The following is a 72,089-nucleotide window of genomic DNA, read 5'->3' on the forward strand; positions in this document are numbered from 1 at the left end:
AAACAAAAAAAAGTAAAAGCTTAAAAATAATTTTATATTGGAGCATAGTTGATTAACAATGTTGTGTTAGTTTCAGATGTATAGCACAGTGATTCAGTTATACATACACAGGTATCTATTCTTTTCCAAAGCTATGGTTTTTCCAGTAGTCATATATGGATGTGAGAGACCATAAAGAAGGCTGAGTCCTGAAGAACTGATGCTTTTGAACTATGGTGTTGGAGAAGACTCTTGAGAGCCCCTTGGACTTCAAGGAGATCAAACCAGTCAATCCTAAAGGAAATCAATCCTGAATGTTCATTGGAAGGACTGATGTTGAAGCTGAAGCTCCAGTACTCTGGCCACCTGATGTGAAGAGCTGACTCATTAGAAAAGACCCTGATGCTGGGAAAGATTGAAGGCAGAAGAAGGGGACAACAGAGGACGAGATGGTTGGACGGCATCCCCGACTCCATGGACATGAGTTTGAGCAAGCTCCGGGAGATGGTGAAGGACAGGGAAGCCTGGTGTGCTACAGTCCATGGGGTCGCAAAGAGTCAGACACAACTGAGTAACTGAACAACAATTCTTTTTCCAAATCTTTTCCCATTTAGGTTATTATGGAATACTGAGCAGTGTTCCCTATGCTATACCATAGGCCCTTGTTGGTTATCTATTATAAATCTATCTGCCTGTGCTTTTCAGACATTAATGTGCAGGTGACTCACGTGGGGCTCTTGTTAAAATGGAAATTCTGGTTCAGTAGGTCTGATATACTGCCCAAAATCATGTGTTTCTGATGAGCTTCCAGCTGATGCCAACACTGCTGGTCCATGAACCACATATTAAGACACAGCCCCCATCTGAGGACAAGGCCCTTTCTTCAAATTTTCTCTCCCCTCTGCATACCTCCTCACTGCGGATGATAGAGTGTTTGGAATGCGATGTAGAGAGAACGGGAGAAGTCGAGGAGGAATCCTAAGCTCGGTGCCACGCGCCCCTTTCCATCGATCCTCTCCATACTCGCATGTGTGTCCACAATGTCGCAAGCTTGGCTTACACCCCCTCGCCCTTCAGCCACTAGTCTCCTTACTGCTGTCCCTGCTCCAGCATTTGCCCCTCCAGCGGATCCTCAATCATTCCACCAGTAGGATACTTCTAAAAAGCGAAGTGATCTCAGGAATTGAACAAGGGCACGTTTACAGTCAGGCAGAGAGGCAGGGTCCTCTGAGGCAGTTCATTAAGTATGATTACGAATGACAAAAGCAACGAAAGCAAGTCAAAGAAACAGTTTCCAACATGGAGTCAGAATTGCCTTCCTCCCCGCAACAATACTACTCAGCCATGAAACAGAACAAAATAATGCTATTTACAGCAACATGGATGCAACTAGAGATTATCATACTAGGTGAAGAAAAGCAGACCAATACCATATGATAAAATATGGCACAAAGGGACCTATCTGCGAAACATAAACAGACTCATGGACACATACAACAGACTTGTGGTTGCCAAGGGGGAGGGGAAGGGAGAGGGATGGACTGAAAATTTGGGGTTAGTTGATGCAAACGATTATATTTAGAATGGAAAAACAACAAGGTCCTACTGGAAAGCACAAGGAACTATATCCAGTCTCCTGGGATAAACCATAATGGGAAAGAATATTAAAAAATAATGTATATATGTGTATAACTGAGTCACTTTGCTGTACAGCAGCAGAAATTAGCACAACACTGTAAATCAACTATACTTCAGTTGAAAAACTAAAAAAACAAATCAAGCTCACAAATATGTATTGAGCTCCTACCATATTCCAGCCACTAGTCTAAGCACAGGGGGATACAGCAGTGAAGGAAATAAAGAAAATCTCTGTTCTCCTGTAACTCAGAGTCACACTGGAGGAGATAAACAAAAAAGTGAGTAAATAATACTATGATGGAGAAAAATAAATCCGAGAAGAGGGAAAGCAAGTTGAGGGAGGCTGTTTTAAGATTTGAAAGCAGTGAGGAAATGATTTCTATGTGGGGAAGAACACTCCAGCAAAAGGAGTCATAAGTATGGAGGAATTGGAATATGCCTGATTGTTCGAGGGCCAGCAAGGTGGCCACTGTGGTTGGAGTAGAGTGACCTGGGAAGGAAGTGGGCATGAGGTCCTAAAGTCCTAGAATAAAGGCAGGGTGAGGTGCAACAAACCTTGGAAGGCCTTGTAGGTGGCTGTAAGGACTTTGGGCTTTTATTGTGAGTGAGGTGGAAGGCATTTAGCATACTTACATGGTTTCCAGCATCTGTTCTACCATGTATCAGGCTTTGTGATTTTTCCGTACAAATCTCTACTCATATCTCTGAGTACTTTCCTAGGAAAAATTTTTAGAAGTTAAAGTCTTTGGTCACAGGGTACAAATAACTTGAAGTTCTTATTGCATATTGCCAGGACTGCTTTCTAGAAAGTCTTGTTGCTGCTGTTCTGTCATTCAGTTGTGTCCAACTCTTTGTGACCCCATGGACTGCAGCATGCCTGTCCATCACCATCTCCCAGAGCTTGCTCAAATTCATGCCCATTGAGTTGGTGATGTCATCCAACCACCTCATCCTCTGTCATCCCCTTCTCCTCCACCCTCAATCTTTCCCAGCATCAGGGTCTTTTCCAATGAGTCAGCTCTTTGCATCAGATGGCCAAAGTGCTGAGCTTCAGCTTCAGTATCAGTCCTTCCAATGAATATTCAGGACTGATTTCCTTTACGATTGACTGGTTTGATTGCTGTCCAAGGGACTCTCAAGAGTCTCATCCAGCACCACAGTTCAAAAGCATCAGTTCTTTGGCACTCAACCTTTTTTATTGTCCAGCTCTCACATCCATGGGCCTTCCCTGGTGATTCAGATGGTAAAGAATCTGCCTGCGATGCAAGAGACCCGGATTTGATCCCTGGGTTGGGAAGATCCCTGGAGAAGGCAAGGGCTACCCACTCCACTATTCTTGCCTAGAGAATTTCATGGATGGAGGAGCCTGGTAGGCTACAGTTCATGGGGTAGCAAAGAGTCGGACATGACTGAGCAACTTTCACCTTCACCTTCACCACATCCATACATGCCCACTGGAAAAACCATAGCTTTGACTATACGGACCTTTGCAGGCAAAGTAATATCTCTGCTTTTTAATACAGTGTCTAGGTTTGTCATAGCTTTTCTTCCAAAGAGTAAGCATCTTTCAATTTCATGGCTACAGTCACTGTAAACCACTAGAAAGTCTATGTCCACTTATAATATACCTTAACTCAGCAAATATTTATTGATCACCTACTATATGACAGACATGAAATACACTGGTGAATAAGATGAATCTTTCATCCTAGCCATTTCACTCTGGCCAGCATTGTGTCTGAGTAAGTATCTCGCTACATGCTTGCCAACACAAAGTATTACCATTCTTAAAAAGCTTCAAACAGCCAAAGGCAAAAATAACGCTCTGATAATTTGAGTGCTGAAAAATGATATGTTGTCACTGCATTCCTGTGTATGTATTTGATTACTAGTGAGGTTAAATTCCTTCTCACACATTTTCTAGTTAATCAGCCAATTGTCCTATTCTTCTTTAAACGTTCTTTAAAACCTATGAAAATAATTTAAAGGAGACAAGAAGCTTGGAAACATTAAAAGACTTAATGTATATCTTGGGAAATAAGTAGTCCTCAGGTCAAATACATAGGCTTTAGACATTGATTTGAAGCCAAACATTATGTATACTGCAACTCTCATGGGCTGGAGGGGGCTGTTTAGTCAAGAGCACCTGGCTTCTTTCCAGAGAACTTTGAGAATTGCCACTCTGGACAAGACCTTTCCACTGAGAGTTGCGACATGAACTAGAATGGTAGGAGGCTTGCCTTCAATCTCAACATCCCAGTGTTTACCCAACAGCCCATTTTATTGAACATCAACTCTGCTTTGAAAGCATTTACATTTTCAATCTGGATCACTTCTTGAGCTTTTCAATGGCATTTTCAAAGCTCTATATAAAGCAAGACTACCTTAAATCCATTGCCCCTCCAAGGGTATACCTGCTATAGAGGTATAGGAGGAAGGGCACTGGACTGTGACAAGTGAAAATTATAACCCCTGTGTGTGTGTGTGTGTGTGTGTGAGTGTGAGTCACTCAGTCATGTCTGACTCTTTGTGGCCCCATGGACTGTAGTACACCAGGCTCCTCTGTCCATGGGATTTCCCCAGCCAGAATACTGGAGTGGGTTGCCATTCTCTTCTCCAAGTGATCTTCCCAACCCAGAGATCAAATCCTGCATCTCCTGCATTGGCAAGCAGATTCTTTACCAGCTGAGCCACCAGGGAAGCCCATAAACCCCCCTGTGAAGTGAAGTGACGTAGCTCAGTCATGTCCGACTCTTTGCGATTCCTACCAGGCTCCTCCCTCCATCTTTGCGATCTCTACCAGGCTCCTCCCTCCATGGGATTCTCCAGGCCAGAGTACTGGAGTGGGTTGCCATTTCCTTCTCCAGGGGATCTTCCCAACCCAGGGATTGAACCCGGGTTTCCCACATTCCAGGCAAACACTTTAACCTCTAAGCCCCCAGGGAAGCCCCATAAACCCCCCTAGCCCTCCATAAAAACATTTCCCCCACTTTTTATTGAGATATAATTGATATATAACATCATGTGGCACCCCACTCCAGTACTCTTGCCTGGAAAATCCCATGGACGGAGGGGCCTGGTGGGCTGCAGTCCATGGGGTCGCTAGGAGTCGGACACAACTGAGCGACTTCACTTTCACTTTTCACTTTCATGCACTGGAGAAGGAAACGGCAACCCACTCCAGTGTTCTTGCCTGGAGAATCCCGGGGAGGGGGAGCCTGGTGGGCTGCTGTCTATGGGGTCGCACAGAGTCAGACACGACTGAAGCAACTTAGCAGCAGCAGCAGCTTCTGGTGTACAACATATTGACCTCATACATTCATATTGTTGCAGATTACCACTGTCATGTTAGCTAACACCTCTGGCACCTCACATAATTTTCATTTCTTCTAGTGGTGAGAAAAATTAAGATCCAGGCTCTTAGTAAGTTTAATGCTTATAATATGATTTTGTTGTCTACAATCACTGTACTGCATATTAGATCTCCAGGACTTATTTGCAAATGTGCATCCTTGAATGTCTCTCCTACTGCCCCACTCCCAGCCCCTGGTAACCATTTTTCCATAATCTGCTTTTTAAGTTCAGTTTTGTTTTCTTTTATAGGTTCCACATATCAGTAATATCACACAGTATTTGTCTTTCTCTGTCTGACATTTTCCCCACTTTTAATAATGGTTACCTTTGAGGAGAGAGAACCAGAGGTGAGGGGAGGAGATTGAAGTTACCTTTTGTATCTTGCTATAGTTTGAATTTTATAACCTTAAACAAATGTGCCCTTTAAAAATTTCAAACACAGTTTATCTAAGTGGGAGCTAGTGGCTTGTTGGTATTTTTTACTTTGTACCTCTCAGAAAAAAGCCTGAAGAATTATTTATTATTAAAATTTCCCTAGTTTTGTAAAACAAAATCTGTGTATGTGTATGCGTGTGTGTGTCTCATATCTCTGCAGGAATACAGACCAAACTGCTAATGTGTGGGCTGAATTTCAAGATTGTTTGGGGAGCTGGGAGACGGAGAAATGAGTTTCATTTGTTACTTATATATTGTTAAAGTGTGTCGTAGTGAACGTGTATTACATTCTACATTTTTTTCAGACAAGAAATAGTAAACCATTTTCCCTCCTGAGGCTAAAAGGGACATGTGTTCATTCTGGAAAATACAGAATAGTATAAAGAAGAAACAATCACAACAGTTAAAGTTTTAGCATGCTTCCTTTCAGGCTTCCTTTTATACTTTTTTTTACATAGTTGAGTTCACATTGTATATAGTTTTGTATCCTGTTTTTCTCTCTTAAGAATAAAACACAAGCATTTTCCTGTGTCATGATAATATCTGTATGGCTGCATCACACACAATCTTATGGTTTTGTCACAATTCGAGTGGATTAATCAGCTATTTCTTAAAGTTGAACATTAAGGTTGTTTTCAGTTTTTCCACATTACAAATGATTCTTTGATGAGCATCTTAGTAATGAAATCTTCATTTGCATTTCTAAATGTTTCCTAGGGATAGATCCCTACCGGTGGATTTAATGAACCAAAGAGTAGATTTTCAGAAGTAGGATATCAATGGATAGCAAATATTTTTACAGATAACCAAAGGTTATACCAATTTCTACTCTCCCCAGCAGTGTACAAGTGTCTCTGATCAATATTGTATATAACTCCCGGCCTCCACTTTTTTTTTTTTTTTTTTTTATCCTTTCTGTAGGAAAGTAGTAGGTGAGAGAGTTATCTTCATTTGTCATTGCTGTTGAGACTGAACATTTTTCATATGCTTATTCACCACTGGTATTCCTTCTTCTGTGAACTCTCTATTTTGATTTTTGCCCATTCACTAACTAGTCTCTTACAGTTTTCTTGTCAATCAAAATAAGCTCTTAAAAGATATGAATCTTTTGTCTGTCATATTAGTCGCAAATGTAAATATATTTCACAACTTTTTTGTTTTTGTTAACTGTCTTGGCCATACACAGATTTTTTTGTTTTTTTGTTTTTTTTTAAAGACAATCTGATTCTAAATACAGCCCAGTGCCCCCAGTTTGAGCCTGCTTTCCCTGATTAAATTGAAGAGGTTTGACAAAAGATCTGGAAAGGCCATTTCAGCTAATCCTAAATTTAGATCTGTGAATAAAAGTGTGTGGGCCCGACTTAAAGATTGTTCAGTTCATATGCACTTTTGCATGATTTATGGAGAAGGAAATGGCAACCCACTCCAGGATTCTTCCCTGGAAAATTCCATGGACAGAAGAGCCTGGTGGGCTATAGTCCATGGGGTCAGGAAGAGTCGGACAAGACTGAGCGGCTGAGCACACACACAAAGGATTTAAGAAGATGGGGGGGGAGGGCAGGCATGGAAGCAGTTTGTGCCAGAAATTTTTAGAATTCTGAGGTAAGAAGCCAAATCTCTCCAGTCTCCTGCGTGTTGGGAGGGGGAGTAAATTTTGTGCCAGCAAACAGAACTCTTGATGGAAAAGTACTGCTCTGGGTTGCAGATGTGTACGTGGCTTGGCTTTAATTATTTTTTCCCCTTCTCTCTACCCTTTCTTCCGCTCCCCTCCCCCTGCCACCATAAAGAGGGCAGCCACATTAAGACTCTGAAGGGTACAGACAGTGCTTCCTCCATGAGGCTGCTCCTGTGCAGCTGGTTAGCACATCAAAGGCCGGATGAAATACCAAGGAAACAACGGCCCAAATCTAGGATCCTTCCAAACTCCCACCTTCATCTGGGCTCTAGCACAGGGTTATTGTGACTGCCAAGGATAGCTCGACCAACTTCAAATAGAAGAACGCTGCCAAACAAAGAAACTTTGGTGATTATTCTGAGCCAAAAAACCAAACCAAACAAACAATAACAACAACCAAAAAAAGCGCAACAGAGTATTGCCCGCTGATGCCCTGGGATTGAGCAAATCAGTGATTGCAAAAAGGATTTAGTGTTCCAAACACGAACCCAAAGCAGATCAAACGATCTGATCTGTTTCACCAGACACTGGGGGAGTTATCAGATGAGGCCCAGGCACTGATTTGACCTATCCCGAGGGGTGTCTGCCCCACAAAATCTGGTGGGAGGAGGATTGGAGAAAGGCTGCCAAGGGGAGCCAGGTGAAAATGGTTAGTCTGAGTCTCTAGCAGCTAGGGTGGGAAAGGAGTTTAAGGAGTCAGTTTCTTGTCTCCTAAGAGAGCCTCGTGATCCCGAGGGTTGGCCGGGTAAAGATGAGTCTCCTGAATGGAAGGCTGGGAGAAGGTTAAAGCAGGAGAAATGGAGTTAGTGTTTGGTTCGCATCAGGTGGCTGAGAAGACCTTACACAGAGCCCGGCAAAGCCAAGCGGGTAGGTGTGTGATGAACAACTGGGGGTAAGGAGGAGGGCTGCGTGATGCGTCGCAGTTAGCTAGAGGCTGGCGTGGGGATGGCGTGAGGCTGCGACCAGGCCCTGCAGGTACTGCTGAGGGGTGTGTTCCGCAATCCCCGCGGCGGAGGAGGTAGGATCCGGCTGGGGGAGGGGAGCCACCACCAAACAGGCCAGGTCTGGGGGCCTGAGCTGGGCGGGGCCTGACTGAGTCGCGCCGGGAGCCTCGGCTGCCGCGGGGAGGCGGGGCTGAAAGGCCCCGCCCGTCCGCCTCCGACTCCGCCCCGCCTGGCTCCACCTCCTCCGCTGGCTAGTCTTGGTCAGCCGGGCCCCGCGCTCCAGTAGCTCGCGGAGAGGGAGGAGAAAGCAAGTTCCGGATCCCTGCCTATCCCGGCCCAACCTTTGCTCCAGCGATCATGGCTGCCGAGGATGTGGCGGCGACCGGCGCAGACACGAGCGAGCTCGAGAGCGGCGGGCTGCTGCAAGAGATTTTCACGTCGCCGCTCAACCTGCTGCTCCTTGGCCTTTGCATCTTTCTGCTCTACAAGATCGTGCGCGGGGACCAGCCGGCGGCCAGCGATAGCGACGACGACGAGCCGCCCCCGCTGCCCCGCCTTAAGCGGCGCGACTTCACCCCTGCCGAGCTGCGGCGCTTCGACGGCGTACAGGACCCGCGTATACTCATGGCCATCAATGGCAAGGTGTTCGACGTAACCAAAGGCCGCAAGTTCTACGGGCCTGGTACGGCGGCTGGCCGGGGGGTCGCAAAGACAAAAGAAGGGGCCCCAGCACGGGGCTGGGTCCCGGAGGGGCGAGGAGGGAGCGGGGCGCCCGGGGAGGGGCTGGAATGGTGTCCAGCCTGGGAGGGCGGGGCAGGGAGGCTCCCCGGGCGGGCAGGGGGCCAGAGGCACCCTGGAAAGGCTGCGAGCCAGTGGGATCGCAGATTCCCGGTCCGCACCGCCAGCCCCGGCGTGGGGTGGAGGAAGAAGACTGAAATGCCTAAGCCGGGGGTGGATGGGGGGGTGAGATCGTCAGTCTGGAAGGCTGAGGGTGGTGGGGGGTGGCACAGCAGAGCGCAGTGTTGGAGGAGTTTGGAAGGTATCGGGTTCGAGGGTTCCTGGAAGGAGGGGATGATGTCGGTCTGGGGAAAGGAAATGAGAGTGTCTCGAGGGAAACATGATGGGAGGGAGGGCGAGAGGGGGTCGGGAGGTCTAGCCTTGGAGGGGCCGGGAAGGCCGATGACCCCAGGAGTAGCCATGAGGAATGGGGAGGTGTGGGAGAAGGAAATGGGAAACGAGATTAGCAGCAGGTTGGAGCACTGTGCGTGGCAGTGAGTGATGTGTGTGTGCTCTGTGTGATGCGTATGTGGCATGTCAGGCTTGTGTGTGTGCGTGCGCACGCGTGTGCTAGCAATGTGGCATGTGTCAGGTATGTGAGTGGCATGTGTTTGGTATGTGTGTGGCAGACGGGGAAAGCTGGGAGGTGAACAGGGGAGGCTCCATAGGGGGAAAGGAGCTGGATGTAGAAGGCTGAATGTAGTGGTCGATAGGAATGTGGCAAGACCAGAAGGTAATACAGTATTACACTCCATAACAGGAGAGAAGGAACTAGAAGCCAAAAAAAAAAAAAAAATGGAGGGAGGGAGAAGTGGGAGGATCCTGAGAAACAAAAGGGGTAGGGCTACGGAGGCTGCTGGGTGTGGGGTTTCGTGGAAAAGCCAACCCGAGGGGAAATGAGGGCTGGTTGACTGAGGAGCTGTTGCAGAGGGACAGGCTTGGTAGGCCTTAGAAATGAGGCTTCTCCAGGCTTGGTTGCAGAACAGAATCACCTGATGCACTTGAGGTACAATACAGATTCCCGGCCTAATCTCCCCCAAGAGTGGGGGAAAGGGGTGATCCAGAAATCTGCATTTTAATACGCCCACCCCCAGGCAAATTCGAGGAGTCTCCAGGTTGGGAAAGTTCTGCTTTACAGCATGTTTGGATCAGAGGAAGAAGGGGTTTTAGCTCCTCCAGTATGGATGCGTCTAAAATCAGGGGGTTCAGGGAGAGGAGGGAGAGCGAAGAAGGCAGCAGTCTGCCTTCATCCCCACTCCTGGTTTGTTTTACTTTGCCCCTCCAACTCATCAACATCAGATGTACTAAAGCACTCTCCCACGCCACAGTTTTTCCTTGGGGAGGATTTAGAAGACCTACTTCCTATAAACATGTAACTGTCAAAATAATTTGAAAACCATACCTATATTATTTGTCACTTACAGTGGTGCACCTGAAGGCTTTATCAGTAAACATAATCATGTAAATATCTGTTACAACCAAGCCACCCCATAAAGCAGTTGAAACGTGCCTGGAGCTTCACCATATAATTGTAGTTTGCAAAGTCATTGAGAGGAAGGTAGGCCTGTGTACAGAGCTTGAAACTGGGAGTCAGGCAGCCTGGGTTCTCGGCCTTGTTGGGTCACTCACCACCTGTGTGACCTGGGGCAAAGCATTGTTCTCTCCAGGCCTTAGTTGTCCCTCTTTAAAGTGATAGAGATGGCCCGTTGTGCAATCTCAGTCTACCTGCATGAGTCCATGCATCTGTAACATCACGTGGCAATTACACTTTGTGTTATAAAGGATTCCTGAAAATGATTCATTATTTTTAATGATGTTGTATGTATGGCACCTTTGTGGGTGCTGGGAATATAGTAGTGAACAAAACAGGCCTACATCTCTGCTCATGGAGCTTACATTCTGGTGACTGTATATTCTGGTGGATAATGTATATATTCTCCAAAGATTTTTAATGCTCCCCTCAGAGTGTTTTCAGTATTCTGTAACCATAAGTTCTAAAATGGTGAGGTCCAAACCCATCCACTTGGCCTGTTTACCTTCTCTAGTGGAAATGGCAGTATGTAATGGTGATGAAAAACAACCATTTTTCTTCGGAATCTTATGTGCCTTTAAAAGTTGATCATAAATTTCGTCTAATTTGTAAAAATAAAAGTGTCCTAGTGGATTGAGGTTTCAGGCCATATTGAAATGTGATCTGTTCTCATACTTGGTATGGTGAAAGTGAAGTCAGAAAGTGAAGTCACTCAGTCGTGTCCAACTCTTTGCGACCCCGTGGACTGTAGCCCACCAGGCTCCTCCATCCGTGGGATTCTCCAGGCAAGAATACTGGAGTGGGTAGCCATTTCCTTCTCCAGGGGATCTTCCCAACCCAGGGATCAAACCCGGGTCTCCCACATTGCGGGCAGACTCTTTAACCTCTGAGCCACCAGGGAAGCCCACTTGGTATGGTAGTTACCTGCAAACTTCTTCATATCTGACTTGCTACTTGATCTACCTTTGGGGAAACAACACATTGTTTAAAGTACACTGGATTCTTTTCATTTACTGGTGCAATATTAAAATAAGTCGAAAAACCCACTTGAAGTACATACAGAATGATTCACTGCTCTCTTAGACAAAAATTTAGTATCATTATGTATAATAGCAGTCAGATATTTTACAGAATTTTCAGTCTTCAAACCCACCCAAAACAGCTGACAGACCTGATTCCATGCCTTCTTTACTGACAGTGAAGATTATGTAACCTGTGGATAGATTTCTAAACCACTGATACTCATAAAATGATTTCTCCTGCAGAGGCCATACATTAATGTTCAACACAGTCTAGTCTCACAACCAAAGATCTCTATGAGACACTCTTGGCTCATTAAATTGCATCAGCATACATGTGTAAAATGTTTCTGTTTACACTCTAGTGTTTCTTATTTTCCCAGGTGGCGCTAGTGGTAAAGAACCCACCTGCCAATGCAGGAGGCATAAGAGATGTGGGTTCAATCCCTGGGTCAGGAAGATTTCCTGGAGGAGGGCATGGCAACACACTCCAGTATTCTTGCCTGGAGAATTCCATGGACAGAGGAGCCTGGCAAGCTGCAGTCCATAGGGTCGCACAGAGTTGGACATGACTGACTGACTTAGCACGCACGCACGTTTCTTATCTTCAGAAACCATAACTTTCACTGGTGCAACCCCAGTCCCTAGAACAGAGCCAGGTTCTAGGTTCAATGTCCAGAAGTTAAATTCTGATCCATGAACTATATCTTGGATCATTCCCTACTAACACCCTCCCCCCAGGAGATAATCATTTATGGCTTTTTTATTAGCTATTTGCAATCACAAGAAATGCTGCTGCTGCTGCTCCTGCTGCTAAGTCGCTTCAGTCGTGTCCGACTCTGTGACCCCATAGACGGCAGCCCACCAGGCTCCCCCATCCCTGGGATTCTCCAGGCAAGAACACTGGAGTGGGTTGCCATTTCCTTCTCCAATGCATGAAAGTGAAAAGTGAAAGTGAAGTCGCTCAGTAGTGTCCAACTCTTCAGTATAGCATTTTGATTTAGGTATTTAAAAGTTTAATGACAACAGGTCGTTCAGTATTCACTAGGTAATAATCAAAGGATCCACGTCAATCACTTAAGGTTTCCAAATGGAATTTGATATTCAAAAATGGGCTCTCCATGCTCATTGGTAAGGAAGCCATTTCCTGTGTGTGAGCCACAGAGAAATTGACTGTCTAATAGACAATTGGTCTTTGGTTTGGTTTTGTTTTTAAAGAGGGGCCGTATGGAGTCTTTGCTGGAAGAGATGCATCCAGAGGCCTTGCCACCTTTTGCCTGGATAAGGAAGCGCTGAAGGATGAGTACGATGACCTTTCCGACCTCACTCCTGCCCAGCAGGAGACCCTGAGTGACTGGGACTCTCAGTTCACTTGTAAGTGGGTTTTTTTTTTTATTTTGCCAGGGTCAGATTTCTACCAATAATGGGATTCACAGCAGTACAATAGTTATTACTAAGCAGCCTGCAACTGCAGAGCATTTTGATAGGCTCCTGAATCTTGGACAGATCAAGTTCATGGCTTGAAGTAATTGTAGCAGTGCTGAGTCACTTGCCATGACTGCATCCCAATATCTAGCTAGTTCTCTGTGGAAACCTGGGTTTCTGTTTTTGAAATTTCTGAGGTTTGCATAGATTTTCCCACTAGGATTTGGTGTGCAGGGGAAAGGAGAGTGGCCATCTTGGCTACAGAAGGATTTTCATAAGCCCTTACTTGTAGAACTTGCTGTTTAAAAGCAGCCCACATTGCTGTTAAAGAATGAGAGACTTGTATTATACAAAACAGCTTCTCTTTGAATCTAATTGAGCCTAACTATAGGCCTCATCTACAAATGATGCTTATAATCTGCCCAGCAACAATGGTGTCTACGTTTTTTAAAAAGAAAGCAGAAAGGAGACACTTGTTTCCTGGCTTATGCTATGGACCAAGGACTTTGGGGGGAAGTAAGGATGGAGGTCAAGTTGAAATCTAAGAATTGGGAAATTGGCTTTTGTCCAACCCAAGTGTTTAATGATCTCTTTAGCAATATTTCCCTGCTAAGAATTTGAAGAATAATCTTTCCAAGCTTTGAAACAGTATGTTAAGATAGTGACCATTTCCTTGAGGGTCATTTTTCATTGTAAATGTCATTTTCTATTTACTGTTCTCTATAATTTTTTTTTTTTTTTTGCTAAATTCAACTGTTTTGAGAGTAATGCTGACCTCAGAGAGAGTTCTGGATTAATAATTAGCCAGGTATAACTCTGCCTTTAGAGTTTGGATCCCAAGTCAACTAAGTATAACTTTCAAGTCCAGAGGCAAGTCTTTGTACTCTGAAAACATAATTCAACTATCTAACAGTCCCTCATTTTTTGCATCTTCAGGATGCCTTTGTAACAATAGATTGTTCTATATGAAACCAATGAGTTGTAATTCATAATTTACATAGCTCTATTTTATAGGACTTAATTTCATCAGTGGGGTAAAAAACCATGGTTCCCCCAACCCCTTAAACTAAGGCTAGTCCCAAATACTGTCGTGACACTTGAGCTACACTCAAAACTGGCATGGTTCCCCCTTAAGGCAGGTTTCTCAGGTGCCACCCAGCTTTTATTTGTCTTGTACAGTCACAAGCACCCTAGGGACCTTTATAATATGTTCAAATAGGCGAGTTCTAATTGTTCCTGACTATTATTTCACAGCAAAGTAGCTCCAGTTTACCTGATTAAACAGGTTGGTTACTCCTTTAATTCCTACCCATATTCAGAAGAGGAGTTCTCTTGACCTCTGACACTGTGATAATTAACCCTACACTAACTTGGCCCGATAATACAGCCAATATGGTGGTCATCTGCTGACTCCGTCCCTCCTCGAGTCTCTTACATTCTGGTTACTCTCTTAAACCTGCATTCTCCAAAATCTCCAGTGTTCTCCTGTTTCCTTTACCACTGCCTTTAACCACGTCTAGCTTTTTTTCCCCAAGTTGAGGGAAAATTCTGTCTCCTGCTCTCCCCTTTATCCTCCGAGACTATTATCATTCCTTCCTCTGTCAGACAAGCATCTAGTAATCATGGCTGTCCCTAACCACTGTTCCATCCCTCCTTGCTCTCTACAATATGGTTTCTGCCCCCACCATTCCACTGAACCTTCTGTCTCAAACGTTTACTGAGACCTGCATCTTGCCAACACTAATTGCACTTCTCCAGTCCCTGTTGTCAGTCTCTGGTCACAAAGTCCCCATTTCGGTGCACGGAGTCTCCAGCGTTCACTTCCGTAACTCCTGTCTCCAGTTGCCTTTAATGGGTCTCATATCCTTCCCTTTCCAGCCCCATGGACACTGCCTTCGTCCTGGCTCACGTTTCTCCCCGTGAGGATCTGCCCGCTGGCCTCCTAGTCACCCTGTCCCTGGACTCTCCTGACTAACTCGCCCTGCCCTCTATACATAGTGGAACCGTTGTTACCATAGCGCTATTTCACCTTGTCATTCCTTTGTTGTGCACTTTCGGTGCCCTTTGCCATCTGGGATAAGTTCAGACGCCTCAGGCTGCCTTTGCACATCTTTCATAAGATTTTCCCACCCTGTTTGGCTGACGCTGCTCCCAGTCTCCTGCCAAGTCGGTCCCTTTATTGCTCCCCAGATATGTTTGGTCTCACCTGAATGCCTTTGTGAATGGCGTTGGCACTTTGTGGAAACCCCTCCTTCCCCAAGTCCTTCTACACATCTTCCAAAGCATATCTCTCTCCCACGAAGTGTCCTGCAACCCTTCCAACTAACTCATACCAAGCCCTTGCTCTGCTGAACATTCCCCTACACACAAACAAACCACTTTGACATTACCTTGCACACACATTGTCAGGCATCACTCCCCATTCTATACTTCTATCTGCTGAACAAAACTAACTCCCTGGGACTTGGCTGGGACTGTGGTATAAACTGCCTTGAAGAATCCCAGCATGTTTTTGTGTTGCTTGTAGGCCTCTCGTAAGTGCTTTCAAACGAAATATGTTAGTGGTTTTCTCCAAAGCGTGAGAATGACCAGTTGTGTCATCTTCTTTTCTTCCAGTCAAGTACCATCATGTGGGCAAACTGCTGAAGGACGGGGAGGAGCCCACCGTGTACTCAGACGAGGAGGAGCCAAAAGATGAGAGCACTCGGAAGAATGATTAAGGCCTTCAGCGGAAGCATATCTATTTTTGTATTTTGCAGAATCATTTGTAACATTCCAGTCTGTCTTTAAAACATGGTGATTTCAATATTTAGAAAAGTTTTGAACTTGCTGTACATTTTTTTAATTAACATCACTAGTGACACTGATAAAGCTAACTCTGTCTTAGAATGCATGATATGTTTGTGTGTCACAAATCCAGAAAGTGAAGTGCAGTGCTGTAAGACAAATGTTATTATGGTTTTTCTTCTATTTGTAGTCAGTGCAGGCTGAATTGGAACTTGTATTTCCTGAGAGACAGGTAAGACATGAGTATTCCCCCCAAACAGGTTTAAAGGTTAAATGTGTGAAGTCCTTCAAGCGTCAAGAAACAAAGAATGGACTTTGAGTCATGATATTCTCTAAAGATAGAAAATCCTTTATTTCTCGATTGACCTAACTGCATGATTTCTGTTTTCTCTACCTCTAAAGCAAATCTGCAGTGTCCCAAAGGCTTTGGTATTAATTAAAGAGAGCAGTCCAGTACAAAATGAAATCTCAAAGCTGGACTCAATCACAGGTAACCTACTTTTCTGTTTGGGGACAGCATCATTGTCCTGTGCTCTTTGGAACACTCAGATGCCCTTACTTAACAGTAATCTCCAATGAGCCTGAAAATAGGATCTCAACATTCCAAAGCAAGCTTTGGCGAAAATCAGCTGGCTTGCCTAAAAACCAAAAATACATGAATAAGATTGTAGGACTATTTTCCCCACCCCTGTGTTCTTGGTTATTTCACATGATTGGACATGCGAGGGGACCGTGTAGGACAGGAGCAGATTGTTCTCTAAGAGCCTTCACACACACCCCTGAAGAATGAGGAAACCGTACACATTACTGGCCAAGTGGTTTTTAAAGTGTATTCATAACCTAACAGTTATTCTTCTGTTGTTACAAAACTATAGCCACTGCAAGAGTTGTAGTCAAGTGTCTTGGTCTTTGATATTGGTCTTGGTTAACAATAAACTTAGCTTAAGTAGACTGTACAGTTGTATGACTTTGTAAAAGTATTATATGAATAACTAGTGAGGTTTCAAACTCTTGTAATTGTAGTTGAATAGTCATTGTATTTTCTTGTGAACTGTGTTTAATGGTTTTACCTCAAATCAGAAAACAAAATGAAGTGCTTTGGTCAGTTAATAAAATGGTTTTACCCAGTATAGTGTGGGGGATTGCCTTATTTCTTTTAAACTTTAATCTGAGGAAGCAGATTCAGGAGTTTCACTTCTGAGTGATGTTTTTTGTCTTCCAAGAGAGACAAGGAAAGGGGTACAACTTCACACCAAAAACCAAGTACCAGCTTATCCGGTTAAAATAGTGAATCGAATTTACTTTTTTGTCAGAATTTAATAAACTCAGAGGCAGACTTCTGCCTTGAATTATAGCAAGTTTACTAAGGAGTAACTCTAGTGAAGACTTACTGAGTGCCAAGGCAGGTTTTGTTTTTGCTTTACGTATCATGGGATTAGGAAAGTGTTCAGGAACCTTATGGTCGCAAAGTTGATTCACTTCATGCCAAAAGGATATGAGACTTACATATGCAGTCGGTTGTATAAACAGACAACCTATTACTCTGAAGATGAGTGTTTTGCCATTTTCATGTGAAAATTGACAGACTCTTCTTACAAGGGAGGTACTCCCTGAACCAGAGAGGGCTCAGAGCTTTCCAGCTTTTATGTTCTCAAACCATATTGTCTGTTTTTGTTGTTTTAAAATGTGTCCTTTTCCTGCATTAGTTTTCATCCAACAAATATTTGAGCTGCCTGTTTTGTGCCAAGCAACCTGTTAGGCCGTATGCTTTGGGGGAAGGGGAGGGAGAGAGAAACTGGGCCACCATTGCAGCCTGAGATTAGGCTGCTCCTTTTACTCAGTTAAACAGGTTTGTCTTGATGCCAGGTGGAAAACATCCAGAGCCTGGTTAAAAGCTTCAACCCCAGATAGCCGGAATCCCCCCATTCAGAACTAAACATTGTACTGATTACAGGTAAAGGGATATTACTATCAGGCAGGACTTTCCTGTAGAAACTTAAATCCAGCTCACACAGTTATAAGCCATATTATGTAAAAGGCACTGTTTGAGAAGATGAGGGAGTGGTGGTTACAGCCATGGCACCAGCCATGCCAGCCAGGGAGGGGCCAGGTGAACAGCTGTTTCCTCCTCCCCTACTTTCTTATAGTCCCTGCCTAGACACTGTCTTCTTAGTCCCAACATCTGAGGGTCAGAAGCAGCATTTGCTATGTGCTTGCAGCATCTCTGTGGCTTCTCTACACAATATCATGTTCACCTTACATCAGAGGGCCACACTTCATGCAAACCCTCGATCCAGAATGAGCAAAAACAGCCTTTGCTGTCTCAGAAAGAGCTCTCTGAACAAAAAGAAGCTCTAGAGTGCCCAGTGGCCCTCTAAGGTACAGTCCGCCTTTGTTACAGATATTTAGAAGAAATTTGCTGTACATTTCCTGTGAAAATACAATTAACTCTTTCAGGATCAAAGACTGATCACTGAAGCCCCTCACATCTATGACTGGACTCCCCATCCCACACCCACACATGTTTTTGGAAATTGGGCAACTTCTACACTTTCACCAAGGCCTGAACTGTGTGTGTGTGTGTGTGTGTGTGTGTGTGTGTACTCAGTTGTATCCAACCCTGCAACCCCATGGACTGTAGCCTGCCAGGCTCCTCTGTCCATGGAATTTCCCTGGCAAGAATACTGGAGTGGTTGCCATTTCTTCCTCCAGGGGATCTGCCCAACCCAGGGACTGAACCCACGTCTCCTGCATTGGCAAATGGATTCTTTAGCACTGCACCACGTGCGAAGCCCTAAGGGCTGAGGTGAAATTCTGTGGAATCTGTTTTGCTGCCTATAAAGAACTGATAAAACCTTTGCTGAAGGGAGAACAGTCTTAAGTCAAAATATGATTCTCATTTATCCAAAAATGAAAATACAACTGCATTTTCATGAGCTCTGACAGTCAATTGCCATTAACTGGTATTATAAAGGGAGATGTTGACTCAAAACAGTAGTGAAACCAGACATATTTTCAAAGAAAATATTACTGCAGGTGTGTGATATTCTATCCAGCACATCTGGTCAATGAACAAAGACTCTATGACAACTTTATTTTTAATATATCTGAAAATCAAACATGTATTATTTCTCTACCAATGCAAATGACAAAAAGGAGCAGCAATGTTAGTGCAAAGCAGCATACTACAGGTAGAAATCTCACCCTCCCACAAAGTGGAATTATCAACATTTAAAAGTGAACATGTTGAACAGTCTTGCAACAAATGAAAATACATTTATTTGGTTCTTAAGTTCAAAATTACCAGGTTACAATGGCTTTCTACCTGAGGAATTCAAACAAATGTAACGAAAACACATTAACAGACTTTTAGTTAATTCTTAAAGCACTATTAGTAATGCATACAAGGAAAAACATGAAAACATCTATTTAAAAAGACACAGATTAAAGTTCCAGCCCTTCACTGGACATAGGAAAAAGATATGAGAAAACTTTTGCACCACTTAAATAACAGCACAACAAAGAATAACAGTGTTAATTAACAGAAAGTGAGTATCACATTTTCAGTTCTAAATCATTCCATCAATCCATTTGAAAAGTTCAGGAGAAATTGTTCTCATCCTTGTTTAAGGCCTACACACACCAAAAAAAGGGATTTGCTCAAATCTAGAATGCATTACAAGACATAAAAACCCAAGGTTGTATAGAAAGTAAACACAAAACCAGTATTTTTACTTTCTTCTAGGTCCCAGGATGGTATTTAGACCAAAATATTACATAGAAGTGACTTAGCACCAATTCTATTATACAAAAAAAATTTTTTAATTGCACATGCTGTATTCTGCAATGTATTTTTTTATGTCTGGTTACTGAGCAGCAAATTGTTTTCATGCCTAAAATCTCTGCAAAGAAAAATTATCAAATGACAGAAGACATTGAGTTGTTTTTTCTTTCTTTTTTCCAAAACAAGCATAGCTTCTTTCCATTACAAACCATAATGTTCTGTGTTTCAAGGGCATTAAACATGAAGAAAACAATAGGGAGGATGGGTCTCATTGGAAAAGAATAATACCTGGTTGCCACAGGTTTTCTGACAAAATACAAGCTGTTATAATGTAAAGGCTACTCTAGACAATAGTACTCTGAACATTAATAGTCATTGCTAGTCCTTAGAGGAGAAAAGGCACTCACCCTAGGAGTGATTTTTCAGATTGGACAAGCCAAGCCTAGTTGATGGCTTGTGTGACTCTGATGGCAGAGTCACTAGCTTGCAAGTAGAACTGAATACAAGAGAGCTAACAAATAAATGAATGATGTGAAGATTTTCTAGGCATCTCAGATATCAGGTTGTTCAAGAGTCTGGTTACAAGCACACATCATGCCTTATCATTCTGGGCAGCCACACTGACTGGTGTCCTACTTTGGCTTGACCAGCTGGTCCTTTTCTATGGACTATCAAGTTAGGACTATTTGAAATGAATCATGTAATATGAAAATGTTGCCTTCCACTACTTTGTGGATTAAAATACCTTTGCCCGCTGCAGGCAGTCAAATCTCTTTGAGGTCTTCCACTGCCATGTCAGCTATAGTTTTGTTGGAAGAAAAAAGTCATCTACTGCCCCCCCTGAGCTCCTAAATCCAATATAAGGCAGAATGAGTCAGCCGGGCTTTCAATAGAACATGCACTGCATTAAGATGTATGTCTTTACGAATCTATAAAATATCTCAATTTAAAAACATATTCAAGGAGTCCAAAACCAGTAGGTAAAAAGATAAATTGCTTATGTTAAGAGTTTACAAATTCTGCACACATACAATTTTCCCCCCACTAGAAAAGTATGGGCTTTACCCTTGACTCTTCCTAACTCCATGGCATTACTGAGGGTTGAGGAGGCACTTGTTACTGTTTTATAAAAGTCAGTTTGGGGATATTCAGTGGCTTTTTACAAACTGATGTCACCCAACCCTGAGTGAAAGGATTACATAACCTGAAATGCAATAGTGTCACATCCTCTCTTCCCAAGTGCCATTTTTGGTGCCCCAGGATTGTTCAATATTTCCTTTGACAAATCCCAAGTTGTATCACTTCAATCCTGTTGCTTTTCTACGATGGAATGACATGGGGTTCTTCCAAAAAAAACAACTCTGCTAATGGTCCACTGTCTGTGTCAGCCTCAAAAGACAATCTGAGCCCCTTTTAGATTCTTCTTCCAAGGCTTTGTTTCTAAAAGGACAACTCTTTGAGTCCTATGAACATATTAATAAGATTAATTTCCTTCTGGTAGATGCTCAGGGAACCCTCTAATGTCATGGAGAAGTCCAGTGTATGTTCTAGGTGTCATCTCTCTTATCTATAGGTATTTCTAGATAAAAGTCAGGAAAGTTTGTTGCTTCACATGGTGTTCGAACCAAATCAAAGAACAAGTAGAAAGATCCTTATGCATTCACTGCCATCCCTTTGAAGATAAATGATGTTAAATGATAATGTTATGACAGCTGAAGAACCGTAGAAGGCTATCTTAACTCCTCTCAATGTGAATTTGCTCCTTTGATGGCACCAAATTAAAGCTGCAATCGAACTGTAGAAATGTCTGTCCTTGGATAAGAAAGTTTTGCAAGCACATTGTTTTACCAAGTTTTTGAATCGGGATGTTTGGTGTTTCCAGTTTGCCAACACATCTGCCACACACACACTTTGATCTATACTTTATACTTTGGCAAGAGAAGCAAGGTTTTGCATTTGACCTTGCTCAAGCTCCTAAGTGTTTGCTCTCTTGCTCTGTAGTTGCTAACTACATAGCTACATTTGGTTTTAAATTTTCTTCTTGCAGATTTTTACTGTGAATAAGGGTTTACTGATCTAAGAAACCTTCAAAACATTTGAAAATAAAAAGAACTAGTGAAGTTATTTCTCAAATGGCTTCTATCAATGCGCTCCAGACTGTTAGGTCTGATGTAATAACTATCAGAATTCAGCATGAAATCTCCAGAATACTCACGTCTTTTCATCCTTCCTGCATCCCAGTTATATTCTGACCTCCATGGTATCTCTCTTCTTTTGGGAAAATCCCACAAATAGGAAGCATCAGCAGTTTTTGGTGATGTTACTGGCACTTGCAAGAGCCTATAGTTGACTCTGTGGTCAAATGCACTATCACTAAACTGCCTCCTCTTTCCTATGACAGTGTCTAACTGATCACTGGCACTGGATCTGTGGTGGTGGCTTTCATCAAATAAGTATTGGGGAGCCAGTATTTCCCTCTCTTTGCTGTTGCTGTCCTCATTTCTAATGGAATTGTTTTTACCCTCAAGCCACGAACATCTCAGTTCATAAGTAGACCTCCTGCCTGGTTTCCTAAGCTTGTATTCAGAGTATTTTTCCTCCCCATCATGTTTCCACTCTGCATGCAAGGCCTGCTGACTTGACATAATTTCTGGATCACAAGTGATGATTTCATCAGCATCAAGACATCCCTTTTCTGGGCAGCTATCATATGTGGCCACAGACTTCTTTTTCTTCTCTTTGTTTACACTAAGATTATCACTGAGACATTCAGAATCACTGCTTATTTCCTCTAAGAAATCTCTCAACTTCAAATCAAAGTCTTCTGACTTCTTAGATGAGGAAACTTGGCTTTGACTTGTGGATATGGGATCCTGGACTTGGTAAGCATGAGTCTTTTCCAACAGATGGCTCTTGTCATCAGTTGGGGACAGGCAATCACCAGCTTCACTGGCTGTGTCCTTAAAATGATGTTTAAACTTCTTCGTGCATTCTTCAGCATAATCCACTTTTCTTTTCTTTTGTGATATATGCTCAGTATCCCAAGAAAGATTTGTCCAGAGATCATCTTCTTGCACCTGTTCTCTCCTATCTAGATGTTGCATTTGGCTCAAACTGGTTGAGCGATGCTTATGTTTTCTCAAATTGATTTGAAAGCTATTTCCTTTCACAAGGACGGTTCTCTTCCACTGACATGTGCTTGTTATGTGACTTGGTTCTAGGCAGATGCGGGCATATTTTGGAGTTTGATAATGGTTTAAAAGATAGTCAATAAATTCATCTGTTTCATAGATCTTCTGTTTCCTGCTATGGTCTCTCTCAACAAATCTGGAAGAATAGGAGGTATTAGAACCATGCTGGTCTTTCTCAAGAGATTGACCTTGAGTCATTATAATTTGCAAGGAATTCTGTTCACAGCTCAAACTTTTATTGTATTCATCAGTTAATGATTTTCCAGCTTTCTCTTTTCTTGCTGAATATCTTTTTTTTTTCCCCCCAAGGCGGTGGGAAGATTTACGTAAGTGAGCTCTAGCTTTTTTCTTCATTTTTCGTTTACGTTTATAATTTGACTTGGAAACAGGGCATTTTAGCGTTTCCTCCTGATTTTGAAGATACTGAGTGTTTGGTTCTTCTTTCTTCAGAGTTCCTGACATGGTCCCCAGAGCATAATGAGCTTTGAAGCCTGCAATATTCGCCTTCCGTGGGTAAAATTCTTCAGACTCCTTCAAAGAAAAAGGTTAAAAATCTCACATGAAAAGCTCAACAGGTTAAAAATCTCAAAGAAAACTGGGCTATATAGCACTGTTCTGAAGAGTTTCTAATTACACCTAGGGTAGATCCAAATTAGGAATAATAGCACACTGAAGAAACAGGATGTACAAAATTAAATGTCCCCATCTAACAGGAGCTGCTTTGACTAGGTCTGTGCCTGTCCTTATGTTAGAAAGCACCCCAGTTACATACCTTCAAAAGCACATAATCCTTTTTTCCTTTGTTCACAAATTGATGGGTCTACTTAATGTTCCAGGTATTGTGCTCAAGGGTGGGAAGCTGAAGAGGAATAAGAAATGCTCTACAGCGCTCCCTGGGGCTACAGTCCTAGAACAAGAAAAGACTGGTGGGTGAAATATGTGTCTTAAAGGGTCAGTTGGCTTTATAAAAGCCAAACTGCATTTTTGGGTTTTATTACGGCCTCTTCCTATGGATTACAAGTGAGCATGTCTTTGACCTGACCACCTCGGTTGGAAACAAGATAGCAAGTAGAAAATATGGCTGTGACAATGGTGCTCTCTGCTGTCCATGACTGCAGGGCAGGTGGAAGGTGTGGACTACGGCCCCTACCCTGCTGGGAGAGCTTGTACTGAGCTCCCACTGACACTCGGCACAAATCAGGGCTCAGAGCTTACCCAGGACTTGGGATTCAAATTTGGTACCACACACATTGAAGAGAGGAATTCTTCAAAAGAAGTCACTTTTGGCAGTCATTAAGGCAAACTAACGGAGAAGGCAATGGCACCCCACTCCAGTACTCTTGCCTGGAAAATCCCATGGACGGAGGAGCCTGGTAGGCTGCAGTCCATGGGGTTGCTAAGAGTCGGATACGACTGAGCAACTTGACTTCACTTTCACTTTTCACTTTCATGCACTGGAGAAGGAAATGGCAACCCACTCCAGTGTTCCTGCCTGGAGAATCCCAGGGATGGCAGAGCCTGGTGCGCTGCCATCTACGGGGTCGCACAGAGTCGGACACGACTGAAGCGACTTAGCAGCAGCAGTAGCAGCAAGGCAAACTAAAAAAGATCCAGCTCGCCTTATTGTCAAGATAAATGTGAGGTTTTTCTGATCCTTATTTCATGCAGTTTGATGGGCCATACCAATGAGAAAAAAAAAACAAAAAACAAAAACAGGTGAGATGGCAAATATACCTAAAATCAACTCTACTGAAAATGAATGCCATTCACTCTTGGTGTCTAAGAACACTGAATGTGGCTTTTCAAATGAACGCTTCGGTCTTTACTCTGGGGCATCTGCTGAGTCTGGTTATCTTTAGGAGGTCAGTAAATGGGAGAACAAAACCTTCCCCAACTGAAACTCTCCAAACAAAACAACTGGCCTATGATGTGAGGTATTCCTTAGCAAACAGCTGAAGACTAGACTAACATGCCTGTTCAAGGCCCTCCTTTCCCGTCCAATCCTGTCACTGATGAATGGCCAGCGAAAGGTAATGTAGGACTACAAACTCCACATCCCTCCTCCTGGCATTTTCTGTTAGCTCCATTAGGAGCTTAGAAGAGTAGGTGCGCAAGCTACACTGCTCTGAGTGACATCGTCCCAAAGCTGAGAAACACAAGGTGTGTGTGTGTGTGTGTGTGTGCACGCCAGATGGTGGAGGTGAGACCCAACCCCTTCAGAGAACCTGAATATCCCTTTGGTCAATGCAAAATTGTGGTTATTAGAGACCAGCCTATTGAAAACAAACCTCAACGAATACAGTAAGTCTTCCACAGCCACTGGTTAAACAATAGGCTGCTGTTTCAAAGTAAAGGCCATAATGACTCAGAGAGGTCACTAGCTACCCAAACCAAAGAACAATGGGGCAAGAGCCTTACTGCAATTTTCCTTAGGAGTGCCCGAATCAGGTAGAGGGCCTCCAGCTGCGTCTGGGTCAGTGGGATCTTCCTCTTCTCCAGGTCTTTGGAAGAGTTGGACCCTGGTTGGGCCCCCACTTTGGCGCTGTCCTTCTGTCTCCTTTGCCGGTGCCTGTCCCTTTCCTTCTGGGTGCGTCTCTTGACTCTGGCCTTTCTCCTCTTTTCCTGGACCTTCCTCTCCTCTTTCCTTTTTCTGGATAATGATTAAGAGAGTGAACCCTTTAGAAGGTGTTTATCGGGCAAAAGGGTTACTCTCTTCCCCACTACCTCCTCCCTGGCAGGAGTTCCCCAAAATCTCCAGCTACAACACCCCAAGGCTCGACATTAGACCACTGAGGACAAAAGACACTGTGACACATCAGCCAAGGGGAGAGATGCTTAACGAAGTTGGTCAGTTAGAAACACGTACAGGAGACCTCATGCAGAGAGAATTTAAAAAATAAAGGAAGAAGACTACTGAATTCAAAGGAAGGGCCTCAACCTCCCCCCACCCCCTGCACTTTCTCAAACCAGAAGCAGGGACTATGGGATCTAGCATTTGCAGTGATGATTCCATTTCTCTTGAGATCAAAACCTTTCCTGAGCTGGTCACACAGACGCAAATGAAAGTAAGTCAAGGCACTCAGAAAATCTTAAAGGTTAGAACTGGTCTTTAGTGCACACTCCTTAACACAGTGAAGTGTTAGTCACTCAGTCATGTCTGACACTCTGTGACCCCATGGACTGTAGTCTGCTAGGCTCCTCTGTCCATGGAATTCTCCAGGCAAGAATACTGGAGCAGGTAATTCCTTTCTCCAGGGTATCTTCCCAACCCAGGGATTGCACCCAGATCTCCCACATTGCAGGCAGATTCTTTACCATCTGAGCCACCCAGTACATTATCATAAAAACAGGCTGATTTAGAAGAATATGGGCTTATTTTTCTGTTTTCTGAATATTTAAGATGTTTTGGTTAGGCTCTCATAGAAGCATGGAAACCTGGGGGGTGGGGGAAGGGCAGGGGAGGACAATTGCCTGAGGGAGGACCGAGCCCCAAACTGGAGGATGAGCTCAACTGCATAATCGATCTGGAAATTTGGGGGGGCTCATTACCTTTACTGGGATCAGCTTCTGGCCAGGTTTCACAGCCAAGACCTTAAGTAACTCTTAGCACTCCGCCAGCCAAAAAAACGTGAGAGGCACATGGAAGACTATTCTTAAACTCCTATAATTTGGATAAAAGGCTGGAAGAATAAACCTGCAAGGGGAGGAGCCAGGAAGGAGGTAAAACTGGTTTGGGGAGCCCCGTAGTTCTGGTCCAGCTGTCCCTTCTTGGCAAACCCTTGACAATCCAACGGTCCTTTCTAGTCTCAAGCTCCTAAACTGCTCAAAGAAGTAAATACACAGGCTCCTTAAATTCACAGAAAGAACTTGAACCAACAGGAAAAACGGTCTCAACAGATCCTTCTGGGTTAGTTTGATTATTGATCATCTTATGAAAGAAAATCTTTTCCAAAACAGAAAAGAATTTTCCCCCAAAATTTCAATGGATAGGCAAGGTAAACTTTGGTAAATTTAGGTAAACTGGTGAAACTTGTAAGTTGGCAGGCTAGAATTCTCATGCGAAAAGTACCCGGCCTTTTTTTTTTTTTAATGATTATTAACTCCTAGACAACCTAATCTGGTTGGTCCTACTATTCCTCATTACTTGCTCCTCCTGACAAGCATACTTTTAAAGTATCTTGTTTTTCACTGCTTTCTCCTTTTGGTTTTGTAACAATGTAATGGAAAGACAGCAATTTTCTAATGGGCACCAATTCCTGCTCCCCCCATCATGCTGAAGAGATGAACCCATTCACCTGAAGAGATAAATCCGTAAATCGAAAGTTTAAAAACAGACAAAAAACAGCAAAAACAACAACAACAATGCTCTTCACTGAACTAGGTCTCCTCACCTTTTAGCCTCTTCCTCTTCTCTTTTTTTTGCTTTTTTCCTCTCTTCCTCCAACTCTTGTAATTTCAGCCTTTCTTGATTTCTCTTCTTTATAGCTCCTTCACTGAAGTGTTTGGTTGTATCAAACATAACCTGCTCTCAAACAATTCAAAGTATCATTAGAAAAGTTTGCCTGCTGGCTGGGTATGTCCCAGACCAGAGAGCTAAAACTAATTTGTACCTGTCAATGCCAAACCAAGTGAATTAAAAATGCCTTCTCTGTGTCCCAGTACCCATACAGTTACACTGCCTCTCAGTCATCTCTCAAACTGTCCTTGTGGGATTTCTAGAACTTTCTTTGGCAGAACCTTTGAGGAACTCACCTGACAGCCATATGCGGCATCATAGTGCCCGTATGGACACGAGTTCTAAGGGATGTGAGTATATTGCTTCTGGTTTGTTATATTGATTAACTGAGTTATTAATAATGTTTTTTTAAATCAGCAGAGACAAAAACAGTCCAGAAATGGGGTGGGGGGAGCAAAGATGTAGGAAAATTGACCAAAAGAGATACAAGATCTGACTATAGTGATTATTAAACAACTTTGCAAATCTGAAAATAAAGTAAAAGTCAGATTGATGCACTACAAATAAATTCGCCTAAAAAATATAAGGATGCAGCTGCTGCTGCTGCTAAGTCACTTCAGTCGTGTCCGACTCTGCGACCCCATAGACGGCAGCCCACCAGGCCCCGCCGTCCCTGGGATTCTCCAGGCAAGAACACTGGAGTGGGTTGCCATTTCCTTCTCCAATGCATGAAAGTGAAAAGTGAAAGTGAAGTCGCTCAGTCGTGTCCGACTCTTAGCGACCCCATGGACTATAGCCTACCAGGCTCCTCCGTCCGTGGGATTTTCCAGGCAAGAGTACTGGAGTGGGGTGCCATTGCCTTCTCCCAAGGATGCAGAAGTACCTATTTAAATATGCATGAGTGACAAACACCAAATTCACCATCACAGTTACCTTTGAAGGGAGTGAGCAGCCTTGACTGAGGATGGTACACAAAGGGGAAGATGTTCTCATTCCACTGGTAATGCTTTATTTTTTAAGCTGCTGTAGTGTGTGGGTGGTCATTATAGCGATTGCTAGATCTTTTGTCAGACTGAATAGCTCATAAGCTTCAAACATATATTTTAACCCAAGAAGCCTCACACATAACACACACACACACACACACACACACACACCTGAAGCTACTGAAGCTGAAAGTTCAAATTCACACTAAAGACTGATTTAGAGAAAAAGGGTTTAGCTGCATGAAGGTTTCAAGAACAAGATGACCAGGTATTCAGACAGTCATGAAGCTGTCTTCATGCTGGATAGACAGATTGACTTTGAGAGGAAAGGAACCAGGTTTGTTGGGATTCTGTTTTAGAATTTACCTGACAGTCGTCATTAATGTATAGTTAACTGTGACTCCCATAGCAAAGAGGGAATAAACTGCCTTTCTTGTTTCAAGCTGCATGTTGCCCTTTTCCAGCAATTTGTCAAACAGAAGAAGCATATGAGATACTTCTATAAGGACCATGGAGAATCCTTTAATGTCCCCAAGGAGCTGGGCAGAGCCCCAGACTATAACAACCATCACTTCAAACCACAGCTGGCAGCACGGCTGACAGTAGGAGAATGCCCTAATCATAATGATATTTTGTCCCCAAAAAATACCCATTTATTAATGACAACATAAATCTTTACATTAGCTCTTGATCAGAGCCTCCAGGGTGGTCTAAGGAAATCTGTTCCAAAGGCTTCTTTCTAGCTTTTACTCAAGACCACCTGAACCATGGGAAAAAAAGTTTATAAAACCCTGGCTGCTCCTTACCTTGATGTTACATGCCAGAGCTTTCCCATCATCTCCTTTAAGCATCAGCTTCATCCCGCGGAGGGACTTCATGGCCTTTAAGAAGTCAGTTGACTCTTGGTACTGTATAAATGCCTCGAACGTCTGCAAGCCGAAGTTGAACCCCCCAAAGCTCCCACTGGTTATAACCTCTCGGTAGGGGTCGAGCATTGGGATATCTACATTCTTGATCTTTCCAAAGCTTTCAAAGACCACCCGAAGGATCTCTTCACACGGCTTCTCCCCACTGGAACCTTTGGGAGCAAACCACTTGCAGGGCAGCCCTTCGAAGTATATGGAATTTGGACTCTTATCATGGTCCTGCTCTTCAGACCCATCACCCATCGGGGTGGCCACATTTTCCTTGGGGAAGTGCTCCCACTCTCCCTGGGCGTCTGTCACCACGACTTTTAAGTCTGTTTCCAAGCCATTTAGCTTGATGATCTTCCCGTGCAACTTGGCCTTCAGGATTTGAACCAAGCTTCGCGTTTCCGCCTCCCCCTCAAACCGGATGAAGTCCCTGGTGCTCTTGGCGAGCCGCACAGTGGTAAACTGGTCAGGACAAATCAGGCTCTTCAGCTGGTCCAGAACTTCCCAGTTAGAGACGGGTCTCGAGGGTTCCGGGCTCTCAGGGAGCAACACATTGATCATCAGCTTTGCTATGGGCTTGAGGTAGAGGTGCTGAGCTGCGCACAGTTCTGTGGCCTCTGAGTTATCATACACCACCGTGACCGTCATGGTATCCACAGGAAACCTGAGAGGGTGAAAAGGAACTGTTAGGATACCAAAGGAGGGAAACACAGATTCAGCTTTTGAATGGTGCTAGCAGTTGTTGGCGGAGAAGGCAATGGCACCCCATTCCAGTACTCTTGCCTGGAGAATCTTATGGATGGAGGAGCCTGGTGGGCTGCAGTCCATGGGGTCGCTAAGAGTCAGCCACGACTGAGCAACTTCGCTTTCACTTGTCACTTTCATGCATTGGAGAAGGAAATGGCAACCCACTCGTGTTCTTGCCTGGAGAATCCCAGGGACAGGGGAGCCTGGTGGGCTGCTGTCTCTGGGGTCGCACAGTGTCGGACACGACTGAAGCGACTTAGCAGCAGCAGCAGCATTTGTTGGATTTAGGTCAAACTGATAAGGAAATATACACTACCAGGAGAATTAAGGTTAGAGGTAACATTTGTTTAATGTGTTTTAGAGGTTTCAGAGAGTTTCTATAGACTGTGTCTCAGTTTCCTTAACTGTAAAATAGAAACAATAGGATTTTAGGAAGGAATAAATGGGCATAGTCCTTAGAAGAGTGCCCCGCACACAGCAAGTTCTCAATCACTATAAGCTGTGACTATTATTTATGCTACTTTATCTCATTTGGTTCCTGAAGCAACCTGTGAATAGGTATTTTCATGCCTGTTTTGTAGATGGAGACGTTCAGTGGATTCAGGAAAATTAAATGGCTTGCCTATACAGGAGGTCTTACAAATGGTTGACAAAAGAAGAGAAGGAAAAGACAAAGGAGAATGGGAAAGATATGCAAAGTTCCAACTAAATCCAGAGTTCCAGAAAATAGTAAGCAGAGATAAGAAGGCTTCTTGCTGCTGCTGCTGCTGCTGCTGCTGCTGTTGCTAAGTCACTTCAGTCATGTCGGACTCTGTGTGACCCCAGAGACGGCAGCCCACCAGGCTCCCCTGTCCCTGGGATTCTCCAGGCAAGAACACTGGAGTGCGTTGCCATTTCCTTCTCCAATGCATGAAAGTGAAAAGTGAAATTGAAGTCGATCAGTCGCGTCCAACTGTTCGCGACCCCATGGACTGCAGCCTACCGGGCTCCTCCATCCACAGGATTTTCCAGGCAAGAGTACTGGAGTGGGGTGCCATTGCCTTCTCCAAGAAAGGCTTTTTAAGTGAATGCAAAAAATACAGGAAAACAATAGAATGGGAAAGACTAGAGATCTCTTCAAGAAAATTAGAGGTACCAAGGGAACATTTCATACAAGAGGGGCAAGATAAAGGACAGAAAGTGCAAGGATGTAACAGAAGCAGAAGAGATTAAGAAGAGGTGGCAAGAATACGCAGAAGAACTATACAAAAAAGTTCCTAATGACCCAATTAACCACAATCGTGTGGTCACTCACCTAGAGCCAGACACCCTGGAGTGTGAAGTCAAGAAGGTCTTAGGAAGCATTACTATGAACAAAGCTAGGGGAGGTGATGGAATTCCAACTGAGCTATTTAATATCTTAAAAGACAATACTATTAAAGTGCTGCCCTCAATATGCCAGCAAATTTGGAAAACTCAGCAGTGACCACAGGACTGGAAAAGGTCAGTTTTCATTCCAATCACAAAGAAAGGCAATGCCAAAGAATGTTCAAACCACTTTACAATTGTGCTCATTTCACATGCTAGCAAGATTATGCTCAAAATCCTTCAAGCTAGGCTTTAACAATATGTGAACCAAGAACTTCCAGATATACAAGCTGGATTTAGAAAAGAAAGAGGAACCAGAGATCAAATTGCCAACATCTGTTGGATCACAGAAAAAGCAAGATAATTCAAAAAAAAAAAAATCTACTTCTGCTTCATTGACTACACTAAAGCCTTTAAAGAGATGGGAATACCAGACCACCATACCTGTCTCCTCAGAAAACTGTATGCAGGACAGAAGCAACATTTACAACTGGACATAGATCAATGGAGTGGTTCAAAATTGGAAAAGGAGTGCATCAAGGCTATATATTGTCACCCTGTTTATTTAACTTACATGCAGAGTACATCATGGGAAATGCCATGATGGATGACTCACAAGCTGGAATCAAGATTGCTAGCAGAAATATCAACAATCTCAGATATGCAAATGATAACATTCTAATGGCAGAAAGCAAAGAATAACTAAAAAGCCTCTTGATGAGGGTGAAAGAGGAGAGTGATAAAGTTGGCTTAAAACTCAACATTCACAAAACTAACGTCATGGCATCTGGTCCCATCACTTGGCAAACAGATGGAGAAAGAATGGTAACAGTGAGAAACTTCACTTTTGGGGGCTCCAAAATCACTGCAGATGGTGACTGCAGCCATGAAATTAAAAGATGCTTGTTCCTTGGAAGAAAAGTTATGATCAACCTAGACAGTATATTAAAAAGCAGAGACATTACTTTGCCAACAAAGGTCTGTCTAGTCAAAGCTATGGTTTTTCCAGTAGTCATGTATGGATGTGAGATTGTGACTATAAAGAAAGCTGAGTGCCAAAGAATTGATGCTTTTGAACTGTGGTGTTGGAGAAGACTCTTGAGAGTCCCTTGGACTGCAAGGAGATCCAACCAGTCCATCCTAAAGGAGATCAGTCCTGAGTGTTCATTGGCAGGACTGATGCTGAAGCTGAAGCTCCAATACTTTGGCCACCTGGTGTGAAGAACTGACTTATTTGAAAAGACCCTGATGCTGGGAAAGACTGAAGGTGGGAGGAGAAGGGGACAACAGAGGATGAGATGGTTGGATGGCATGACTGACTCGATGGACACGAGTTTGAGTGAACTCCAGGAGTTGGTGATGGACAGGGAGGCCTGGTGTACTACAGTCCATGGGGTCTCAAAGAGTCGGACACGACTGAGCGACTGAACTGAACTGAGAGTTGTTGCTATCAAGAGATAGAGTTTATTTTCCCCAGCTCTTGAACATGAGTTTGCCTTTTTTCCCCCTAATAGAATGTGGCAGAAGTGTTCTAGTGCCAGCTCTCAGATGAGGCATCAAGTGGCCCTCACTCTCCTGGAACCCTTCCATAGCATGTGGAGAATCCTGGGCTAGCCTGCTTGAAAAAGGCCACATGGGGAAGAGCCCACTTGTGATGGCTCATCAGCCATCCTAGTCCAGCCAGCTCCCAGCCAACCCACCAACTGACGGCTCACATAAGAGCAATCCCCATCAAGATCAACTGCAGCCATCAGAGATGAGCAGAACAGTCCTGAGAAACTATAGACTCATGAGAAATAAGAAATGGTTTTTGTTTAAACCACTAAGTTTTCAGATGGCTTATTATACAAAAATAGCTAACGATACAAACATCTAAATTTTAATTTCAAGATATACAATCACACTGAGTACTTTTTACGCAAATAACTAAAAAATTACAAAAGCCCACTCATGGGAGAGTTTGGGGAAGAAGGAAAAACTAGGCACTTTCATATCTTGCTACTGTGCTGTGCTCAGTCATTTAGTCGTGTCCAGCTCTCTGCGACCCCATGGACTGTAGCCCGCCAGGCTCCTGTGTCCATGGGGATTCTCCAGGCAAGAATATTGGAGTGGGTTGCCATGCCCTCCTCCAGGGGATCTTCCTGACCCAGGGATCGAACCCAGGTCTTCCACATTGCAGGCTGATTCTTTACCATCTGAGTCACCAGGGAAGCCCAAGAATACTGGAATGGGTAGCCTATTACTTTTCCAGGGGATCTTCTGGACCCAGGAATCAAACCGGGGTCTCCTGCATTGAAGGCAGATTCTTTATCAGCTGAGCTACCAGAATGAAAAATTAATTACATCTTTTTTTAGAATAACTTGGCAAAACAAACCAAGAACCATAAAAATGCTCATCCCCTTTGAACCAGGAAGCTGCTCTAGGAACTCAACCTAAGGAAAGAATTAAAAATAAGAAGAGAAGATGTTCAAAGATGCTTATTGCGGTGTCATTTTAGATACAATTTTGTCAAAACTATGTATACACAGGAATGAAGTTCAGAAACTGAGTGATGAGTTTTTTGCAAAGTGGTTTTAATAAAATGTTTTGGTGATTTACTGTGTTAACAGAGGCATTTTTTAGTCACTCATTTAAAATCATGATTGATATAAATGGATTGTATGTAAATTTTCTATTTTTCCTTCTACTTAAGATTAAACTCACAAAAATTACTAAAAACCAACTTCTTGACATTAAACGTATGCCTCATATCCTTCACAAGGGCAATTTCCACTCAGTTTCTATATTTTAGCCAGATCTTTCTGCTTTCCTGAAGTATAGTAAATGTTCTCCTAAAATTTGAAGGGAAATGGATCAGATGGTATTTTATAGTGCTTGATACCAGTATTTTTTGACATTAAAAAAAAAAAAAACTGGCTACTGCTTCATTCTCACACCAACTCTAAAATAAGCAGTAAATTCTACAGCAGAGGTCACAAGTCAGATGACCACAGTGGAGAGCAAGATGGCCTCAGCAAGTAAAGAATGCTGAGCAGAGACCCAGGCTGGTGCCCCATCTGAAGGCCACGGTGAGGAAAGGAGGGCCTGGGGTGGCCACATCTTCTTAGTCATCCAGAGAGGCCAGAAACTTCTAAACAGGACACTTTCTCAACTCTAAGCTTAAACATGCCAATCCTTGAATCTAGTTAAAACTGTACAAGGCCCTACCTTGTGCCTGAAAATAGGTTTTAAAAGGTTTGTGCCCTTTTCCCCCATACAATCCCTGTTTTAACATGTTCAAAAGTAATCTGCCACTGAGTCCATGTATACCTATGGCCGATTTATGTTGATACGTGGCCAAAACTGTCACAATAATGTAAAGCAACTGTCCTCCAATTAAAATAAACTAATTTTTAAAGATAATAAAGCAATCTGCTGCTCAACATCGCTAATTATTAGAGAAATGCAATTCAAAACTACAATGAGGTATCATCTCACACCAGTCAGAATGGCCATCATCAAAAAGTCTACAAATAAATGCTGGAGAGGGTGTGGAGAGAAGGGAACCCTCCTACACTGTACATGGGAATGTAAACTGCTGCAGCCACTATGGAGAGCAGCATTGAGGTTTCTTAAAAAACTAAAAATAGAGTTACTATATGATCCTGCAATCCCACTCGTGGGCATATTTCTTGAAAAAACAAAAACTTTAATTCAAAAAGATACATGCACCCCAATGTTCATAGCAGAATTATTTACAATAGCAAAGACATGGCAGCAACCAAAGTGTCCTCTGACAGCTGAATAGATAAAGAAGGTTACACACACACACACACACACACACACACACACACATATATAAATGATAATCTCTAGTTCCATCCATGTTGCTGCAAATGGCATTATTTCATATATGTTTTTATGGCTTAGGAACACATACATATGAAATAATGCTTTTTGCAGCAACATGGATGGAACCAGAGTTTATCATACAAAGTGAAGTAAATCAAAGACAAATATCATATGATATCATTTATATGTGGAATCCAAAAAAGATAATACAAGTGAACTGATTTACAAAACAGAAACAGACTCAGACATAAAAAACAAACTTATGGTTACCAAAGGGGAAGGGTGGGGGATGGATAAATTAGGATATGGGGATTAACAGATACATAGCGCTTTATATAAAAGAGATAAACAACTAGGACCTACTGTACAGTACAGGGAGCTATATTCAATATCTTAATAACAATCTATAATGGAGAAGAATCAGTTATATACATATATAACTGAATCACTTTGCTGCATACCTGAAACTAATACAATATTGTAAATCAAACATCCTTCAATTTAAAAAGGAAAATTACTTTAAATTACATATATTATTTAGTAGATATAGTTACACATTTTATGCATATTTATATTTATTAATAAAAATGCATGCATGCTTAGTTGCTCAGTTGTGTCTGACTTTTTTGTGACCCCATGGACTATAGCCCACCAGGCTCCTCTGTCCATGGGATTTTCCAGGCAAGAATACTGGAGTAGGTTGCCATTTCCTCCTCCAGGGGATCTTTCTGACTCAGAGATTGAACTTGTGTCTCTTGCACTGGCAGGTGGATTCTTTACCACTGAGCAACCTGGGAAGTCCATTAATAAAAATATATCTACTCAAATAGGCAAAATCACTGAGATCAAGTTACCAGGATATGATTTTAAATTGATTCTTTAGAACAACCTAATTTGCCCTCCAAAATCACTGCAGATGGTGACTGCAGCCATGAAATTAAAAGATTCTTACTCCTTGGAAGGAAAGTCATGACCCACCTAGATAGCATATTCAAAAGCAGAGACATTATTTTGCGAACAAAGATTTGTCTAATCAAAGCTATGGTTTTTCCAGTAGTCACATATGGATGTGAGAGTTGGACTATAAAGAAAGCTGAGCGCCAAAGAATTGATGCTTTTGAACTGTGGTGTTAGAGAAGATTCTTGAGAGTCCCTTGGACAGCAAGGAGATGCAACCAATCCATCCTAAAGGAAATCAGTCCCAAGTGTTCATTGGAAGGACTGATGTTGAAGCTGAAACTCCAGTACTTTGGCCACCTGATACGAAGAGCTGACTCATTGGAAAAGACCCTGATACTGGGAAAGATTGAGGGCAGAAGGAGAAGGGGACGACAGAGGATGAGATGGTTGGATCGCATCACCAACTCAATGGACATGAATCTGGGTAAACTCCAGGAGTTGGTGATGGACAGGGAGGCCTGGTGTGCTGCAGTCCATAGGGTCACAAAGAGTCGGACACGACTGAGTGACTGAACTGAACTGAACTGAATATACCCTCTAAATACTTTTAAAAAAATTGAGGTAAAGGGATTTATAACATTATATAAGCTGTATGCATATAAATTATATGTCCACTACTGAGTACTCTACAGTGTGCTTAGCACCAGAAATTTAGTTTCCATTCAACACCATACAGTTGACCCCTTTATAATTTCACCCTCTCCCCTGCACCTTTCCCTCTGGTAACCACTACTCTGTTCTCTGTATCTGTGTGTTTGCTTTTCTTGGTCTGCTAATTAATCTTAGGTGTTGGTTTGCTTGTGTTTTATACTCCACATGTGAATGAGATCTTTTGGTATCTGTCTTTCTCTGACTTGTTTTACATAGCATAATACTCGATACAAGAGATGAAACCTTGTCATCTGTGACAGCATGGAAAGACGTTGAGAGTACTATGCTAAACTCCCTTTTAATATGTCTGTGCTTCAATTGATAGTCATGGTAGAACTCATTAGCAATTTCCCCATCATTTTTACTAATCCCTGTCATATGCCTAATACAAGCTGAGCCCTGAGGGCAAGGAATGTCATAAGTATGGCCGTCATCAGTGATTCAAAAATTGAATTTTAATCAAGATTTTTAACTATTCCCATGCTCTAGTATGTTCTACCATGGCCTCCTAGCCCCCTCACACATACACATATCTCTCTTCTAGCCTTATTATGAAAAACAACACCACTGAGATCACTCATTCTTCAATGCCTTTGCAGAGGCAAATGAGAACTCCTCTAACCTTCAAAAATTAGAGTTATTCAATAATGTTTACACAGTGCACATTCCAGCAGTATCTTGTGTACACAGCTCTACCAAAGCATTTCACTCAACCAGTTCTCAACACAAGAACATTTCTAGCAGCTTCTCAGAGAACCGTGGCTGCTTTCTCTAGTCATGGGTCCGCCCCATCTTCCTGCCTCTATAGCTAGTAGCAAAGCTGACTAAATAGCAGCAGAATAAGAGACTAGAGAAAAGTAATCAGTTTTGAGATATTCCCTAAAACGGTTGTTTGAACCTGCAGTGAAAAATCAATATATTCTATGGGGTCTGCAAGCAAAGTTCCTCCAATACCTTCTCTCATTTCAGAAGATACCAGAGGGAGGACTCTGCTACACCTCAGGTGTTTTAGATCAGAACCATGACATTAAAAGAACCTGAGTCATGAGCAAAGTATGTTTCATTCATTTTCTCTCCCTTTTTCTCACGCTCATAAATACTCACTGTCAGGGTGCTAGGAATGCTATTTGAATGAGACACATTTTTTTTAAAACAGTGAAAAAAAATAAGGCCATCTGCACAACTCAATATCCTCTTTCAAAGTGGTCCTTTGCTGCCTTTTTTCTTTAGGCTTCTGAAACTTAAAGTTAAGTCATTTTGACAGCATTTAAGATGTATAAAGTTATATTGACATATTCATTGTCAACAAGGCAGCCAAAATGTCTTTGGGTCAAATCAACCTAGTCAATTTCCAATTTCTCAACTAGTACAGAATTCCAGTAAGTCTTGACCAAATAGAGGAGTTCCCTGGTTTTTCAGTCAAGAGGTCATGGATGAACGTTCAGGTGTTCTGATACATCATTAACCCGAACTATAATTTTTTAAAATATTTGTCTATTCGGCTGTGCCAGGTCTTAGTGGCAACATGCAACCTCCCTTGTGGCAGGTGGGATCTAGTTCCCTGACCAGGGATCAAGCCCAGGCCCCTACATTCGGAATGCAGTCTGTCACCGGACCACCAGGGAAGTCCCCTGAACAACAATTTAAAAACTGAGGCTGACCATATGCTCTGATCTTAAAAGGCTTTAAATCACGTCATTAAAATGAGCAGCACACAGTGTTGCAATAAGAGGAAGACAACCAATCTAGGATCCACCAAATGACTCAATTCTCAAATTAAGATGGTCCTAAAGGGCTTATTGTGGCTCTGGGGGCTTTCAGGGCATAAAAGAAGTGACTTTTTGGAGATCCACAGCAATGACCAATTTGTGACCATGATATACTGCAGTCTTACTGAGAGAGAATCTCTTCTACCAGCACAAAGAAAATCTGTTCTAAAGTACGGTTTAGTACAGGAAATTTTGATCTTGAAATGAAGAAAAGTGGATTCGTGTTAACTCACCTCTTTCGGCAACTTAATTTCCTGTTTTTGTTTCCCTCTTTTAAAAGATCATATGAATGTTCCCTTTATGTGATAATGTTGGGGAAAGCAAAGTGTTTTTGAGAGTAATAAAAATAAATTAACCCAATTACTCAGCCATAAAAAGAATGAAATATTGACATTTGCAGCAATGTAGACAGACCTAGGGAATACTATGTTTAGTGAAAGAAGTCAGACAAATACTAACACTGTATAATATCACTTATATGTGGAATCTAAAAAATAATACAAATAAATATATATACAAAACAGAAACAGACTCAGACATAGAAAATAAATTTATGGTTACCAAAGTGGGGAGGGAGGTGGGGAGGGACAAATTTGAGGCATGGGATCAACAACTACATAAAATAGATATGCAACAAGGATTTACTGTATAGCACAGGGAATTATACCTGATATCTTGGAATAACCTATAATGGAAGAGAATCTGAAAAAATACTGAATCACTATGTTATACACCTGAAACTAACACAATATAGTAAATCAACAATACTTCCATTAAAAAAATGTGTGTGTGTGTGCTCAGTCACTAAATTAACCTAAAGAAAGGTTTGTGTTAGGACTTTCAGTGCAAATACATTTATGCAACTCTGTTAGTATGAGAGTCAGTCCATGGTTGCAAGGGAGGGAGCTGTTATTTAAAATAGGCACATGGCAAAAAAAAAAAAAAATAGGCACATGGCAGTTGGAACACCTGTCTGACCAATCTTTTGGTCTTTGATCCCCTTTTCCAACACCAAGAACATTTTTGTTACAAAATATCTCTCTCTAGACACTTCCAGCTAGGAATACCGCCTTGCTGCTGCTGCTGCTAAGTCACTTCAGTCGTGTCTGACTCTGTGAGACCCCATAGACAGCAGCCCACCAGGCTCCCCCGTCCCTGGGATTCTCCAGGCAAGAACACTGGAGTGGGTTGCCATGTCCTTCTTCAATGCATGAAAGTGAAAAGTGAAAGTGAAGTCGCTCAGTCGTGTCCGACTCTTGGCGACCCCATGGACTGCAGCCTACCAGGCTCCTCCGTCCATGGATTTTCCAGGCAAGAGTACTGGAGTGGGGAGCCATTGCCTTCTCCAAATACCGCCTTAAACCTTGTATTAATTTACTATGATGCTACTGAAGTAGACACATTGCTTTCTCTTCTTCATATTAGGGGGAAAAAAGCTATCAGGGATTTAATGGAATGTGGTTGGAGTATCTTCTGTACGTCTGCCTCACTCATTGAAGAGTCAGAGTACTTTTGTGAGAAATACTATTTGCATATCGTCAAGTCACCAGTGTTTTGCTTCTCAGGTTTCATCTTCACAACCTGAAAATTACCAGCAAGATTCCTGCCCACGAGTCGCCACCTACAGGGAAAAAGCGACCTTTACATGGGACCATGTTTTGCACTCCTAAGCAGTCTGTGAGAGCCACAGTATTTCACAACCTTTTTAAAATCCCAAGGGAAACTTATTTGAATACACATCCTGCAGGAGAAGATACTTTCCAATACCTTCTGGCAAAAGTGTGATAAAGGGAGGAAAGACTGGAGAAGCCACAATTCATGTGAATCCTTCATGGTGGACCTCCGTGTCATAGCACCCTGATCACCAAACACTGCCAAGGAGAAAGGGGGACAAAGTCAAAAGCAGATGCAGTGGTTTGAGAAACCAGGACAACTGTATATTTATGATTTTCAGCATGAATAGCATGTGAGGTTTACACAGTTGTACTTACGGGCCTTCACAATCTGGGTTTGCACCTGTTGAATCACAATTCCAGAAATGACATAGTCAACACATTCCTCACTTTTTGTGCCTATAGCAAATTCTATATAGAGAGAAATTCTATATCAAGAGAAAGTCTACAGAAACCCTTTAGAGTTACTATATATTTGGTTAGATAGTCCCCTTCCCTTGGAATCTGTGCTTTCTTTTTTCTTTTCCAGGAGAGCGCCACTACCACTGTGTACTACTAGTATGAGGACAAGCACCACTAATGGAAATCTTTGTACAAATCTTTTAAAAAACTGTTTCCTCGAAATATGTTCCCATGTCAAAGGCCAGAAAAACATGTGCATGGCTCATTACATATTGTCAAGTTGTTCTCCTGAAAGATAAAGTCAATTTATCGTGCCAACGCCAGTGTTAACACGCCTGATCTTCTTGCAGCCCTGCTCATGCTGGACACTTACTGGGTTTCTTTTTCACTTTTTATTTTATATTGGAGTTTAGTGATTAACAATGTTGTGCTACCTTCAGGAGCACAGCAAAGGGACCCAATCACAAATATACATGTATTGGGTTGGCCAAAAAGTTTGTTCAGGTTTTAGAAAAATCCAAATAAACTTTTTTGGCCAACCCAGTATTTATTCTTTCTCAAATTCTTTTCCCACTTAGACTGTTATGTAACATTGAGTAGACTTCCCCATGCCATACAGTAGGTCCTTGTTGGTTACCCACTCTAAATAACAGCACTATGTACATGTCGATCTCAAACTCCCCAACTATTCATTAGCAGCAACGTGGATGGACTAGAGATTGTCATACTGAGTGAAGTAAGTCAGACAGAGAAATATCATATAATATTGCTTATATGTTGAAGCTAGAAGGGATGGTCCAAATGAACTTATTTACAAAGCGGAAACAGACTCACAGACTGAACAAACTTGAGGTTGCCAGGGGCGAAAGGTGGAGGGGAGGGATGGTTGAATCCTCACAGTCCTGATTTCCACTACCTTTGTTAGTCGCCTCTATATAATAGCAACTTACACTGGCTCTAACTTGCATTTAATTTTTCTATAGGCTGGAGCTCCAGCCAACCCTAACACTGATATTCAACCACCCATTCAATGTCTCCAAGCTAAATGTCCCATTTGCACCTCAACCTTAATTTTCCTCCCCCAAACCTGTTCCCTACCTCAGACTACCCCCCACCCCCACAATCCAGTAACTCTTATCTCCCTAAATAGAACTGCCCTTCACTCAGGCGCTCAGGCTACCAGGCATTCTTCCTCCTCTCCTTTCAGATTCAATACTGCAGCAAGATCGTTTCCACTCCATTCCTTTTTTTTTTTAATTTTATTTTTAAACTTTACATAATTGTATTAGTTTTGCCAAATATCAAAATGAATCCGCCACATGTATACATGTGTTCCCCATCCTGAACCCTCCTCCCTCCTCCCTCCCCATACCCTCCACTCCATTCCTTGTTCAAACATTCCAAATCCATCTCCATCTTCTCAGCTACTCCCCAGGTTCACGCCACCATCGTCTCTAACCTGAATGACTGCAACAGCCCCCTGCTGGTCTCTCTCCTTCCATCCTTGCCCCCCATAGAGTTCAAGCTACACAACAGTCAAGATGATTTTTTTAAAAAATCCTAACTCAGATGGTGTTGCTCCTCTGTTCAAAACCCTCCAGTGGCTCCCCAACATGCTTTGTACCAAATCTAAACTGCTTCCCTTTAAACCCAACCCCCACCCACCTCTTTCACCCCATTACCCTTCTCCCCTACTGCCCCGTCCTCTCTGTTTCAGCCACACTGGCCTTGCTGACTGTTCCTTGAGCACAGTTCACCCCTCACAGAGCCTTTGCCCCCATGCTGGGTTCTGGCCGCAGCACTCTCCTCCAAGCTCTTCTCATGGCTGGCTCCTTCCCATTTTTCAGATTCAACAGAGAACACTGTTTTAAACAGGGCTGCCCCCACTCCCATCAGGCTGTAGTGTAGCAACCCATCTTATTTTCACTGTAACACTGAAGTGATCACGTGGACTAGTTAATCTGCTTTTTATCTGCCTCACCCCACCCCCATCCCCAGTTTGGAAGTTCTGTGAGAGTAGGGAGGGACTGCATGTGTCTTGTTCATCATTTTCTCTTCAGAACCTAGAACAGAGCCTGGCACGTGGTAGAGATTTAACAGTACTAAGTCTTTCCTGAAGCAAAGAATTTGCTTATCAACTACATTCAAAACAGACTCACAGATGTTGTAAACAAACTTACAGCTAATGAAGGGGAAAGCCAGGGGGAGGGACAAATTAGGAGCTTGGGATTAACAGATACACACCACTATCTAAATAAACAACAAAGACTTACTGTACAACACAGGGAACTACATTCAACACCTTCTAATGACCTATAATGGAAAAGAATCTGAAAAATATTACAATGCACAAATATATTTATATAAGTAAATCAATTTGTTGTATACCAGAAACTAACACAACATTATAAATCAACTATACTTCAATTTTTTTTAAAGAAAAAGTGTTACTCCCATATTGAAAATACAAATAATAGCACCTGGAAATGAATAGTGAAATGCTAAAACAGACTTGTTGTTCTTTCAAGGCCCCCAGAGCTACTAATATTAATCAGTGAATGTGGAGATCAGTTAAGTGCACCTATAAGCAGCTACTCCATTTAAGTGTTTAAGACACTTTGGAAGCTACAGTGATGAAGTGAAGTGAATTGAAGTCGCTCAGGCGTGTCCGACTCTTTGCGACCCCATGGACTATATAGCCCACCGGGCTCCTCCATCCATGGAATTTTCCAGGCAAGAGTACTGGAGTGGGTTGCCATTTCCTTCTTCAGGGGATCTTCCCAACCCAGGGATTGAACCCAGGTCTCCCGCATTACAGGCAAACACTTTACCATCTGAGCCACCAGGGAAGTACCACAGTGATGAGTTACCCTCAAAGAACTGTGTCTAGAAAGAGAAAGAAATTAAGACCACTGCAATCTGAAGAAGCAAATGGTGAGCACCATGGGAAGCACAGGATATACTCTGGGCCATAGAGAAGTGGTAATGGGTTTAACACTCTTCCTCGTGAAATGGATGTTAGAATTCCTGGGAATAGACCTCAGTGGTTTTCAAATGTGTTAGCACTGTGCCCTTCCAAAGTCGTGGGACAGGCATAGTTACCGTTGATTGTAGTTGACACAACAACTGGCACAGGGACAGGTACTGCTGTCACTGCGTGAGCAGAGGGCCAGAACTGCTAAGTGTCTTGCAGGGCCTGTAGAGACCTGCACCAAGAAGCCCTCTCAGCCCAAACACCAGCACAGAAATGGCTCGTACCTGTCCCCCTAGAACATACATAGTGTCTTCAGTGACTTCCAGATTCACCTTTTTAACACGATGCTTTTTAGGTCACCATCTCCGAGTAGGTTCTTCTTCCCTCTGAACTCTTTTCATCATTTTGACCCAGATTCTCAGGTACAAAACCTGAGTCCAAGCAAGGCCTGCCAGACTGTCTCTTTGGGACCCCATCAGAGCAGGCTTCGAAATCCCAGCCCAGAGGAAAGGTGCCACGTCAGGATGCCGCTCAGTTCCTGGTTAGTAACCCTTCCCCAGACAGGGCCACAGCACTCCTGCATGTTAAGAATATTCACATTTCAGAGTCGGGCCTTCTGCAGGTCTGACAATTCCCTAATTACACAGTAAGACACGAAGCTAATCCTAAATTAGCATCTTCCTGTATGAGGGATTGCTGCCCTGGAGTAGGGGTCTGGGGCCCACCAGGTCAGGTGTGTCCCAGGATGTGGGCGATGTGACCCCAGCCAATCAGCACTGCACGGTTCTGTCTTCCACGGGCAAAACCCCAGCCAAGTCTCTGGCATTTCAAGAGAAGCTCTCTGTTCACCTGAAACTATTGAAGGCAATGGCACCCCACTCCAGTACTCTTGCCTGGAAAACCCCATGGATGGAGGAGCCTGGTGGGCTGCAGTCCATGGGGTCGCTGAGAGTCGGACACAACTGAGCGACTTCACTTTCACTTTTCACTTTCATGCACTGGAGAAGGAAATGGCAACCCACTCCAGTGTTCTTGCCTGGAGAATCCCAGGGATGGGGGAGCCTGGTGGGGTGCCGTCTATGGGGTCGCACAGAGTCGGACACGACTGAAGTGACTTAGCATAGTATAGCATAGCAATACAAAATGTTTCGGTGTTTAAAAAAAATAAATTAAAAAAATTTTTAAATTTTAAAAGAAGAGAGAAGCTGGAAATCCTGATTTTTATTAGGCTCTTTGGTTTTTCAACATTAGCCCCTAATTCAATTGCTTAAAAAAAAATACTGTACAGGCTGAAGCACACCCATCTAGGGCTGAACTTGACCCCAGACTCCCAGCTTCCTCCTTCTGCTTGGTTGCATGTACCCGGTGCTCTCCAAAGTTTCAGGAAGTTTTAAAACAAGAGTTAAATATACTGACAGCTAGGCAAGGGTCTCAAGAAAGAGTGAGGCAAGGACAGGCCCGGGGACGCAGGTAGGGTACCCCAAGGAATGAGGACTGGCTTTGACCTGCTTGTCTTTGCTCAAAAATTCTCAACCTTGCCCTCATTCTTACTGCATCAAGTCCCAAGTTCCTTTCAAGACTCTTCAGAGCACAACCCCACCCCCACCAGCTCTATTTAATCATGCCCTGTGTCCATCCCACATTCTAGCCAGGTCAGTCTCCCTCGAGTTCCTTCAAACCCCTCTCACTAAATGTTCTCTCTCCCTACATAAACCCCACCCTTCAAAGCCTTGCTCACATCCCACCTGGTTTCTGAAACCTCCTGTGTGACATGAAATGGTAAAATGTTTTCAAGCTCAAGAGCTAGTGTCAACCAGACCCGGGTTCAAACCCCACCTTTGCCACTGACCAGCTGGATGATTTACCTAACCTCTCTGAGCTTCAGAAGATAATAATGCCTACCTTACAGAATTGTCAAGTTTACAAAAAATGATGCAAGTATTTAATACTCATAAATGCTCAATTAAAGTGAATGCATATTATTATTATGGTTGGCCTTCTTCTGCTGTTAAGTGGTCCAGCCTTATGGTGTCTCTTCTGAGCAAACCACCACTGGATTCTATGCGGTCCACATCTGCTCAGACTGTGCCTCAGGCATTGGTCTACCTCAACCTCCAGCTTGCTCTTAATACATAGCATCTTACAGCTTTAGGAGCATGCTGGCTCTAACATAGAACTGATACAGGCCCAACGTGGCCACTAAGAGAATTATACAAGTAACACTACCCTGGCTCTGAAACACCTCAGCCAAAACCCCTCTCTCCAGCAAAAGCAGGAATGCAGGCTGGGAAGACAACCCATAGCCAGGCTTGGTGGCAGAGAGCTGCTTTAGCATTTGAAACAAGTTTCTCTCCCTCACACATGTGTGCACACACAGACACACACCACCACCACCACCAGTGCCACCACTACGAGCCAGCTTCACATTCCCAAACCTCTGCACCTCATTTTTCCTTCTGATGCTGAAGATGACACATGAAGCCAGTCAAAGGCCACGCTCTTTGCATGAGTGTATGGCAGGGAACCCAGACAAAAGGGCCACACTGCAGGTGTGCTCTCTGGCTAGGACTACATGGAAAGCCCTGAAGGAGGGTATGGCAATGCAATCCAGTATTCTTGCCTGGAGAATCCCATGGACAGAGGAGCCTGGCAGGCTACAGTCCATGGGGTCCCAAAGAGTCGGACCGGACTGAAGCGACTTAGAGCAGGCACCCACACATGCAAAGCCCAGGTGCCCTCACAGGAGCCAAGATGGTCTTCACTGGTTCCGCACCTTGGCTCTGTTACTCCACCTGCAGTTGTGCTCTGATCTACACCATAGCTGGGATCCCCTGACACCCGTGCCAGCAGGCCTATTCCACTTGCTACTTTTCTCTGTGCTTAGCAAAAGCCAAGGTAAAAATAACTTCACGCACGTTATTCCACACTTCAAGCTACTCATTGCTTTGAGTGACTCCTCCCACCCAAACAGAGAAACGGAGCATAGAAAAATGTGACTACTGGAATGTCACATTCTTTAAAAAGCAAACAAACAAACAAACAAAACAGAACTGGAGAGACCCCAACTATACTATCCCAAAGAGTAGTTTTCTCAGCATGAAGACTGAGCCCTGTCCGTGCGTAAATTTGCTCTCAACAGAATGACGTTCCAAAGTTAGATGGAGGCAGGCAGGAGAGAACACAGCAAAATGGGCCTGATCTTTGAGACCTTAGTCCTAATCTAGACAAGATGCAGAGAAAATGGAAAAGTCAAAAGGGTGACCAGTCCTCATGCTGGAATCCAGTGTTCCAATAAAACTCACTCCTCGGAGTTAGCAACATTCAAAAGTTCTCCAGTAACGGCTGGCTTTAAATAAAATCGCCAAGTGCAGGAGACCACGTGTAAAGAAGAGGTGAGTCCCACGCACCAAGACTACCTGACTTCGCGTTCGGCGACAGCGGTTTCTCCTACCGCCTGGGCCTCTCCAAACTGCTCTTCCCTGGCCCCGCTCACCCCAACCCAAATTCAGAACCCCGTGCCATGGGTGGGCCCTGTCGTACCAGTCAGGTTGGGGACAGTTTGATTCCACACGCGCTGGAAACCTCTAGCGAGACTCTTGACAAATCCCTGAAGCCCAGGACCGGGTCACAGGGGGGCGGGGGCGGCGGCGCCCGGCTGCTGGTTAATTGGAGGAGTGCACCGGAGCCGGGGGTGAAGCTGAGCATCCGGCCTTTGGCCTGTGGATGGTACCGGAGAGGGCACCTTTAGTTCCCACTAGTGAGACGCCACTGTCAGCGTACCCCAGGGGAATGCCTCGAGTGACCTCGGCGGCCGAAGCGAGCTCTGGCGTGGGTGCCACAGCCGACCCTAGTGCGGCGCCACGGCCGGGGGAGGTGCGGCAAGGTCTAGGGTGAAAGGAGAGGACCAGGGGAAGAGCCCCGGCGCATCTCTGGGAACCCTGACTCTGCAGGGGCAGGCGGAGCGACCCAGGCCTCCTGAGCATCCCCTCCCCAATCCTCGCCGTGGGTCCCGCGTGGCCCTGTCTACAGGCACCCAGCTCCCAGCTCCCGTAGGCCAGGCCGGCCGGCCCACCGATACGCAGCGGGACGTGGCTGCCGCTCTGCAAGCAGAGCGGAGGGCATTTACCGGGATCCTGGGGTGCTGCTGCGTCTCCACCCGGGTCTCTGCTGGCGTACCCCGGTTGCCGCTACTGCCACCGCGTCTTTCCAATCGCCGCAGTCTCGACCGGCAAAGCTCCCAGTCGCTTCCTACGATTGTAGCCCGCGAGGCCAGCTGTTGAGTGGCTCGCGTCGAGCGCACGGGGAGCAGAAGCGTCCCCGCTGCATCCAAGTCGGCGACGCAAGCGCGCGTCCCGGTGCCAACGCCCCGTGCGCCCCTCGCCCCGCCGAAGCCCCAGCGAGCTCGCGCAGCCGCCTCCCGGCTACTGGCTGCGGACTCCCGGCTTCAGGCTCGCCCGCCTGCCGGCCAGCTCCCCTTGGTGGGCTTTAGCCTAGCCAATTGCCTTCCCTCATGGACTCCGCCCCCCTCGCTGCCATCCCTCAACTTGCCCTCAGGACCAATGGCAACAATAGACTAGTCCCGCCCCTTGGATTCCCCGGGGGCCAATCGCCTTCTCCTGAGAATCAATTCAAGTAACCCCGCCCCTCTCGTGCGGCAGAGCCCGAGCCAAAGTTTATCCCACGGTGCGGTTGCTCCTGAGGATTGCAAGGCTTTGCCGGGCTCCCCCAACCCCCCACCCCTGAACGAAGTTACAGCGATTTAGAGCCTGCAACTCACCTGGTCTGCAGACCGCGACGCGAGCCAGTTGCTTTGAATAAAGTAGTATAAGAAAGCGATCGGGAGAGGTACCATGCACCTCATTCATCCCTGAGGCAAGACTGCTGAGAAATGTGCACCCGCTTGGCCAGAACTTACACATCACAGGGTCAGCAGGAACCTCGAAGGTCGCACTGACTCTACCCTCGCACTGGTTGGTTTCGCTTTGGGTTTTGGGTTTTCTTTTCCCACGTACAGGGTCCCTGCCCTCTAGTCTGAACAACTTCCAGTGACAAGAACGCACTAGCCCCACAGACTGCTGCTTGTGTCTCTGCCTCATAGCTTGAGGCCAAGTGAAACCAGCCCCCTAGTTGCTGCTGCTAAGTCACTTCAGTCGTGTCCGACTCTGTGTGACCCCATAGACGGCAGCCCACCAGGCTCCCCCGTCCCTGGGATTCTCCAGGCAAGAACACTGGAGTGGGTTGCCATTTCCTTCTCCAACGCATGAAAGTGAAAAGTGAAAGGGAAGTCTCTCAGTCGTGTCCGACTCTTCGCGACCCCATGACTGCAGCCCACCAGGCTCCTCCGTCCATGTGATTTTCCAGGTAAGAGTACTGGAGTGGGGTGCCACCGCCTTCTCAGAGCCCCCTGGTAACTTCACACAAAACTAAATTTGCCCCTCTTCCCAATGGTGGTCCAACAATTTGAAGAAAAATCTGGTCCCACAATTCTACCAGACTAGAGTCTACTCCAGAGACCCAGGTTCAAGGCTCTGCTTTCAGTTTAAGCCAATTCCTTTATATCTTTCAAAAGTAGAAGGCTGGAACTGGGTCTAACCTCCCTCCCACCCCTCCACAACCCAAGGGCACAGACCCTTCTGCACCATCTTGTCCCTTGTCCAGACACTAGATTCTTCTCCTCTAGCTTCTTAAGGATGGCATTTGCTTTCTTGGCTGCCATATCACATGGCCAGTGCGTATTACATTTGTTGTCAACTCACCCCGGGGGCTATATCTCACTTCTACTGCTATCACAAGACTGTTTTCTACTTCATTAGCTGGTAAATGTCATCGAGTTTTGATTCAGGAGGGGGGTGCTAATTTCACTCTCTTCTATGGAGACCTCTTTGCCTGCTAATTCTGTCCTAAATATTTCTACATTCCTGCTTGCTACCTAACTGCCTTGCTCTGGTTCCCATGCTGTTTTCACAACTGCCAAAGAGCTTCCTAACCTGGCCCCTTGCCTCTAGCCTTGCGCCCTCCTAGCTGGCCCCTCAAAGCTCCTCTCCTCATCCATTTTACACCAGAAGTCAGAGTTGTCCTTCAACACAAATATAATCACACCACCACACTCTAACTTCAAAGCCCATCCCAGCTTCAAATCCTTTTTTACTTCCTTTCTGCTCTCCTTTGCTTTCAGGATAAGATCCAAAACCCATGGCAAAGCATACATAAAATCCTTGGGGATCTGGCCTCAGCCTCATTTCCAGTGGTTCCACCTCCACCACAGAGCACTGTACGCTTCAGGTCAAAAACTCCCTGTTGTTTTTCAAATGATCCATGGTCTCCAACACTTCTATGCCTTTGGTACAAAGTCTAGAATAACCTGCTTCCCACCCTCCTAATCCTGACCTGCAACACTCTGATGTCTTTTTTTTAATTGAAGTTGACTTACAATAGTGTGTTACTTTCTTTTCCATTATACGTTATTATAATATATTGAATATAGTTCCCTGTGCTATACAGTAAGTCCTTGTTTATTTTATATATAGGAGTATATATCTATTCATCTCGAGCTCCTAATTCATCCCTCCCTCCTTTACCCTTTGGTAACCATAAGTTTGTTTTCTATGTCTATCTTTTTCTGTCTTATAAATAATTTCATTTGTATTATTTCTTTAGATTTCACATATAAGTTATATCATATAATATTTGTCTGACTTACTTCACTTAATATAATAATCTCTAGGTCCATCCATGTTATTGCAATTGGCGTTATTTCATTCTTTTTTATGGCCAAGTAATAATATTCCATTATGTGTGTGTATGTGTATATATGTGTGTATACACCACATCTTTTTAATCCATTCATCTGTTGATGGACATTTAGGTTGCTTTCATGTTTTGGCTATTGTAAATAGCACTGCAATGAACATTGGGATTCATGTTATTTTTTTAAATTATGGTGTCTGAAGAAAAGCTATATGTTATAAAAATGAATCAGTTGGAATCACACAACAACTTCAGTATTAAAGGGGCCTTTTAAGCTAATGAAATCAAACCCCACCCTAGATGCTAGAATGACTGTGTGAACAGTTTTTCAGGTTCTTTACAAAGTTCTTAGCTCCCTGGCCTCTGAAAACAGGTTTTGTTCTTACTCCTAAAATATATGGCTTTGCCTGGCTAAGTGCTTTGAGGGGCACCCAGAATGCTTCTCTGTCCATGTTTTCCCTCTAGGCTTAGATGTGTCCTTGGGATCCTCTCTTTCAAAATGCAGATCCCTTTTGGAAGATCCAATGCTAACATTTATTAGTTATTAACCCTTAGCATAAGGTAAAGCAGCATAGCTTAATTTAAAAAATTAAGCAAACTCCAGGAGATAGTGAAGGACAGGGAGCCTGGCATGCTGCAGTCCATGGGGTCGCAAAGAGTCAGACAGGACTTAGCGACTGAACAAGAACAACCAAAATGAACAGGAGTTTTCAAAGCATTTTCATTTAGTCATATTTGATCCTCATAGTAACCTCAGTAAATATCCTGATTTCCATTTCACAGGGGAGGAAGCTAAGATTCATTTTGGTTAAATCACTCCTCAATGTATTTGAACTCCAGCTCCACTATGAACTTTCAGCAAGTAACCATGCCACTCTAGCCTCAGTTTCCCAATCAATAAATTCAAATAATTTGCTTTTCAAGGTTTCTTTCAGCTCTGTCTCTAATCCCTTATCTCTTGCTGGCTGAGATCAAGGAACTGGGGGCCTGGGCATTTTCACAGTGGCAGGAAATAATTTTGGCACTAGAGGTACGTTTTGGAAAGGACAAGCTCTGGTGGAATGCCAAAGCAGGCAGCATGAGAGCAGTGAATACTAGAAGCAAGACAATCTGAGAAAGGAAAGACAAGGGGCCCTGAACTCCAAACTCACCCACTTGCTAAGCTATAATACAACCACTGGGATTCCAATTGTGAATTCAACATTCCAACTTGTTTCCTTTCATGATTAAAGAATCTTCTCTGCAAACTTTAATTAAAGTCGGCTTTGGCAAACAATTTTATCATATTCAGACAATAATTACTGCAATAAATTACATAAAGAAATCTATTGTGTCCACTGCTTATTCCACACAGCAAAAGGGCCGATAAGAAATTGCAGCCGAAGGAAGTCATTTGGAAGGAAAACCAACAGGCAAATAGATGCATTCTAATAATTTATGCAAGTCCACTGATGACACCCTCCCCCTCCCCCACTCCATCATTCACTGACGACTAGAGGGGCACCGAGAAGCAGCCAATCTAAGGGCTATGCATTTGCTTAATCTTACCACCAAAATACAGGCTTTACGCCTAATATAAAAGGAATTTAAGATACCAGGTGAAAGTGGTGATCTTTAAACTGGCTGTGCAAGAAACTGAAAGCTAATTCTTAAGATGATACGCCTACTTCATAGTTTGTTCTTTTTGGAGTGATTAAAAACCTGTTTAATTACAGTAGAATTAGTTTGGGCTTCCAGACACCTAATCACTTTTCCAGTAAATAGCTCTGAAGTCAGAATAAATAACACTAACCTACTTCCCTGAGTGCTTACAATTAATTAATTGATTTTAAAGGGTTTCAGAAGTTTCATAAAACAGTGGCCTAGGAATTAGGAGACCTAAATTTAGTGCAGGCTCTGCCCTTAATAGCTGTGTGGCCTAGGTGGTTGACTTTACTTCTCTGGGGCTTAGCTTCTCCACCTGTAAAATAAAGGGGAATTGGGCTAGACAGTCTCCGTACTTTGGGTCTAACATTATAATAATACTCTAGGACTCACCATCATTATAGCCTTTTCTCTTAGTAGCTTAAGACCACAATAATCTACTTTTGGTTTTCCAGTTTTCCTAAAATTGGATTCCTGGAAAAATTTCCAAAATGTCTGCCGGTTTCCCAGACACAGTCACTTAGGCATACTGACCCCAACCAAACTTTCCAAGTATGAATAGAGAAAAATATAATAAAGATCCAGAAAGAAGAAAAAAATAGAATCTAGACTTTCACACTCATGAACAAGTAAATGGAAGCCATTTCTTAGTAACTGCAGACCCACACTTTTTTCTTCCCAACTATTTTCCATGCTTTTCTTTTCCACAGATTTTATTACTCTTTCTTTTCCCTAATGTAAATCTGGGGCCCTCATTACCAGCTTTAAAAACACTCACTATGACTATTTATAAGAGGACTTGAGATGTTTAAAGGGAAAATAACATTATATGGAGCGGAAGAAAAGCAGAATACAAAATTTTATGTACAATATAATCTCAACTGGGCTAGAAAATGGTCCATATGCTGAAGACTGGATGGCCATACACCAAAAGGTTAATAGGCTGGTCTTTAGCTGGCATAATCCAGGGTTAGATTTTCCCCTTCACATTAGCTTTTTTTTTTTTTTAACCCTCAATTAGCGTGTATTGTGTTTGTTAAAGATAATATAGAATATATGTATGTGTATATATAGCGTGTCTTTAGCAAAAGGAGGAAGAGTGACTCCTTTTTATAGACATCATAGAGGCATAGAGTAGTGGTTAAAATGGTGGGATTCAACCTCTCTGAGACTCCATTTCCCCCTCTATAAAATGGCAATAATACTAATAAAGGACCTACTTCATAGAGTTATTTTCCAGATTAAATAAGCTACTCCATGTAAGTGCTTAGAGCAATGCCTGGCACCATTATTTGCCATTATTTAAAATGTTAAACCTGGAGAAGGAAATGGCAACCCACTCCAGTACTATTGCCTGGAAAATCCCATGGACAGAGGAGCATGGTAGGCTACAGTCTATGGGGTCACAAAGAGTCGGACACGACTGAGCGACTTCACTTTCACTTTCAAAATGTTAAATGTGACTATGCTCCAGTAAAAAATGCTAAACATTTACTATAAATATAATGTGTGCAAGTGGTGGGAAAAAAAAAAAAACACGTACAGAAGACTTTAAAAAGTAAAGTGAAAAAGTAGAAATAGTTTTCCCTCTTTAACCCTCAGCCTCACTCACTGTCAACAGCTTCTTATGTAGACTTCCAGAATTTTTAAGGGCAGGCACACACAGAATCATAGCATTCATGTTATTTTCACCTTGTTTTTTAACTTTTTCAGTCACACACACACACATATGGGCAGGCACACACAGAATCATAGCATTCATGTTATTTTCACCTTGTTTTTTAACTTAATGATCTTTTTTGGAGATCTTTCCATAGCAGAACATCTAGATTTACTCCTTTTTTATTGTGGTTAAAAGACACATAGGGCTTCCCCAGTGGCTCAGAGGTAAAGAATCTACCTGCAATGCAGAGATGCAGGAGACCCAGGTTTGATCCCGGGGTCAGCAATATCCCCTGAAGGAGGGTATTGCAACCCACTCCAGTATTCTTGCCTGAAAAATTCCAATGGACAGGGCAGCCTGGTGGGCTACAATCCATAGGGTCACAAAGAGTCAGACACGACTGAAGCAACTGAGCACACAGCACACACAAAAGACACAACATAAAATGTATCATCTCAACCATTTTTAAGTGTATAGTTCAATAGTGTTAAGTAGGTCAACACTGTTTGTGAAACAGATCTCAAGAGCTTTTTCATCTTGCAAATCTGAACTTTTATATCCATTCAACAACTCTTCTTTCTCCTTCCTCCAGCCCCTGGTAACAGCCATTCTACTTTCTGTTTGTATGAATTTAGATAGCTCATAGACGTGGGATCATACAGTACTTTTTGTGACTGGCTAATTTCCCTCAGCAAAATGCCCTCAAGCTGCATCCATTGTGTAGTATGTGACAAGATTTCCTTCTTTTTTAAGGCTGAATAATATTCCACTGTATGTATATGCCACATTTTGCTTATCCATTTATGTGTCAGTGGGCATGTGGGTTGCTTCCAGCTCCTGGTTATTGTGAATAGTGCTGTTATTAACGTGGATGTACAAACATCTCTTTGAGAACTCATTTTCACTTCTTTTGGATACATATCTGGCAGTGGGGTTACTGGATCACATGATAATTCTATTTTTAATTTTCTTGAGGAACCTCTATCTTATTTTCCCCAGCAGCTGAGCCACTCTGTACATTCTCAACAACACTGTACAAGGGTTCCAGTTTCTCTACATGTTCACCAATAGTTGTTATTTCCTGTTTTTTTAAAATAATAGTTCTTCTAATGTACGTAAGGTGATTTCCTCCTTATTTCTAACAGTTACATAGTGCTTTGTAATGTGGAAAAATCTCTATCAATGGACAGTTTGACCCTGGTCTTCAGGTATTTCAAATAATGCTGCAGTGAACACCCATATATCTTTATATACATGTGGAGTACTTGTAGCAAAGGAATTGCCAGGATAAAGTGTATGTGCTATTTTTTTGGGGGGGGTGCTGCAGATTTCAGAAGTTTCAACTGGTATCTTTCAGTGAATATATTAATGCTTTTGATTTAAAATAGTAAAAAAAAAATGTATGTGCTTTTTGGGTAACTTTTTATTATAAAATAATTTCAGACTTACCAAAAAAGTTGCAGGAACATCCATGTTCCTTTCATCCAGCTTCCTCTATTGTTAATAGTCAATTAATTTATCATTTCCTTTCAATATATATGCATATTTCTCTTTTTTCTAAACCACTTGGGAGTAAATTTTAGCCATGATGTTCCTTTAACCCTAAATATTTGAGCATGTATCTCTCAGAACAAAACAAATATTTCTCTTATATAAGTACAGTGCAACTATTAAAATCAGAAAATTAATATTGATAAAATAGTATTATCTAGCCTACAGAAAATATTCCTAGTTCTCCTATTGTACAAATAGTATTTCTGTATCAAAAAAGAACTGGCAGGAGTGGGGCAGTTCCAGGATATAATTCAGGATCAGACATTGCATTTGTCATTTCCACCTGGCCTCCAAAAGTTCCCAAGACTGTTTTTGCCTTTCATGACCATGACAGTCTTTTCATTATTTATTATTATTATTTGGAAGCAATCACAAACTTACAGAAAAGTTGGAAATACAATATAGAATGTCCTGAATTTTTCCTCCTGAACCATTTGAGTACTCTCACCAGCCTATGCCTGATCATCCCTGAATAATATTGTGTATATTTTTTTAACCAACAAAGATATTTTCCTATCTAGCTATGATACCACCACCATCATCAGGAAATTCACATTAATAGATTACTAACATCGAATCCTCAGGTCCCATTCAAGTTTCATCAGTTGTCCCCAATGGATCTATTATGGCAAAAGGATCCAGTTCAGACCTGTATGGTGCTTTTAGTTGTCATGTCTCCTCCATCTCCTTCATTGTGGAAGAGTTCCTTGGTCTTTCATTGACTTTTAAGACCTCGGCACTTCTTAAAATTTTATTTTTAATTGGAGGATAACTGCTTTACAATATTGTGTTGGCTTCTGCCATACAACAACATCAATTAGCCATAAGTATACATTTACTCCCTCCCTCTTGAACCTCGCTTCCACTCCCCCGATCCTGCCCTTCTAGGTCGTCACAGAGCACCAGGTTGAGCTGTTATACAGCAACTTCCCACTAGCTATCTGTTTTACGTATAAGACTTAGGAATTTTTTAAAACTCTGAGCGGGTTGTTTTGAAGAATGTCCCTCAATTTGGGTTTGCCTGATGTTTGCTCATGATTAGATTCAGGTTACACATCTTTGTGAGGCCTATGACAGAAGTGACACTGTACACTTCATTCTGTCAAGTGGAACGTGATTTCAGTGCATCCTGTTACTGGTGATGTTCGTTCTGATCGCTTGACTAAAGTGATATGTGCCAGGCTTCTTCACTGTGAAATTATTCTTTGCAATTAATTTTTTGTGGAGAAGTCCTTTGAGACTGTGCAAATCTTCCATTTCTCATCAAACTTTCAATTTATTCATCTGTTAATTTATATCAGTGTAGACTTATGTCTTCCTATTTTATTCAGTGGGTTATAATCCATTACGATCATTGCTTACTTTGACGCCCAAGTTATCCTTGATCTGACCACTGGGGACCCCTTCAAGAAGGCTTTTGTGTCCCTTCGATGTGTCCTCATCATTCTTTGTGCACTTCCTTATTTTCTGGTACAAGATAGTCCAGGTTCATCTTATACTTTCATTTATCCAGTCCTGAAACCAGCCATTGTTCTGAGACGTGGTTCTCTTTCGTGGAAAATAGTATTTGGAAGCCAAATCTGGGCACTAGGTATAGATAATGCCATTGTTGTGTTGCTGCTCCCTGACTCTCTAGAAGCTTCTTTTACACACTTTTATTCACATGCTTACACACACACAATACTCACAGATTTTATATCTCTATCTCTATCTATCTGGCCATGAGTTCACTCTGCTATATTCGAACCAACACCATAAAATTCATTCTAGCTTTCTCCCTTCCCATATTTGTAACAATTTATGATAATGAGGAAACTTTCTATTATTCTGAACACATTTTCTCATTTTATCAATCACCCTTATGCAATTGGAGAAGGAAATGGCAACCCACTCCAGTGTTCTTGCCTGGAGAATCCCAGGGACGGGGGAGCCTGGTGGGCTGCCGTCTACGGGGTCGCACAGAGTTGGACACGACTGAAGTGACTTAGCGGTATGCAATTGAACTGGGAGGTTTCTTTTTCATTTTTAATAATAACTACCATTTATTGACTGCTTATCATGTGCCAAGCACTGTCATATTGCTTGACAGCCAAAATTTTATTTACTTCTCACAAGTATACCTTGTGAGACAAGCATGATATCCCCATTTTAGAGAGGAAACTGAGGCATAGAAAGGGTAATTTGCTCAAGGTACAATAGCTAATTAAAATTAAGCCTGCCTGATTCAAACAAAGATCTAGATGACCTCCTAAGCACCATGCTATGCTAAGTCGCTTCAGTGGTGTCTGACTTTTTGCGACCCTACAGATTGTAGCCCACCAGACCTCTGCCCATGGGGATTCTCCAGGAAATAATATTGGAGTGGGTTGCCTGGAATCCTCCAGGGGATCTTCCCGACCCAGGGACAGAACCTGAGTCTCTCATGTTTCCTGCATTGGCAGACAGGTTCTTTACCGCTAGTGCCACCTGGGCAGCCCCCTAAACACTATACTATTCTCTTTTTTTTTTTTTTTTTTTTGCCTTTTTTTTTCACTGTGGTAACAACACTTAACATGAGATCTGTCCTCTCAACATATTTTTAAGGTTACAGTAGACTATTGGTCTAACAGTCATACTATTCAGGTATGACCTACATCAAATCCCTTACAATTATACAGTGGAAGTAACAAATGGATTCATGGGAGTAGATCTGATAGAGTGGCTGAAGAACTATGGACAGAGGTTCATGACATTGTACAGGAGGCAGTGATCAAGACCATCCACAAGAAAAAGAAATGCAAAAAGGCAAAATAGTTGTCTAAGGAGGCCTTACAAATAGCTGAGAAAAGTGAAAGGCAAAGGAGAAAAGGAAAGATATACCCATCTGAATGCAGAGTTCCAAAGAATAGCAAGGAAAGATAAGAAAACCTTTCTCAGTGATCAATGCAAACAAATAGAGGAAAACAACAGAACGGGAATGACTAGGGATCTCTTAAAGAAAATTAGAGATACAAAGGAACATTTCATACAAAGATGGGCACAATAAAGGACAGAAACTATATGGACCTAACTGAAGCAGAAGACATTAAGAAGAAGTGGCAAGAATACACAGAAGAACTATACAAAAAAGATCTTAATCTCAGATAGCCATGATTGTATGATCATTCATCTAGAGCCAGACATCCTGGAGTGTGAAGTCAAGTGGGCCTTAGGAAGCATCACTACAAACAGCTAGTGGAGGTGATGAAATTCCAGTTGAGCTATTTCAAATCCTAAAAGATGATGCTGTGAAAGTGCTGCACTCAATAAACCAGAAAATTTGGAAAACTCATCAGTGGCCACAGGACTGGAAAAGGTCAGTTTCCATTCCAATCCCAAAGAAAGGCAATGCCAAAGAATGTTCACACCACCACACAATTGCATTCATCTCACATGTTCACAAAGTAATGCTCAAAATTCTCCAAGTGAGGCTTTAAAAGTATGTGAACCGAGACCTTCCAGATGTTCAAGCTGGATTTAGAAAAGGCAGAGGAACCAAAGATCATATTGCCAACATCCACTGGATCATAAAGCAAGAGAGTTCCAGAAAAACATCTACTTTTCCTTTATTGACTATGGCAAAGCCTTTGACTGTGTGGATCACAACAAACTGTGGAAAATTCTTAAAGAGATGGGAATACCAGACTACCTTACTGGCCTCCTGAGAAATCTGTATACAGGTCAAGAAGCAACAGTTAGACCGGACATGAATCAACGGACTGGTTCCAAATTGGGAAAGGAGTACGTCAAGACTGTATGTTGTCACCCTGCTTATTTAACTTATATGCAGAGTACATCATGTGACATGCCAGACTGGATGAAGTACAAGCTGGAATCAAGATTGCTGGGGGAAATATCAATAACCTCAGATATGCAGATGACACCACCCTTATGGCAGAAAGCGAAGAGGAACTAAAGAGCCTCTTGAGGAAAGTCAAAGAGGAGAGTGAAAAACCTGGCCTAAATTCAACATTCAAAAAACTAAGATCATGGCATCCAACCTCATCACTTCATAGCAAATAGATGGTAAAAGAATTGAAACAGTGAGAAACTTTATCTTGGGGGCTCCGAAAACACTGCAGATGGTGACTGCAGCCATGAAATTAAAAGATGCTTGCTCCTTGGAAGAAAGGCTATGACAGACCTAAACAGCATATTAAAAAGCAGAGACATTACTTTGCCAACAAACGCCCATCTTGTCAAAGCCATGGTTTTTCCAGTAGTCATGTATGAATGTGAGAGTTAGGCTATAAAGAAAGCTGAATGCTGAATAATTGCTGCTTTTGAACTGTGGTGTTGGAAAAGACTCTTGAGAGTCCCCTGGACTGCAAGGAGGTCCAACTAGTCAATCCTAAAGGAAATCAGTCCTGAATATTGATTGGGAGGACTGATACTGAAGCTGAAGCTCCAATACTTTGGCCATGGGAAGAGCTGACTCACTGGAAAAGATCCTGATGCTGGGAAAGATTGAAGGCAGGAGGAAAAGGGGATGACAGAGGATGAGGTGGTTGGATGGCATCACCAACCTGATGGTCATGAGTTTGAGCAAGTTATGGGAGTTGGTGACGGACAGAGAAGCCTGACGTGCTGCAGTCCATGATGTCTCAAAGAGTCAGACACAACTGAATTACTGAACTGAACTGACAGTAGACTATAAGCACAAAGTTGTACAGCAGATCCCTAGAACTTACTCATCTTACATTAGTGTATGTGCCATGTGTGCTCAGTTGCTTCAGTTGCATCTGACTCTTTGTAATCCCATGGAATGTAGCCCCAGGCTTCTCTGTCCATAGATTTTCCAGGCAAGAATATCGGAGTAGGTTGCCATGCCCTCCTCCAGGGGATCTTCCCAACCCAGTCATCGAACCTGTGTCTCCCACATCTCCTGTATTGCAGAAGGATTCTTTACCCACTGAGCCACCTGGGAAGCTCACTTATCTTACATAACAAAAACTATATATTCTTTAAAAGCCCCTCCACATTCCGTACTCCCCCAAACCCCTGACTACCACCATTTTACTGTCTTTTTCCACGAAGCTACTTTAGATACTCATCTAAGTAGAAACGTGGTATTTGTCCTTCTGTGACTGGCTTATTTCACTTACCATAATGTTCTCAGGATTTATTCATGCTGTTGCATATGGCAGGTTTCATTATATTTTAAGGCTGAATAATATTCCATTGTATATGCGTGTATATGCATATGTGTGCAACATTTTCTTTATCCCTTCCTCTATCAATCAATACTTATGCTGTTTCTATACCTTGAAAGTGAGTTAGTCATTCAGTCATGTCCGACTCCTTGTGACCCCATGGACTCTAGCAGGCCAGGTTCCTCTGTCCATGGGATTTCCCAGGTGAGAATACTGGAGTGAGTTGCCAGTTCCTTCTCCAAGGTATCTTCCCAATCCAGGGATTGAACCCAGGTCTCCTGCATTGCAGGCAGTGTCTTTACCATTTGTTCTATATCTTGGCTATTATAAATAATGCTGCAGTGAACATGGGAAAATAGACACCTCTTTGAGATGTCAATTTCAATTCTTTTGGATACAAAGCCAGAAGGGGCACTGCAGAATCATATGGCCCTTCTATTGATTTTTTTTTTTTTGAGGGAACTCCATATTGTTTTCCATAATGACTGCACATTCCCATCAAAAGAGCACAAGGATTCCAATTTCTCTACGTTCTGGCCAACACTTCTTATCTGTTGTCTTTTTGATAATAGCCATCCTAACAGAGGTGAGGTAATTTTGATTTGCAGTTCCATCATGATTAGTTGGGCTTCTCAGGTAGCTCAGCAGGGGAGTTACAGCAATGCAGGAGACCCCAGTTCCATTCCTGGGTGGAGAAGATCCCCTGGAGGAGGGCATGGCAACCCACTCCAGTATTCTTGCCTGGAGAATCCCCATGGACAGAGGAGCCTGGAGTCACAAAGAGTTGGACATGACTGAGCGATCAAGCACAGCACAGCATATGATTAGTTATGTTGAATAGTTTTTCATATATTTGTATATATTCTTTAAAAACATGAAAAGGCAGAAAACAGACTTTATTCCAAAACAGACTTTTAAAAGATGCTGTTAAAGAAAAGGACACGTTATGTTACTAACGCATATGTTTTTCACGATTTCTAAGTTTTCCTTCTCCAAGGCGAGCACTCCAGCCAAGCTTTCACGGGTTGTGTTCAAAGTCCTTGGCCCATAAAAATCTGGCCTCACTCTTCTTCCCGAGGGGGCCTCTCAAGTCTTCTGAGCCAGGCAGTAAGAAGGGCTACAAGGCAGGTGACTGCTGTGGGTCCACAGGGTCCTAGGCTGGCACCCACTGGCATTTCCAGGAAGGACCCCCCCATGCAGGGCTGTCCGCTGTGTGCCAGCAGCACGCAGAGATGACCGAGTGAATAAGATCTCTGAAGACCAGACGTGACACCAGAAGCCGTCGTGTGTCCCCTGGAAGGAGCCAAGATAAGCCGATCATCCTCGACCTGCCAGGGCCACTCAGCCCTGGGTTTGGCGGATAATGGCAGCATCTGTACAGCGTGCCTCACCCTGGGCTGGGTTGGGGTGGGGGCAGGGACCAACTCTGGCACTTCTGGTCACCCAGCTCCAGGCTGCACAGAGCATGGCCCAGGGCATGGAGGACCCTGACACTCTCAGGCCCCATTCAGAGCCCTGCGGCTGCCCTTGCTGAGCAGGCCAAATGGTCCTGAGGCCAGGGCCAGGCTCCAAAGGATCAAGGAGGAGGTTCAGATGAGGGACTTGACCAGAGTCACCATGTGATCCACACCACATGCCATGCCCACGGGCTCCCCAGGAATAGTCACCCTCCATGGGAAGTACTGGTCTTCCACCCGGGCACCCTTGGATGTTCTTGCCTCACACAAACAGCTCTCCTCTGTTGGTCAGGGCAGCAAAATGGCTGAGTCCACAGCGAATGCAGGAAACCTGGACTCCTGGGTTGAACTCCGTCAGGCCAAAGAGAGTGGGTGGAATCATTTCTGAAAGACCAGTTTCCAGGAGGTTTGGTCCCTTCCCAAGAATTCCGTAGCCCCAGACAAAAACGTGTCCTTCTCTGTTTAATACAGCACAGCCTGTCCCCCGCCCGCCCCCCCCACAGCCTGCTTCACCCACGCCACTCCTGAGAAGGGCAAGCACTAGGGGGACGTTCACCTGTCTGGAGTGAGTGACAGAGGCAAGCTACAGGTACTCAGAGTTCCCCCACCTGAAGAAGCCCCCACTGGCCAACACGACCAGGCAGCAGTCCCCATAGGTATCCACCTGGATGACGTTCACTTCAGCAAGATCTCCGCCCAGCTTGGTGGGCATGCTGGTGATGTCATAGTGACCCAGACCTGTTTGCACACCTGTGACCAGGCCACAAGAATACACTTATCCTTTATCCGTCAGGAACAGACTATGGTCCTGACCACAGGCGACCTGGACTATCTGTCCATCGAAGTCCTGCATCCTATGGACTTTGTGACTTTCACTATAATTTCGTTTTCCACCACCTTTCTTCCACACTGCCTGTAAGAATTATTCCCCATGCTGAAGACTCCTTCACCATCTGTCAGGACAAGCAAGTGGGCTCTACCACAGGAGACCTGAGCACCTGCATCTCCTGAGGTCTGTCCAGCAGCAGTGGCACAGGTGAGGGCTCCAAAACACTCTTATCCCCTCATTTTATCTTCCCGGCTCCTGTGAAATCTGAGCTGAGAATCTTTGTTGAGCCTCATACCCCAAACTTTCATTAATATCCTTGGTTTTAGAGGACAGTGAATCCATAACCACAGGCAGCAGATGAAATCTTTTGGCCCAGCTCCAGGCGGTGGGGCACGGCCTGGATCCTGCAGCATGGGGCTGGGGTCCATAGCTGGGCAGCACGAAGGTGGGCACGCCTAGCACCCCGGAGAAGCTGAAACCCCGCACGAAGATTCGGTCAGCGTGAGTCACACGCTCGCCCACGTAGTAGAACACGGGCGCATCGGCCTTGGCTTCCGCCGCCTCGCATCGGCTCCACGAGCGCCCAGCAGCTGTCCATTGTCCGCGCGCCGGCCCCAGCCCTTTCAGCCGGCAGCCCAGCCGAGCCCCCGCTGCCAGCGCTGCCAGCGCCACTCTGTTTCACGCCTTAACAGCCTGTATATATTCCTTGAAGAAATGTCTATTTAAGTCCTTTGTCTGCTTTATACTTTGATTATTTGATTTTTTTTTTTTTTTTTTTTTGCTGTTGAGTTGTAGAAGTTTCTCATATATTTGGTATATTAACCCCTTACCAGATATATGGTTTGCAAATATTTTCTCCCATTCCATAGGTTGTCTTTTGACTCTTTAATGCAGTGAAGCTTTTTAGTTTGATGCAGTCTCATTTGTCTGTTTTTGCTTTTGTTCCTTATGCTTTCGACGTCATATCCATGAAATGACTGCCAAGACCCATGTTATGAAACTTTTCCCCTATGTCTTTTTTTTAACTGCTGTTTCTGGTCTTACACTTAAATCTTTAATCCATTTTTAGTTGATTTTGTGTATGCTGTAACACAAGGGTCCAATTTCATTCTTTTGCATGTCTAGTTTTCCCAACACCATTTGGGTTTTTATTTTGTTGTTTTCAATGTTTTAATTTTTATTTTTTACTGCTTTGTCTTATTTTTTGATGTTTATAAGATTTTTTTAAATTTTTTTCCCTTAAGTTATTACAAAATATTAGCTATATTCCCTGTGTCCTAACACTGTTTGCCAAAGAGACCATCCTTTCCTCATTGTGTACTCTTGTTGACTATAAGTATGTTGATATATTGTTGGACTCTCAGTTATGTTCCCCTGGTGTATGTCTATTTTTATGCCAGTACCATACTGTTTTAATTACTGTCACTTTGTAATGTGTTTTGAAATCAAGACATATGATGCCTCCAGCTTTTTCCTTCTTTCTCAAGATTGCTTTGGCTATTCAAGATCCCTTGTGGTTCCATATGAATTTTAGGATTGTTTTACTATTTCTGTAAAAAAGTGCCATTGGGGTGTTAGTAGGGATTGCATTGAATCTATAGATCACTTTGGATAGAATGGATATTTTTCTCTAAGATGGCCCTCAAGAATCCCTTCCCAGTGGTATTCATTCACTTGTGTATCACTTCCCCTTAAATGTGAGCTCAATCTAGTTAATCACTTCTAATGATAGAATATGGCAAAAATTATGAGATGTCACTTCTAAGATTAGGTTACAAGAAAACTCTGACTTCTCTCTAATTTTCTCTCTCCTTCTTTCTCTCTCTCTCTCTCTTCCTCTCAGGGAACCTAAATGCCTATAAAGAGGCCCATATGGCAAGGAGCTGAGGGAGGCTTCTAACCAACAAGCATGGAGGAACTGAGGCCCTCAGTCAACAGCCCATGAGGAACTAAATCCTGGTAACAATAACATGAATGTACCTGGAATCAGATTCTTCCTCAGTTGAAACTTCAAATGGGAGCTTTGTGAGCCTCTGAGTCAGAAGCACTCAGCTAGGCTGTGCCCAGATTCCTGACACACAAAACTGATATGATAAATGTTTGTTGGCAGTTCCCTGACAATCCAGTAGTTAAGACTTCATGCTTCCACTGCAGGGGGCACAGGTTTGAACCCTGGTAGGGAAACAAAGATTCCCATATCCCTCACAGCCAAAACTAAATAACTTAAAAAATTAAAATTAAAAAATAAATGTTTGTTGTTCTAAATCACTGAGTTTGGGAGTAAATTGTTATGCAGAAATAGGTAACCAGCACAGTAACCAATTTCCATTGTCACTCTCCTGACACTATGTCTGCTTCCCTTGCTTGGAGCCTCTCATTCTCCATTACCAGCTGCTCCCCTACATAGATTTCCTCTTCATCCCTCTCAGGTTCTGACTCCTCACATCAGGCTGCCCCTCCCTGACAATACCTGCATCCACTTGTTTAGACTCAGATCCACCCTCTGCAGGGACACGTCCTCACTCTGTTGGATCTCCAAGACCCCAGTCTGCACCCCACAACACTCCCCACCATGGATGTCCACCTTGCTCCATCTCACCTAATGGCTTTAGGACTGGATTTTTCAGGAAGGTTAGGCAAAAGGACAGTTGTTGTTTAGTCGCTTAGTCCTATCTGACTCTTTGTGACCCCATAGACTGCAGCATGACAGGTTTGCCCTTCTTTGGGATTGGAATGAAAACTGAGCTTTTCCAGTGTGTGCGTTTTGATTTTTAACATATATATATATTGTCAAGTTATCTTCCAAAAATCTTACATCAATTTATACTCTAGTCTCTCTCCTTCACCCTGTCCTTTCCTCATCTCATAGAATGCTCATTGGTTTTTTCTTTCTCGTACTGTTTCTAGGTCTCATCCCAATGAAATGTCAAATGGTTCAATTCTTAAAACCCTTGCTGGGTTTCTCTGAACTGGTATGTCTAAATAAAGAGCTTGTTATTGTTGCTTTGTTAAGTCCCTAAGTCATTATGACTCTTTTAGGATCCCATGGACTATAGCCCACCAGGCTCCTCTGTCCATGGGATTTCCCAGGCAAGAATACTGGAGTGGGTTGCCATTTTCTTCTCCAGGGGATCTTCCTGACCCAGGGACTGAACCTGCATCTCCTGCATTGGCAGGTGGATTCCTTAACACCAGGGAAGCACCCAAATAGAGAGTATTTTCCCCTTAAAATGCAAACCCTCTTTCATGCTTACTGACAGTGATGGGCTTCAATCTTTGGTCAGTGAGCTATGATGCAGAAAACTGTAAAGGAGGAAAGAGAAAGTACGTGTTTATGAAGAACAGCAGTATGCTATCCAACAGTTGGTGACAAGAACATACATTTAAATTGTAGATCTACAGGAACTTTTTCAAAAAGGGTACCCTTTGTTAAGTCCTGAATTAGGACATACCAAGTCAAGAAGGAGCCGTGTCTTCCTCAGCCCTTCTTTTAGCGTTTAGGTTGAAATTTGTGCACATATATACATTTCCTCTACCAGGAGCTCTGGTTATTCTGGTTTTATGACTCTGTCTCTTAAACAAATTCATTTAATTAATATGTATTATTAATATAATTATTATCAATAAATAATGATACATTGTATAATATATAGTGTTATATATATTACACATATACTTTATATATAATATAATACCTAATTATATATAATATAATACCTAATTATATATAATATAATACATAATTATGATATTATAATACATATGGTATGTGATATATATGTAAAATATTATAATATATATGTGATATATAGTATATAACCTACTATGCTATACTACATATGTAACTTAAAACATGATATATATTATATAATGACATTAAATACATAATTATTAATATATCACAAAATATAATATATAACATATGTTAAAATTATATTGTATAACATATAATATACATAATTATGTTAATATAAATAACATAAAATATAAAAGTTATAATCTATAATAATCTATATTATATATTTTAATTACATTATAGTGTAAGTGGATAAGACTCTTGAGTCCCTTGGACTGCAAGAAGATCCAACCAGTCCATCCTAAAGAAAATCAGTCCTAAATATTGTTTGGAAGGACTGATGCTGTAACTGAAGCGCCATTACTTTGGTCACCTAATGTGAAGAACTGACTCCTTGGGAAAGACCCTGATGCTGGGAAAAATTGAAGGCATGAGGAGAAGGGGAAGACAGGATGAGATGGTTGGATGGCATCACTGACTCGATGGACATGAGTTTGAGCATGCTCCGGGTGTTGGTGATGGACAGAGAAGCCTGGCGTGCTACAGTTCATGGGGTGGCAAAGAGTCAGACACGACTGAGTGATGAACTGATTGAGTGTTCATGGGATTCTCAAGGCAAGTATTCTGAAGTGGTTTTCCATTCCCTTCTCCAGTGGAGCATGTTTTGTCAGAACTCTCCACTATGACCCATCCGTCTTGGGTGGCCCTACACGGCATGGCTCAATAGTTTCACTGAGTTAGACAAAGCTGTGGTCCCTGTCCAAGAGACTCTTAAAGAGTCTTCTCCAGCACCACAGTCCGAAAGCGTGAGTTCTTCCACACTTAGCCAGGTGACACTAGTGGTAAAGAACCTGCCTGCTAAGGCAGGAGATGCCTGAGACAAGGGTTGGATCCCTGAGTCAGGAGAATTCCCTGGAGGAGGGTATGGCAATCCACTCCAGTATTCTTGCCTGGAGAATCCTATGGACAGAGGAGGCTGGTAGGCTACAGTCCATAGCATTGCAGAGTCAGACACGACTGAAGTGACTTAGTACGCATTCATGCACAGTATTCTTTATGGTCCAAACTCACATCTGTACATGACTCCTGGAAAAACCATAGCTTTTACTATATGGACCTTTGTCAACAAAGTGATGTCTCTGCTTTTTAATACACTGTCTAGGTTTGTCACAGTTTTTCTTCCAAGGATCAAGCATCTTTTAATTTCATGGCTGCAGTCACCATCTGCAGTGATTTTGGAGCCCAAGAATAAAGTTTGTCACTGTTTCCATTTTTTTCCCATCTATTTGCCATGAATTGATGGGACCAGATGTCATGATCTTCGTTTTTTGAACGTTGAGTTTTAGGCCAGATTTTTCACTCTCTTCTTTCACCTTCATCAAGAGGCTCTTTAGTTCCTCTTTCCTTTCTGCCATAAGGGTGCTGTCATCTGCATATCTGAGGTTATTGATATTTCTCCCAGCAATATTTATTCCAGCCTGGCATTTTGCATAATGTACTCTGCATATAAGTTAAATAAGCAAGGTGAGACTATACAGCCTTGATGTACTCCTTTCCCAACTTTTAACCATTGTTCCATGTCTGGTTCTAACTGTTGCTTATAATATAATATAAGTAAGTATTCATATATAATTAATTATAAACAAAATATTATATATTACATTACATCTTATATATTATATTGTATATTATCATATTGATTTCATATATTATATCATATATAATTAATTATACTATATAATAATACATGATATATTCATATATAATTATAATAATTGTATATTATATATTACATTGTAAACATTAAATAATATATTGTGCTTAGTTATAATATATATTATATTTAAAGTATAACACATAATTATAAATATTATTATATAGTATATATTATATAATAAATATAATAAAGCACTTATGAAATGCTGTTAATTCATCCCATCCTTACAACAGCATTATGGGCTTGAAATTTCTGCCCCTACTTAACTCATGGGGAAGAACTGAACCTCCCACCATGTGACTTACCCAAGGACATACAGCTAGTTAGTGGCAAAACTGGGAGTGGAACTCAACTCTTCTGACTCCAGACCCTGAGATCTTTCTACACCATTGTACTAGCTCTCTGAGTTCTTCTCCTTCAAAGAAGTGTTCCTGAAGACTGAGCTCTGCTTCCAAAGTGGATCCTGAATTGGTAAGAACCTCTGCCCAGCCTGGCAGACTCAATCTGGCCTGCTTTTCAGTTGTTTGGAAGTGATCTGTCCTGGGATTTACCTGCAGCTTTTTATGGCATCACTACAATACAGTTTTTTTAATGTCTTGGGTACACTAAGATTATTACTGAAAAATACAAATTAAACAGAAAGCAAAGAGAGAAAAATCCAAAATGTTCATCAGTAACACCATGTTGGGGATTGGTTTTGCTGTTCAGTGGTGAACTTTAAGAAAATAAACCAGATGTCATTGAAATAAATTAAATGTCCTTCATAGGGGACTGGTTAAATAAACTGCATAAATAAACTGCAGTACAAAGAAGTACTATACAGATGTTAAGAAAAGAATAAGACAAATAAATATAAGGAGTGATTTCTAAGCTATATTGTTAAATTAAAACAGATAAAGAGGGAAAAAACAGTGTCAATAGTACCCTATCATTTGTGATATATTTATATATGTATAGGATAATAGAATATCTCCAGAGTGATACACAAAAATTGGAAATGATGAATGTTCCTGGGAAAGACAAATGAGTGACAAGGATGGGATGGAGACTTCCTTTTCACTATCTCTTTATACCATTTGTTTATACCATCTGAATTTTTACCATATACCTGTATTACCTGTTAAAAATATTTTTAGTTATACAGTGCTTTACATTTTTAAAATATTTTAAATATATGACTTTATTTAATATACATGCAATTCAGGTAGTAAATCTTGTGCCTTTCTCATGGAGAACTTAAAACTGGTTTCTGCTCAACCTACTTTCCAGCTTCCCCTCTCTCCAGTCCCTGCACACTCTAGACACACCTTAGAGAAGACTGATCTACACTTCCCCTCTCTCCTGCCATCAGGGCCTCCAACTCCACTCTCACTCTCTTCTAATTAATGTAACTAGGTTCTGTGTTCCATAATTACAGGGTTTGTCAGTGAAATCAATAGGTGCCTCCCTTGCGACAATGACATTTTAGCTCCCTCAGTCTCCCCAGAGCCCAGCAGCTTCTCTGTGCCAACAAAACTCCCAAGACTATTAACATGTTCCTTGGCTCTCACTCATGTTCATGCATGCAAGTAAATGAGCAGATTCTCAAATCACATGATCTCATACACCCTATCCATGATTATTGTTGTTATTTAGTCACTAAGTTGTGCCCAATTCTTTTGCAACCCCATGGACTGTAGCACTCCAAGCTCCTCTGCCCGTGGGATTTCCCAGGCAAGAACAGTGGAGTGGGTTGCCATTTCCTTCTCCAGGGGATCTTCCCAACCCAGGGATCAAACCCATGTCTCCTGCTTGGCAGGCAGATTCTTTACTGCTAAGCCACCTGGGAAGACCCTATCCATGATTATTTGGAGATAAAATTACAATCAAATATGTATTTTTAAGACTTTATCAAGGTATAGTTTCAGTTCAGTTCCATTCAGTCACTAAATCATGTCCAACTCTTTGCGACCCCATTACCGCAGCATGCCAGGGTTCCCTGTCCATCATCAACTCCCAGAGCTTGCTCAAACTCATGTCCATCAAGTCGGTGATGCCATCCAACCATCTCATTCTCTATCGTCCCCTTCTCCTCCTGCCTTCAATCTTTCCCAGCCTCAGGGTTTTTTCCAATGAGTCAGTTCTTTGTATCAGGCAGCCAAAGTATTGTTTACATATTACAAGGTATTGTTTACATAATACAAAATCCAGCATTGTATGCCTATGATTAAGTGTTTTTTAGTAAATGTGATTTACTCAATCACATTTAGTTAATGTGATTTATGTGATTTTTAGTAAATACAAATATGTATTGTTTACATATTGCAAGGTATAGTTTACATTTTACAAACCCAGCATTGTATGCCTATGGTTACATGATTTTTAGTAAATGTAAAGAGTTATATTTTTTAATAATGTTTTTCATGTATTCTTTTGATGATGACTTGAAGAACCTAACATAAGATATCCTACATCATATTAGGTTTCTGATATGACTCAATTTCTTTCTTCTTTTTTTAAAAATTTTTTATTTTTTGGCCACTTCACGTGGCCTGTGGGATCCTGGTTCCCTGCTCAAGGATCGAATCCATGTCCCCTGCATTGTAAGCATGGAGTCTTAACTACTGGACTGCCAGAGAAGTCCCTCAATTTCTTTCTTCTGACTTCAACTCCCAAATTTGTTTCCTGCTCTACTCCTTAATGAAAGAGATCTAATCCTATTGTTCCTTAAAACCAGAGCATGTCAGAGTTGGTAGGACCCTTAGAAATCAACTAGAGATGGGAAAGTTTGCCTAAAGTCATATAACAGGTAAATAGCAGAATCAGAGCTAAAATCCAGGATTCTTGCCCTTAGCCCCCATAACTTCAAACTATGGGACAGAGCCTCTTCTCTTAAGTGCTGGTAGTGTCCTGGAAATCAATACACCAACTACCATCAATCAATTTGTCCAGCTAAATCTAAAGATCTGATGATGGAGGAAGGGCTTGGGTTGAGGATGGGCCTAGAAAACAGGTAGGAAATATAAGCTCTTTCCTTCACAATTCTTCTGGGTGAATTTACCACTTCATGGGAAATAGATGGGGAAACAGTGGAAACAGTGTCAGATTTTATTTTTCTTGGGCTCCAAAACCACTACAGATGGTGACTGCAGCCATGAAATTAAAAGACGCTTGCTCCTTGGAAGGAAAGTTACGACCAACCTAGATAGCATATTCAAAAGCAGAGACATTACTTTGCTAACAAAGGTCCGTCTAGTCAAGGCTATGGTTTTTCCTGTGGTCATGTATGGATGTGAGAGTTGGACTGTGAAGAAGGCTGAGCACCAAAGAATTGGTGCTTTTGAACTGTGGTGTTGGAGAAGACTCTTGAGAGTCCCTTGGACTGCAAGGAGATCCAACCAGTCCATTCTGAAGGAGATCAGCCCTGGGATTTCTTTGGAAGGAATGATTCTAAAGCTGAAACTCCAGTACTTTGGCCACCTCATGCGAAGAGTTGACTCATTGGAAAAGACCCTGATGCTGGGAGGGATTTGGGGCAGGAGAAGGGGACGACAGAGGATGAGATGGCTGGATGGCATCACTGACTCGATGGACGTGAGTCTGAGTGAACTCCAGGAGTTGGTGATGGACAGGGAGGCCTGGCATGCTGCGATTCACGGGGTCGCAAAGAGTCAGACACGACTGAGCGACTGATCTGATCTGATCTGATCACAATTCTTCTGGGTGAATTTCTTTCTTCTAATTTAGCGTGATTAACCAAGATAGTTTCTTTTCTGTCCAGAGAAGGACCTTATAATCACTAGTCAAGAGTATCTATTATTATTATTGCATTTTCTCCAGTATATGTTAACAAGATGTGAAGGTGGTATGAAACAGTAGTAAATGAAACCAACAAAGTCACTGCTTCCTGCTTTTGTCAAAAATTACGCTAAAATTAGCCTCTATTCCCCATGGATTTGAGCCAGAGAAAGCAATTTCGCTTCTCATTTTGTTTTTCTAGCAATCAGTTTGTAACAATTAAGCTATTGGTAATAAAGCAAGAAGTATACTTTATATATTTTTATGACCAAAACACATTGTTTTCTAATTTCAATGATAGTGGCAATTGTTGTCACCATAGTAGGAGGGACCTTGCCAACAACAGTTCTGAGGTACTGAATATGGCATTCTGAACTTCAGAAGAAAACTCCAAAGTGTTCAGATTGACATGGAATCACTGTCAACTGTTTTTTTCTAATTTTTATTAGAAGTCATGCTTTCCCCCCATAATTCCCATCTAAGA

The 72,089-nt window shown here is 42.8% G+C and overlaps 2 protein-coding genes and 1 pseudogene across 2 annotated transcripts; 1 reads left to right on the top strand and 2 right to left on the bottom strand.

The window, feature by feature from the left end:
- The first annotated feature begins 8,306 nt into the window (after positions 1-8,306).
- PGRMC1 (progesterone receptor membrane component 1) lies at positions 8,307-16,694 on the top strand. The gene is given in 3 exon segments (NM_001075133.1): positions 8,307-8,707; positions 12,571-12,726; positions 15,394-16,694. Coding segments are annotated over 3 exon segments (585 nt in total). The 5' UTR covers positions 8,307-8,382; the 3' UTR covers positions 15,498-16,694.
- Positions 16,695-18,655: 1,961 nt separating this feature from the next.
- AKAP17B (A-kinase anchoring protein 17B) lies at positions 18,656-49,609 on the bottom strand. Its single transcript, XM_002699478.7, has 5 exons — positions 47,377-49,609; positions 28,788-29,559; positions 26,931-27,061; positions 24,958-25,189; positions 18,656-23,070 (listed from the first exon to the last, which is right to left on the bottom strand). Exons 2-5 carry the CDS (start codon positions 29,541-29,543, stop codon positions 21,436-21,438), a joined length of 2,754 nt encoding a protein of 917 aa, XP_002699524.2. The 5' UTR covers positions 29,544-29,559; positions 47,377-49,609; the 3' UTR covers positions 18,656-21,435.
- Positions 49,610-61,618: 12,009 nt separating this feature from the next.
- LOC786804 (RCC1-like G exchanging factor-like protein) overlaps positions 61,619-72,089 on the bottom strand; it is a 12,918-nt pseudogene continuing 2,447 nt past the window's right edge.

The sequence above is a fragment of the Bos taurus genome, chromosome X (assembly GCF_002263795.3).
Source record: "Bos taurus isolate L1 Dominette 01449 registration number 42190680 breed Hereford chromosome X, ARS-UCD2.0, whole genome shotgun sequence".
Lineage (NCBI taxonomy): Eukaryota > Metazoa > Chordata > Mammalia > Artiodactyla > Bovidae > Bos > Bos taurus.

What these genes read in the sequence shown, in the direction of transcription:
- AKAP17B (XM_002699478.7), bottom strand. Translation starts at nt 29,543, where the DNA reads ATGACGGTCACGGTGGTGTATGATAACTCAGAGGCCACAGAACTGTGC. An exon ending in CTCTGGCATGTAACATCAAG is followed by an intron (nt 27,062 to 28,787) that starts GTAAGGAGCAGC and finishes GTTTGAGAGCAG; the next exon opens with GTTATGTTTGATACAACCAA. An exon ending in GAAGAGGAAGAGGCTAAAAG is followed by an intron (nt 25,190 to 26,930) that starts GTGAGGAGACCT and finishes ATCATTATCCAG; the next exon opens with AAAAAGGAAAGAGGAGAGGA.